The following is a 66,343-nucleotide window of genomic DNA, read 5'->3' as shown; positions in this document are numbered from 1 at the left end:
AATAAAATAGAACAGAAAAAAATGAAGCCGGGAAAGAAGCAATTACCCGTAGCAATTATTCCTTCCAAGGAAAACAAAAAGCTCCAAAAAGCAATGGCAAAAATGTGATTTTTTGACTGGTTGCCAGCCAAACCAAAGAAGAAGAAGCGGCCGATGGGCCGGGGAAAATTCGCCTCCTCCTAGTTGGGAAAGCTGGATCCGCCCCTTGAATTAACTGACTGGACATAGGTACGGGCGTGACCATAAACTAGAAAAGGTCCACTTTTGATAATTCAGAACCCAGCCGAAAAAAAATCCTACGGGGCCTGCAGCCATGGGAATGATTTTTTGACTGATCGAGGGACGGAGCTGATGCTGTGAATAAAAAAAAAAGAGAGAGAGGTTTTCAGTTGAAAATGGAATTCAAATTGGTCCCGAGAAATTTCAAAAGCAAAAAGGAAGAAGAAGAAGAAAAAAAGGTTTTCACTACAAAATGATGGATATCAAATTGGTCCAGAGAAATTTGAAAACTTATAAGAAAGGGGTTTCACTACAAAATGAACTGAGGTCATTTCTCAATTTTTGCACATCTTCCAGAATACCTGGGGATGCTGCATATAGGCCCTTACACACGCAGTACCCCCAAGGAAATTTTTGGGGATGCTTCAGCACCCCCAGCAGGCCAGCACCCCCGCTTCCCGACGCCATGGGAGGAACAAACCCCAAAACTTATTCTCAAGAAAGGGAAAATTTACGTGTCACTTTCATGTTGTTATTAGTTTGCTTGCTTGAAGTGAGAATAATTTCGCTGCTTCCTTTGTTGCCGCCGTTTGTACGCATATCTATCGTTCGCGATTTGCCACGTACACATTCGACCTGTGTGCCAACAATGCATTAAATATGAGCTAAAATCGAAAGAAGTAGCAGCGAAACATGTGTAAATCTACCTTTTGAACCCACCATCGCTTGGAAAATTTGGCGACGGTGAAGTTATCTCCCCAAATCTCTCTTCATCCTCCTTATTTCGAGGTCAAGCTAGAAAAGGCGTCATGATGAGGATGCTTTCAAGATTTCTACTTTTACTTTTGCTGGTTCTCCCATCCACACTGCTGTTCACAAGCAATAATGGTAAGGAATAATGATCGAAACTAAAGTTATGGATTCAGGATTCACGAATGATCAACATATTGCAACTGCATGTCTGCTAGTGCTAACGTTAGTAACTTAGACTTAGTTAAGTTAGATTAGAACAGAATCTCCCCAAATCTAATCTAGGCCTAGACTAGATCTAATTCAAATTTTTGATGGCGGTCCCCAAGTCTGCTCACCTACAATTTGAGTTAAGATTGACACAAATTTCTTTTTATTTCACAAAGTTTTAGGGCCTACACTGTTTAAAATTACAGTTGATATGTTCCTCAATTAATTAATAGTCATCATTGATCATGATGATTATGACTATGAGTTAAATCTAGATCTAAAATATCTCATGAAAATTTGAACGAGATATATGATTTTCTCGGAAAAAACCTTGGGCAGTTATTTTCAGATTGAACAAAAAATGGTGCCCCTTGTCTGCGCACCCATACACTCTTCTGCACGCGACGCGATGCATAGCCAGACTTAGACCAAAAGCTTCAGTCTCTGTTATGTTGGTTGTTCAGCTGAACTCCGTTGGCTTCACTCACCAAATACAGAGACCGAAGTTCTAGCGCGATCTGTACAGGGGACTCAATGGCCATATGTTTATGTACTTAAGAGCGGATAAAACGGGAAGTGAATTTGCGCGACAGCCGAGGTAAGTCACTGTTTTTGTTCCTTTTAACTTGATTTTTCTCTGTTTTTTGGCAATTAATGCCAAGAGGGAATATTAATTTGCATTTTGGTCGTGTTAATTTTCAAAAAGTTTATTCATTAAAGACAAAAATTGAAGAGCCCCGACGGGGGGATTTTGCATTGCAAGTCCCCTAATGGCACTCTGGGGCTACACCGCTATTCCAACGCGTGTTGGAAAAGTCGACGCCAGACGGGTACGTTTTGGCCTTGAATTTCCAGCAAATTAATCAAAATTACGGCCTAAATTTAGGTCTATGTTATCAATTATATACTAATTTCATAATTATAATGTAAAACGGGTACTCACGGGTTCTTTTCTTTCCAAATTTTGTGTTTTCATCGCCTCTTCTGGCCAACTCTTGCGATGGATTTTGTCGCCATAGGATCCTGTACGTGCAAATCCAGGGCGAGTTGTCACATGACGCTCGCGAGTCTCTAGGGGTAATGGCCTTTAATCAAGGCGTTCTTTTTGCTATAATTTTATAATGACGCTTAAATATCGAAATCAATGTAGACGAGTCTGTGCAGGGGCATATGGGGTATATAAGAGGGGGCATAGTACATGTCGCATGTGGAAGATAAAAGTTACGTAATGTAAGTCCCGAGCACTAGCGTACCTAGGGGGGGGGGGGCAGTCTGCCCCCCCCCCCCCCCGATGAGTCACAAACCCATGCAAATTACATATCTCTGCCCCCCGGCCCCCCTGACGAGCTTGAAAACCTATTTTGCCCCCCCCCCCCCCCGACGAGCTTGAATACCTATTTTGCCCCCCCTGGCGAGCTTGAAGACTTTTTTTTTGCTTGTCAAATTTTTTCTGGTACGATTGAAGACCTTTTTCATTTGACAACCCCCCCCAAAAAGGTTATCACAGAAAAATTGTCATTTTGTCTCGCGTAAGATTTGACAAGTAAAAAGAAAAGATGGTTATACTAAAAATAAAAGACTCATTTTGTCCGTGTAATATTTGGCAAGACTCCCCCCCCCCCAAGTTTAACATATCGGAGGCGCGATGGCTCAGTCGGTAGAGCAGGGGTTTCGGATTCCGGTGACCCGGGTTCGATTCCCAAGTGGTGCGCTAGTGCCCTTAAGGCTTATCCTCATTACCAGGTCCCTCGGAGAGGACCTTAAGCCGTTGGTCCCCTGGTTGCTTGCTCACAGGCATTCGTGCTTTTTTAGCAGTCAGGTAAAAAATCTCGATATAACATAACATTAAAAAAAAGTGAAGGTCATTTTGTCCTGCGTGAAATTTTAAAAGTAATAAAAAGATGGTCACTAAAATTGAAGTTCATTTTGTTTGTGAAATATTTGGCAAGCCCCCCTCCCAAAAAAAGGTTTTAACTAAAAATGATTGAAGGCCATTTTGTTCCTCTTAAAATTTGTCAAGTATAAAAAAAAAATCACTAAAAAATGAAGGTCATTTGTCCCACGTAAAATTTGACAAGCCCCCCCCCCCCCTAAAAAAAATGAAAGGTAGCTGATAATGATTGAAGATCATTTTTTCTTGCATAACATTTTACAAAAAAAAGTGTGTCACTATTTGGCGAGCCCCCTACCCTCCAAAAAAAAGGTTTAATTAATAATGATCGAAGGTCATTTTGTCTCTCGTAAAATTTGACAAATAAAAAAAAAGTTGTCACTAAAAAAAGAAGGTCATCTTGTCGCGCGTTATATTTGGCAAGCCCCCACCCCCCTAAAAAAGTTTGTCATTAAATATAGAAAGTCATATGTTCAAAGTAAAATAAATTTGGGAAGCAAAAAAGAAAAAACCAAAAAAGAGCAAAGAATATGAACAAAATATCCCCATTACAAATATTGCTGTGATTCTCATAAGGAGGTGGGGGGGGGGGGACTTAACTTTGTACGAACGACATTTTTTTTTTACATCCAAAATATTGACTATGAATCTCAAAAGGTGGAACGGGCCAGAAATGCTCAACCCCCCCCCCCCCGATCTGCCATTGATTCCAATCGATAATGACTTTTCCCTGCAATACTGATGCTTGAAATCAAGATACTGAAGATTGATATATTGTAATATAAATTATGAACGTCTGACAAAAAGATAACCAACCGATCACCTGACCGATCAGCTGACCAGTACGTGAATCACATCGTAGTTGATCAGTCCCCACAGCGTTTGGAACGCTCACCAAGAATTCAAGAAAAAAGACTGAAAATGTAAGTTTAACCTCAATCCATTAAATTTCAAATGTCGTAGAAGTTTCCTTATCATGTTTAAAACTAATTAATACCTAAATTGTTACCATCCACTATGTATTAAGGCGTACATTTGCCAAAGTTCTTGGGTGCAAATAGAAACGGCAATGTCTAACCGGTTTTATCACTGATGTCGCCTATGAGGTCCATACATGTAATGTTTGGACCTCATTGGTACTAGGAGTGCCTAATGGTGGCTGCACGATAGCGAGCCGTCTGTGTACGAGGAGAAATTAAAAAAAATTAAAAATGTTAAAAAACTCCTCGAAACAGACGGCTGCCAGCTGTCTAAGCCAGACTCGGCTCCGCCATAGCCTAGGGATTTTGATGAGAAAGGCTGCACTGTAAATGAGGCCGTCACCACTCACACTTATTGCGAGGTTAGTAATAGTAATATGCTAGGTACTAACCTCGCACCACATACATGTTTACGCTACGGATTTTAGAGTTGTCAGTTAACATCGCTTCATGACGCGAATATTGTTAGCCGAAACTCATTCCGCTACTCACCAGGGCTTTTTCTGGTGAAAAGCGTTCTATTTCAATTTTACAAATATTTGTTATGTAAAAAGCATATAAAAAAATACCTCGAGCGAAGTTCGTGCAGGCTCCACTCCATTTCACTACCGCTACTGTACGCTCCACCTACCTGAACTTCGAGACCGTGAACTTTTAGTTTTATCTGATATTCCGAATGAGAAAGGTGGGATTTTATGGGGGAAAAATATAAAATTCATGCAACATCACGATCTTTAAAATCAATTAAAACTAATATTCTTACTTTACACCAAGTTTCACTTTTCCATGCTTCTATCAGTCTAAAAATTGGTGATTTAGAGCCAACATGAAGTTCTTCCTCACACGTATAAATAATTCGCTGCCAATTTCAAAACATGCATGCGCGCTCGAGGGTCTGAGCTCGGACCAGACCCGGTACCTCGCGCATATCGCATGCAATACGGCAGCAAATTATTTATATGTGTGAGGAACATTCAATTTTCACTTGCCCCGGGCAAGCGGGTTTGTCGCGCCCTGCGCTTTGCATCGATTTACAAGTAAAATAGTTTTTGAGCCTAGTCTTTTATATGAAGATAAATCGCGCGTCCTCTTTAGCTCATTAGACGAAAAATTTGGGAAATATCAAGCTTGCTCCGTATTTTGTCAATGAGAAGAAAAATCAACGCTTAAATGTCGCTATTTGAGGGAAATTTTTATCATATTAGGGGGAATTGACTTCACATCGTTCGGTAAATTTCGTAGGACTTGATTTTATAAATCCTCTTCTAAAATTCGCGGGAGTTAGCTGCAATTTTGCATGCGCCGTGCCTTCATTTTTCCTGTACACGGCAACAGTAATGCACCCATGGGTGCAATAAGGCAAGAGTTTCATATGCACCCCACAGAGCCAGGGATTCCTTCCCATTCATGTACGTGTACCGCCCAAGAAACAGGAGTTTTTGCCCCCAAGATTTCTACTTCACTTCTGAAAGATCTAGCCCTAAATCATCATGTAAATGGGATACAACTCCATTTCCGACATTTCAACACTATCAATTTCATTTTTAAACAAGAATTCATTAAAATAACAAGAAAAATATGAAAAGACGGGAATAACTTGCCACCGTGTTTACGTCACCATCTTGATCTCTTTGTATTTCGCCAAGATGACACCACGCATATCGCGATATGCGTCTTGGCGAAATAAAAAAGAATTAAAAAAATTGTGTGTGCAGTAATCGCATGGCAGGTATGTTCATGTATCTTATGCATGCAAGTCCCCTGCCAGTGCGGGTCCCTGTAGTTATGAGGAGAGAGTCGTCATTTTCGTCCGATATTTGGAATTGTCCGATGTTTGGGGACTTTACTCTACTACTGATAACATGTGTAGACCTATGTCATGACCATTCGTTTTGAAGTTTATGGGATTCTCTACATTTTAAAACTGTTTGATTTACATTTACCTTGAATATGCAAATAAATGCATATTCTAGGTGCAATTTGCATAATTTTGTATCAAACTTTATGAAGTTTTCTCAGTGATGAGTCGACCAGCGTTCTCGCCAGGATTTTTCTTATGCGTGTCAGAAACCTGCCGATTCGGTGGTGGCCAAATTTGCATGTGATGTTTTGATTTTCACATGCGCTATGATTCAAAGTCAAGTTTCATTACCAATCTGCGAAGTTCAATGAAATGCTGTTTTAATCAGCAGGGCACACCAATACCGAAAATTGATATCGGCGAAAATATCGGAATGGAAAGTTGTTGTTCATCTCAAAATTTATAGGGGTCTTTTTTTGTCTGGACATGATTTAAAGTGTTTTGAGGTGGTAATGAGTTAAAGTATATTTCATATACCTTTTGTTATAGACTCCCGTTCTCCGAGAAGAAATATAAACTTGATGTATCTTGAACCAAAACATAGACAACTGTTACTTTTATTTTATTACTAGGTGCCCTGGCTGCCAAAGATCAGAGAGAAACTCGTGACAACCTTGAAGATATCTTGGATGGGGAGGAGATAGAGGAAGAGGAGGAGGAAGATGAAGAAGATGGACAGGTATAATATGATCTGGGTAATGTGCAGTGTATACAAAGGATTATACAATTGGTTATAATCAAGTTGATCATAATGAAAATAATAATAAGATCTTAGGTATATATTTACCCAGGGAAGCCACTTCAGTTCTGAAAACTGTTTTCCCAGCGGTATTATTATTATTATAATGAATAAATAAAAGAAAATTCAATATGGATATTAATTATGTTACTTCCTCCTGGGCTCCGTAACACAAAGATTAGCGGTTAATCGCAAATTTGAAAGAACAATTGTGATTGGTTCCTAGTCAGTCTACAGGGCAAAACGCGCATGCAAGGATGATCTTGATAAGCCATTCATTTAGCGATTAATCGCTAACCTATGTGTTACGAGCCCCAAGTAGGTTTGACCAGGTTCATGAAGTTTAGTAGGTGTTAAAAAAAAACAATGTACTGTTAAACTTACAGGGGGCACTATTAATAGGCACTCCGAACTAAGTCTGAAATCATCCAACAGAGATCATAGTGCAATCATTTCTTGAAATGATCCAACATTGTGCAAAAGTTTTGATAAGTTTAATCACTTTTTTATTTTAAACATATGGAGACCTTATAAATATCATTTAAAAGAAATTGTGTTGCTTGTTCAATGATGTTAAGCTGGAAGGCATTTGGTCTGAACTATCCCTCTCTTGACTTCAATGAAGGAGTGTTTGTCTCTGTCCTTTACTATTAATGTTGACTAGCATTGAGTTTTTCATGCTGTCTTCATTCATTGTACTAGGTTTAGAGTTCATCCCTGAGCTTTAGTCATTAGACATTAATGGACATGATGGTTCTGCTTGCTCTTACTGATAAACATAGAGTACTTCTGTGGAGATTAGTTATTGTAGGCATCCATCATTGTCCAGTCTGTGACAAGCCCCTTCTTTGTGGCAAGATAGGGAAAGTATGATTTCAGATAACCAGAGGCTGAGAACACCTTTGTTCATAATAAGTATCCCATGTGATTTTACTCCCATCTCCAAGTGAAATAGTGAAATTGCCATGTCTCTCAGAGCTAGTATTCTATAGTAAGAGCTGTTAATTTCGTGTACATAATTTTTAAGAATCATGGGGTCCGACACTTTTGCGGGTTGTTGAATTTGCGATCGGAAGATATACCAAACACCTTCGCATCATTTTAGAGAAGCCAAAATAGTGCAAAACATGTGCAAAAAAAGATATAGGCCTACTCCTCAAAGCCCTCATGCTGATATGTATGTTAGTCATTGTCCAGTCTGTTCCAAAATGTTAGTTTTTGTTCCAACTTGCTCTCATTTCTTTATTTCTGCATCAATTAAGTCCATATTTGGTACATGTTATCAGTAGGTAATACCACATGTGTGTCGTACCATCGATGGGGTCAAAGGTCATCTACATACATGTACGTGTACGCTGTACGGGTCAAAAGGTCAAATGATACATGTATGAGGACATGTCCATCATTATTTTGTTTTTGTTCAACTTGCCCTCATTTCTTTATTTCTGCATCAATTAAGTTCATACTTGGTACATATGATCCTTGGGTAGTAGTCTGTAGTACCACATGTGCATAGATTGTAAAGTTTGATCAGTTTCTTTTGGAACCCAGTTTACATGTATTAAATATCTTGTAAAATACAACTGTAGCGTTAAATAATAATAATAATTAACATTTATATAGCGCTTATCACAAAGAATGTCTCTAAGTGCTTAAAAACGGACATACTGAAGCTTTTCGACATGCACTCATCGGAGTAAAATTGTATGAATGACCCGAACGCTAGAGCAAAACACTTTATACATGTAATAGAACCGAAAGAGACAAGGACGTTAAACAGCGAGCTGTGATTGGCTGTCAAGGTAAACATTATTTTATGTCTTGAAAAAAATATTGACTGACAGTACTCCCTTATATAATAAGGCTACTATCTTTACTATATTAGGTTGAGACAGAAGAAGATGTAGAAGAAGAAGGGACAGCAGTAGAAGCAGGAGAAGGGGAAGAGGAGGAGGATGAAGAGGAAGAGCCCCCACTGAAGGCATCACCAGATGCTGACACAACCTTTCTTTTCACTACAAATTCAGAGAAAGGTAAGATTTTGATCCTTCTCTTTGACTCTTCATCTAGAGTATTGAAGGGATGGTCCGGGCTGAAAATATTTATATCTAAATAAATAGAGTAAAATTCACAGAGCAAAATGCTGAAAGTTTCATCAAATTGAATAAAAAATAATGAAGTTATTGAATTTTAAAGTTTATCAATATTTTTTAAAAACAGTTATATGCACATCGTCATGAATATTCATTAGGTGGGCTGATGATGTCACATCTCCACTTTCCTTTTTCTTATGTTATTACATGAAATCATAAATGTTTAATTTTTTCATACATGTGTAAATGATGTGTCTCCATCATAATGAAATAAGTTGCAGCAATAAATAACTAATGTACTCAATCAATTGTCAGTCCAATTGTTTTAGTTCTTGGTAGAAAATATTTGAATAAACCTAATTTCATATAAAAATATACAAAAGAACAAGTGGGGATATGACATCATCAGCCCACCTAATGAATATCCATAACGACGTGCCTAGAACTGTTTCACCAGAATAATGCAAATCTTTAAAATGCAATAACTTTGTTATTTGTTATCCGATTTTGATCAAATTTTCAGCATTTTGCGCTGTGAATTTTACTCTCTTTATTGAGATATAAATATTTCCCGCCTGGACCATCCCTTTAACATGGGGGAAATGGAAAAACCCATAGCTGCCAACTCTACCACCTTTGGTGGTAGTCTACTGCTTTTCAAGCATTCTCACCACTTTCCACTTTTTTTACTCTCCTTACAGTAGAATCTACTGCTTTTTCAAAACTCTAGTAATAGCCAAAATATATTTTTACCAGGTTTTACAAAAAAAATATGTGACTACAATAATGCTCCCCAAATCTTTTAAGATATATACTTTGGATCGTGATACGTATTTCTATATCACTGTGCTCGGTGTTAACACTCATTTGCATGCCGGTAATACCACAAAATGTGGGTGTCTAATACCGTGTTTACACTTAATCGGCAATTGGTTCTGAACCAAATGCCGATGCAGAATCGGCATTTGGATTGCGTTTACACGTTGTTACAGCTCGCGGTTCAGAACCGCGAGCCGATGCAAAAACCTGAAATGATACGCATACCTACAATATACGTCATAATAAAGACAACGCTGGATCAGTGCGCTTACAATTACGTCACAATGGTAAAGTAATTGAAATGCGCACAAATTGCCAGTGCAGAATTGGCTTTCTGTTTACACGTAGTAAAAAAGCCGATTCTGCATCGGCTCGCGGTTCAGAACCTACTACTTTGGTGGTGCAAATTGCCGGTTCTGAACCGCGAGCCGATTCAAGTTGCTTGCGTTTACACGCTATGAAAAAGCCGATGCTGAATCGGCTCGCGGTTCAGAACCGCGAGCCGATTCAAATGCCGATTAAGTGTAAACACGGTACTAGTATGTCAAAATTCATGTGCATTACATTGTTTCGTTATATGAAATTTCTTCACTGTAATTAAATGTACTATGAGATTTGCTGGTCTCTGTTTCCGTAGTGAGAAGGAAGTTATTTCTGATGTACTTTTGTTGTGTCTCCCTCATAAAACCAGAGGACGGAGACCTTCAAATTTTGTTGATTACATACATAGGGATGCAAATCGTTTGTTACATGATTTACCATCTATTACTTGCAATCATAAAATATCTTTCTGTATCTCTGTAGAAATCCCAGTGACTATCCCATTACAAGTCTTGGTTGGATTTACAAACAATGGCCAACTTGATTTCACAATTGACAGTCTACATGCATCTCTACGGTATCCACAGGACTTCTCATTTTACATGTACAATGTAAGTTTCATCAAAGTAAATTGCAGAATTAAAGGAGAATGAAACCCTTAAAACCAGCTGAATCCATATCAAAGAGAAAAATCAAAGAAACATATTGTTGAAAGTTTGAGGAAGATTGAATGAATAATAAGAAAGTTATGAGCATTTGAATATTGAGATCACTAATGCCATGTAGATCCTCCCATTGGCAATGCGACCAAGATCTGTGATGTCACACACGTACAACTCCCTCATTGCTTTAGTACTTATTTCACTTATATTCTCACTTTTATAGAATCTATCACAAGGTGAGGTGTTTTCTTTATGAGAGGACAAGTACAGATGTTTCACAACATTATATCATTGATGAATCGTTTGTCATATGATTAGAATGAGCAAAAAGAGATGTTTTGGGGTATATTTTCAGTGTCCAAAAGGGGAGAGTTGTTCATCTGTGATATCATAGATCTTGGTTGCGTTGCCAATTGGAGGATTTCCATAGTATTAGTGATCTAGACATTCAAATGCTCATAACTCTTCTATTGCTAGTCCTATTTTACTCAAACTTTTGTTGATCTTATTCTTTGATTTTTCTGCTTTCACAAAAGCTAACTTGCTCCAAGAGTTTCATTTTCCTTTAAGCTTTATTGTATTGCCTATACAATAAAGAAGAAGAAGCAGTCAAAAACATTTTTCTGTACAACTGCTAATGCAGAAAATGTATACAGATTTTTATCCTTATTCAAAACACATTATTTTTATTTGTATAATGTAACACTTTAGACCATGCAAAATATTTCATTTATTTTCCTATACACATTGATATTTAAGTATTTTTTCTATGATTAACACTGCATAAGTCGACCTTCTATGAGTCAAAGTAAATTTTGAGGCTAGATTATGAAAGACACATGTTATTCTTTGTTTTAAAGTCAAATTTCTCCCAATTCCAACAGATTACTGTGGTTTAAACAGAGTCTGTATTTGTAAGTTAATATTCTATTGCTTTTTCCCTCATTTACATTTGTTTTGATCTTTATTCTTACATTTTTTTAAAGAGGTTTCTTCTCTAGAAATCCATCTGGCCATATAATGTCAGGTGGAAATGAATGAATGATATTCAGGAAACGATGCTTCATATCTTTCTTTTTATTTTGCTTACTAGTTCACAGAGAAAGAATACAACACAGTAGTAGAACCCAACAAAGAAGCAACATTTGAATATTCATTCCAAGCAGGAGAGGTCTTTGCTGCACGTCAGTTTGGATTCGTTGTTGAGCTCGCATACAAAGATTCAGTAAGTTTCAATTAAACATTGTTGATTCTCAATCATCCGTTTCCTTGTTTGATACAGAAAAGGTGTTGCGTAACATCATACAGCACCCTTTCCCATACTCGACATACCCAAAGTGTGAAATATAATAAAAGCCAATTATAATATGATGTGAAAGTGATCGAGTTGCCTGTTCGATGATGTTAAGCTGGAAGGCATTTGGTCTGAACTATCCCTCTCTTGACTTCAATGAAGGAGTGTTTGTCTCTGTCCTTTACTATTAATGTTGACTAGCATTGAGTTTTTCATGCTGTCTTCATTCATTGTACTAGGTTTAGAGTCCATCCCTGAGCTTTAGTCATTAGACATTAATGGACATGATGGTTCTGCTTGCTCTTACTGATAAACATAGAGTACTTCTGTGGAGATTAGTTATTGTAGGCATCCATCATTGTCCAGTCTGTGACAAGCCCCTTCTTTGTGGCAAGATAGGGAAAGTATGATTTCAGATAACCAGAGTCTGAGAACACCTTTGTACATGATAGTTTTTATTTCATGTGAGAGGGCTTTAAAAAAAATTGTATTTTTGCTACAAAGCAAGTTACAAAATGGATTATAATTTGAACTATAAAGTTGATTGGTGTGAAGTGAACTATGAGTTATGAAATTTTTAAGTTTCGTTTAATTTCACAAAATAGTTATATGCATAACTTTCTTATTTTACATCCGATTTTAATGAAATTTTCAGCATTATGCTTGTCTGATTTAAATCAACATTTTTCTGAGGTGGACTTGACCTTTAATATACTGGTCATCTTTTTTATCAATGCAGGAAGGAAACCTTTTTTCAGATGCTGTTTTCAATGACACAGTTTCTCTTATTGAATTAGATGAAGGTCTAGACACAGAAACGTAAGTAATTTCTCCTTATGCGTTCAATATTTTTGTTTTAGACTTCCAATGTTAAAAATCAAATTCAATTGTTATTTTATTGAAATTAAACCTATGCAAGTAGGATCAGCATTTCATACTTTTTCTTAGTTTTCTTTTTTCAAATTGATTGATATCTCTGTTAAGTTGCCAGTGAGATTATTGGAACTCAACTGAGAAGACACCGTGGAGTCTTGAAAAAAAAAATTCTGGCATGACTTCCATTCTTGTGGTTTTTATTCAAGATAGGAAATCATATAATTTTCATTCTCATTTTATATCACAAAGTGAAGATTTTGTTGTTTAGTGAAGATTCAGTGCATGACAACTAGCGATAAGCATTTTCATGCTGCAAATATTTTGACAGATGACCAAAATTATATAAAGAAAATTTCTTTACCTGATATTTTTTTGTTAACTTTGGAGGTAAAGTTATTTTTTCTAGATAAGATGACATATTTTCAAGGAGTATGTTCAGATATGCCACATACATACCATATCCTTGATTGTTTTTTTTCATCTGAATGAGGCATTTTGGAGACAAGATATAAAACATATATTTTGTCTGTCTGATTGATAAACTCAACCCAATATACGTCACAATGGCCCAGCCAGGATTCAGCTGTATGACGGGGACCATAATATTCATACACCACTACTCTTCGAATTTGTCATTTTGCGTCTTTGTAGTAAATTATCGGTCCATAATATATGTATGTGTACCCATTTCATTAAACCCAAGCGCAAGTCTTGTGTATGTGCGCGCCTGCGCTGTATACACTCATGTCACAATTAGTCAAGGCTAGGATTACTTCATAAAGTTAATGAATTCAGAAGTACCAACAGACATACACACCATACAACTGTAGGCATGTAGGTAATGATACTATCGAATGGCTTTAATTTTCGGGAGATTCCAGATTATACTTTCCTCAGTAGACCCATATTGCTCTCATCAAGACATCAATTACTTCAGGAAATATGTGGTATCTTCCTCAAAGCCAGTCAATATATGATTATTCTGTATTTCAAACCTAACTTGAAAACCTACCTATTCTATATCCTGATCACACAGACCAATACTTCTACTTCCTAGTTATTTGTTTGTATATTATCTCCTATGATTTAATACCAGGGAGGCGTCTCAAAGTTCTTTGTATTTCATATGAATATCAAGTATTAATGTTAAAAAAAAAAAAAAATTGAGTTGTAATCGTTATTTGATTATTTTTCATTACAGATTTTTCCTGTATGTGTTCCTAGCAGCATTGATTGTTCTAGCTTTTGTTGTAATACAACAAATCATGGCATCCTTTGGGGTAAGTTTAAAAAAAAAAGAGATCGTTGTTCATATTACTAAAATTTCAGGACCTGTTCTACATTTCTGCCACTAAGCAATGATTAACCCTTTGAACCCTGAATTATTATTATTATTATTATTTTTTTTTTTTTGGGGGGGGGGGAGAATTGTGACCCATACCCTGAATTATTTGCTCATATCGACCTCATTAACAAAATCCCATGATTCGAGCCCTAGTGGCATCTTTGCCCAGCTTATAGCTCGCCCAGCTGAACTTGTTTAGCTTCTTTTAGACCTACCTTAGTTTACAAACAATATGTTTAGTGTCTGTTTTATCTCCAAAATCACTGCTTTGTTTGAAGTAAGATTTACCAATAGCTTCCCCCTAGTCAGCAGGTGACACGCCATGTATTACGGCATGTATCACCGCACATGCCACATGAACCTCTAGTGAGTGGTATATTTTGACCTTTTTTGTCTCGCCTGAATGAAGTTCGGCAGAGACCTAGTAATCACTTTTCCTGTTAGTCCATTGGTCTGGTAAAAAATGTTAGTTTTTGTTCAACTTCCTCCCATTTCTTTATTTCTACAACAATGAAGTTCATACTTGGTACATATGATCCTTGGGTTATACCACATGTGAACCCATGAGGATGATGGGGTCAAAGGTCATTTAGGGGTCAAAAGATCAAATTATATAAGGTTATGTTCTTCCATTCTTGAAGTTTTTGTTAACCTCCTCTCATTTCTTTATTTCTGCATCAATTATAATCACACGTATTTAAAATGATCTTTAGGTAATACCACATGTGTGTTGTTGAGGAAGGTGGGGTCAAAGGTCATCTAAGGGTCAAAAGGTCAATTTTTTTCAACTTGGTATCATTTCTTTATTTCTGCATCAGTAATTCAGTGAAGTTTATACTTTGTGCATATGATTCTTGCATAATACTACATCTGACCTTATAAGAATGATGGGGTCAAAGGTCAAATGATATGAGGTCATGTTCATCTTATTTTGAAGTTTTTGTTAACTTGCTCTCATTGTCTCACCTGCATAGCAGAGTGAGACTATAGGCGCCGCTTTTCCGACGGCGGCGATGGCGGCGTCAACACCAAATCTTAACCTGAGGTTAAGTTTTTGAAATGACAGCATAACTTAGAAAGTATATGGACCTAGTTCATGAAACTTGGCCATAAGGTTAATCAAGTATTACTGAACATCCTGCCTGAGTTTCATGTCACATGACCAAGGTCAAAGGTCATTTAGGGTCAATGAACTTAGACCATGTTGGGGGAATCAACATCAAAATCTTAACCTAAGGTTAAGTTTTTGAAATGTCATCATAACTTAGAAAATATATGGACCTAGTTCATGAAACTTATACATAAGGTTAATCAAGTATCACTGAACATCCTGCATGAGTTTCACGTCACATGACCAAGGTCAAAGGTCATTTAGGGTCAATGAACTTTGGCCGAATTGGGGGTATCTGCTGAATTACCATCATAACTTTGAAAGTTTATGGATCTGATTCATGAAACTTGGACATAATAGTAATCAAGTATTACTGAACATCCTGTGCAAGTTTCCGGTCACATGATCAAGGTCAAAGGTCATTTAGGGTCAATGAACTTTGGCCAAATTGGGGTATTTGTTGAATTACAGCCATAAATTTGAAAGTGTGTTGGTCTAGTTCATAAAACTTGGACATAATAGTAATCAAGTATCACTGAACATCCTGTGCGAGTTTCAGGTCACATGATCAAGGTCAAAGGTCATGTAAGGTCAAAGAACTTTGGCCACGTTGGGGGTATTTGTTGAATTGCCATCATATCTCTATAAGTGTATTGGTCTAGTTCATAAAACGTGGAAATAAGAGTAACCAAGTATCACTGAACATCTTGTGCGAGTTATAGTAGTTTTCAAAATCAGCACTGCTGCTATATTGAATCGCGTGATGCAGGTGAGACGGCCAGAGGCATTCCACTTGTTTCTTTTCTTCAGCATCAATTGTGATCACACTTGGTATTCCCTGGACAATACCTAGACATCACATTCTTTTAATTTTATAATACAGAGGAATGTTTTGGTAGAATAAAGGATTTGTGATAAGATACTTAAACTTGAATCTGTTATTGTTTATTTCTGCATTAATTCCCTTTCTAGGTTACGTTTTTTTAAACATCAAATTTCACATTTCTCTCCATAGAAAAAGAAGAAGCCATCAAAACAAGTTGTTGAAACTGGAACCTCTAACCACACAGATGTAGATTATGACTGGATTCCAAAAGAAAATATTGCAGTTACAAGTAAGATACCTGTGTTGTAAAATTATGTCTAACATGTTGAGAGGTCCAAGAAAGCAGGGCAATTCCATAAAATATGCATATCTCACCCTGGATAAGTGGGACCATGCTGAGAGGGTATTTCTCTTGTTTTCTTTTTCATGTGAAAAGTGTTAATGCTCCTTATGATATTTTATCTTGAGCAGTTAACGGAATAAAGTAATAATGGAGGAAAATGGGGTTATGTTGATTATTTTTTGGAATCGCCTTGCGATAAAGTGTTCATTAAACTCATTTAAAAAAATTATCATTTGGTTCTTGGACATGGGCTGAATGTAAGGCTTATAGTGTAAAAATACCAGTGCGAAATTTTCATAGTATATGTACAGGAACTATTTTAAAACTTTAGAGATGTAAACCAAAGTTTGAAAAGGAATGATGGTTGGTTCCATTGACTACCGTTATAGAGTGAATCTGTAATACAATACATCAACTCTGGATGAACCTAGTATAGTGTGTACAATGTACCCTGAATGTACAGTGTAGCTAATATTAGTGTGTGCATAGGAGTTACACACAGCAGGAGGTAGTCAACACAGCCAACATACTTTTTGAATACGGGAAATACTGGGCATAAGCTAAATGCGTCTCAGAGACAGTTATTCATACACACCTTTCATCTTAGTTTGATTTTGATTGATTTTAGCTACATGCAGGACACTTAGCTTTCTTTTGAATCTTACCTTTCCTGTCATCATTTGATGTGAGGAAAATTCTATTGGTATCTTCAGTCCAACAGTTTTCTTCTTACATTCATGATGAACATCACATTACATCTACTTACATTCCCATGATATTTTAGTTCAACATGGTAACAGAATTATCAGAAAATTTTGCCATTTTCACAGAACAAAAATTATTTTTATAAAAATTAGACGTACATTGTGAATGTACAGAGTATCATGGCATGATTCTTTGTTTACATATGTTTACGCTTCCTTTTATTCAAGGTATTTTGATATATACATACATATGAAGTATCATGTGGGATCGCCAATCTTTTGGTAATTTTTATTTATTATTTTTTTCCTTTTTTTTACAGAAAAAACACCATCACCACGCAGATCTCCAAGGAGGCGCACAAAGAGATCAACAGGATCAGGAGATGAGTAAACAATAATCAATAATGTAGATTCCAAATTAGAAAAACCTTAGACAACTATTGAATAATTGCCAGATACTCGCATGAACCCATCAAATCAAATTCATAAAGGAGGTTCATTTTAGAACATAGGCACCATTTCATGAAGCTTGTCAGCACTGAAAAGTCATTCTCTGACAGTTCCTAATAGTTCCTAACGGTTACTATACTAACAGGCAGAAACCAGTGCTTCTCTGCCAATCAGAACCAATGATTTAGCTGAAATTGTCACAGCTGATAATTTAGCCATTGATGATAACTTTCATGTAATTCACGCTCCCCCCCCCCCCATTGTTTTTTGGCTCAGAATCATAATTGTCTTACTGTTACTTTAGTAACTTTAGTAAATTCAACATGCCCTTTCATGATACATTTATGCTCCCTTGGTCTACTTACAGGTATCCTGTAAGCTTGGGCAATATGAGCTTGCATTATCCCTATTTCAGTATGCTTAGCAATGTGGGGACCTCCTTTGTGAATTCTGGCTATCAAAGTAGCATTCCACACATATTAGAATCCTACAAGATTGATCAAACTGGATCATCACAAGTAATAATAGTATTTGAAGGTTTGAACATCTTGCTAAATGACTTAATCCAACTGTTTTTGTAAAATATGAGAATACAAAGCTGTTCATACGTGTTGTATGTTTTATTGTGTCATTTTGTAATTAAGTGTGTGGACTCAGATGTGCATATGTCTACCCTTATGCATTGACTTGCTTTCAGAGAAGCAATGAAGGAACCATGATGGTCATATGCAGTAATATTTCAGTGTTGAAATCATGACTTTCTCTTACAATTTTCCCAAACTTCACATTAAAATCTTAATGTGTCATCACTGATTGTACATAATAGAGCTATGATAAGGAACCTTGGACATAAAACCTTGTTCTCTTATTGTCTTGTAAATTCTGCTTTCCATGATGGGATTTCAATACAAAAATTACTGTTTTTTCCTCTTTTTTTTCTCTAGAATATTTAGGACATGTTTTTGGAATGCTTTATTTCTTATGTAGTTTTGTCTTTTTGAATGTTAGATATGTCAGTTATCCTTTCTTTTGGTGGTGATGGGTAGAGATCATCAAAGAATTCAATACTATTGCAATATGCATTTGAAATATGCAATGCTATTCATTTATTTTTCTTGGCTCAACAAGAGAATAATTGAGTGATAAACAGAAATTGTCATTAATGTACAAGTAAATTTCAATATTGCAAATGTGAATTTGGCACAATTTTGTATTTTGTAATTACCTGAATTTAAATTCCATTATGTGTGTTATCCTTGTTGGTAATTCTGTATTTCCAAGGAGCTCAGAGCTCATTAAAAGTCCCCTGACATGCAAATGCATAATATCTTCTGTAAGTATTGTGAGTTTTTGCTTGAACACCAAATCATTACCTGTTTGGTATAAATGTGCATCATGTGATTTCAATATTTTTTAATTTAATTTTTCTTGCATTTGTTTGCAGTGTGCTAAGCCCCGCCTCCTTAAAATCTACTAGATAATTTTTTGCCTCTTGTGATGTCACAGGAGGCAGTAATAAGCATAACAATACACAATGCATTGCAACTTGCCATAAATATGTACTTACAATGGCATCATAAGTCTTAAAAAATTACCACCTCACAACTTCTTTGGAAAACATTTTTGACAATTCAGTAACTATGACAGTTTGAATGGTTGTGATATGGTATTGTATGAAGACTTGTGATGCCATTGTAAGTACATACTTGTAGTTATGGCAAGTTGCATAGCATTGTGTATTATGCTTTTCCTGCCTCCTGTGACATCACAAGAGGCAACAAATTATTTAGTGGATTTTAAGGAGGCGGGGCTTAGCATACTGCAGATAAATGCAAGAAAAATGAAACAAAAAATATTGAAATAATACAATGTACAAATAGAAACCTAACATGTAATGAGTTGATGAAGTAACGACCCATACACATAACTTGAACATATTATGCATTTGCTTGTCAGGCAAAACCTGATTTGTGATTACATGTAAGTGTACTGATTTTCTTAATTGAAATGTGAGTGATGCTATGAAATAACACTTAAACATATATGTTCCTTTTCTTGTGTAAATACTTATGTACATCTCTTATATTTTTTTCTTTGAATTCATTCCTTTATGGTCCACTCCCCATAGATATAGTAGTGAAGGAATTCTATCTTGCCTTAGAGCAAATGTCTAAAATTATATTTTTTGTGATATAAATTTAATAAAAGACTTGAGCAAAACTAATATATCTTTTTTTAACCAAAAAAAAAACGTGAGGAGTACCATGTTCACATTTACATGTATTAAATTATTGATACGGATATTTAGCAGTATTACCAGTGTTTAGGGTTCTAGTAGTATTTCCTCATAGATATTGACTTGTAGAACATTTGGACATAGATAAGTACAAGTATGATCTCTAGTGGAGCTTCTCTCTGCTGAACATTTGTTTCTTGAATTTTCCTTCTTTAGATTTGAAAACGGGGCATTGTGCAAAGTTATAACACATTTTTGTAAGCCCCCAAATTATAAAGGCAGAGGGAAGGTTTTTTTTTTAATTGAAATTCAACTGCCATTGGAATTATACATTCAAGATAGTTCAAAGACAACTGCATGTATTTCATATAATGAGTATGAAGGAGAATAGATATCTCTCTCTGGTCAAACCAAAACAATCTATGTAACTAAATGAGCTCATATCCACCTTCCTTGTGCATTGAAGAGGGTGTAGGTCTGTAGGGCATGCGATGTATTACCATACAGTGTAGAATGAGTTTCCTATGATTAAACCATACATTACTGGTGTGTTTGATATTACAATCAAATTTCTTATGATACTATAGTAAATAAACAAAACAAAATGAACTAACCATTTATTTGCTTGATCGCTCGAATAATTCTGGTTCTTTACATTCTAATTATAATTGGATGTATGCTAAAATTTCAGAAGGGAGGGACTGGTAGTCATATTGGAGATGTGGATGTATTGTGGAGTTGATCTTGGGTACACAGTTCGAGGTTTTCGGATCAGTATTGATACAGTCGGGTTGTGAACAGCTCTACCAGGGGTGTGAGAGTTCAGATTTTTATCTGATTTCAGATATTTTTGTTTTTATTTTGGCCTTCCTCTGTACAAAAAGTATGGGAGCTCTTTCTATTTCAGACTTTTTTTAACACTTCAGCTTTTTTTAGATCTTTTTATTTGTGACCACTCACACCCCTGAGCTGTACCTTGCAAGGTCTGTTTTCAGCAATGGTCAATAATGTAGGCCAGCTTGTAAGGCATGAATTTTGACTGCATTTAAGAATCCATCTAGTTTATTTAGAATTCCATACTTACATTCATATTAGGTGATCATTGCTTGTTGATGATGGTAATGTAGGTGATGATGGTGGTGGTGGTGGTTATGATGACAATGATTGTGGTAGTGGAGATGGTGGTTATGATAAGGATTGTAGTGGAGATGGTGGTGGTGGAGGTGGTGGTCATGACGGTGATTGTGGTGTTGGTGGTGGTTATGACGACAATGATTGTGGTGATAATGGTGGTGGTGGTTATGATTGTGGTGGAGATGGTGGTGGTAATGATGACAATGATTGTGGTGGTGATGGTTATGACGACAATGATTGTGGTGGTTATGACGACAATGATTGTGGCAGTGGTGGTGGTTAAAATGACAATGATTGTGGTGGTGATGGTTATGATGATTGTGGTGGAGATGGTGGTGGTAATGATGACAATGATTGTGGTGGTTATGACGACAATGATTGTGGCAGTGGTGGTGGTTAGAATGACAATGATTGTGGTGGTGATGGTTATGATGATTGTGATGGTGATGGTGGTGGTGGTTATGATGACAATGATTATAGTAGTGGTGGTGTTGGCTCTGATGATGATGCTGCCGGTAATCAATGATCGAGATAAGTCCAATCCATTTGAAGAGAGCAATACACATGTGAACAAAAAGGATATTAAAAAACAATTGAAGGAAAGGTTTTTTTGCGCAATGTTCGTCAAATAAAAAAAAACCCGTTATAATGTTTAATGGTACTCCAGACAGGGGCGGAACCAGCTTTCACTAATAGGGGGGGGGGGGTGCCTGAATTGTTTTCACCCTTATTTTCCCCTATCGGCCGCTCAAATTTGATTTTTATTTGTTTATTTGAAGGGGTAGTCCTAACAGACACTTTTTAGCTTTATTCTTATAAAACACATAAATATGTAATAATCTTATAATCCCTATTTGTATAGTGAGAGGGCGAAGCGCGAGCTAGATTTTTTTTGGGGGAAATTTTATGTATTATGTTCTGAAAATTGAACATTCTGGGCAATGTTTGTGATCCTGAAGAAAATGCGTATGTACCTAAATAATTTTAAATATTCGTTCTGGCCTGATGAAAACGGACCTGTTAAGGATTGTTTGCAGTATAGCCATGAAGACATACATATATTTCAACAATTAAATAATGCGAGCGCGAAGCGCAAGCTGAATATTTTTTGACTTAATTTCCGACCTAAATATTGACATTCTAAGCACTTTTTGTAATCATGAAGGGATAGGTATATAACTAAAAATCGATGCGAAGCGCAAGCGGAAAAAAGATATTTCAGACCTATATAAAAACGGGACACTCTATGACATGTTTTGTAAATCATGAAAAGAATCGGTCATAGGTGTCTTCCTACATTAATAATGCAAGCACGAAGCGCGGGCAGAAAATTTTGGATATTTTGATCTGTAACTGGATAATGTAAGCACGTTTAAAAAAAGAAGAAGAAGAAGAAGCTGCATATCATGCGTTCGCGTGTTTTAGATTTAGACCTTTTTTTTAATCATGAAAATCAATGATGCGAGTGCGAAGCGCGAGCTGATACACTTTTTTATAATTTTGATCAAGGACCGGGACATTAAGGACATTTTGTAATCGTATGAAAATGATGATTATCTTCCCATTCCTCTTTCTAAGCGCGAGATGAAACTTATCGATAATCCATTCTGAAAAGGGGGACAATTTAGGTATTAGGAATTCATGAAAATTTCATTATCTTATTTATTAATCTAATAAGCCTAATGAGAACGTGAAATTTATTGATAGTAAGGCCTAAAACTGGACATGAGCACTTTTAAAATTATGAATAGGATGCATGCACCCGGAGGATATGCATGGGTTACTGCATTTTTTAACAAAATTAATGCGAGCGTAATATTGCGAGCCGAATTTTTTGTTTAAACTTTCATGAAAAGCATGAAAAGGGGATTGTCAAAATTGATATAGAGGTTCTCGTAGACTGTATACATACTTGCGAGCGAGCAGCACTAGCTGAGTACGTTTTTAAAATCAGACCAGAAGAGGGATATTTTGATAACTTTATGGAATACACGAAGACAGTAGGTACTTGACAAATCAAATAATGCAAGCGCGCAGCGCGAGCTGAAAATGTTGATATTCAGACCATTAAACATCTACAGAGCGTTTTTTAAAAATAAATTTGTAAATCAATAATGAGAGCCCGATGTCAGACCTGACAAATTAATGTTTTGTATATTGACTTCAAAACTTGATATTTTAACATCCATATCAGCCTATTGAGCTAGATATTATCTCATCGATCAGGCAATGCGAGCGCAAGGCGCGAGCGAAAATTTTATATAGTGACATGAAATATTATAGGCCCTATACATATTTTTCATTTTCCAAGTCTTCCCTTCACCTTATTTTATTTACTCGTCATCAACCTCCTTTAATTTTACCTCTTCCTTTCCCCTCCTTTCTTCCCCCCTTTTAGCTCCGCCAATGGGGGGGGGGGCGGCCCCAGTGGCGTAACAGGCGGGGGGGGGGGCAGGGGGGGCAAGCTGCCCCCCCCCCTCGCGGAGCTCACCGGGAAAATAAAATAAAAACGGGAAAAATAAAAAAAGGGGATGAAGAAAGGGAAAGGAAAGAAAACAGGGGAAAGAGAAAGGAAAAGGGAAAAGAAAACTAAGAAAAAACATAAAAAAGGGAAAACGGAAAGATAACGGGAAAAGGAAGGAAAAAAGAACAAGTGAGAAAGAACTATTCGCCCCGATATACAAATACATTAGCATGATTAGTAAGACAGGGAAATAAATTAAAGATGACAAAAAGGCAAACAAAAGCGGGAAATAAAAGGCAGAATGGAATTAGCCAAAATCTAAATTGGAAAATAAAGAATAGGGACAAGAGAACGTATTCTACCGGGCTGCCGAGGATTGAGAGCCGAGCGGGAAGAAAAATGGATGGTATATAAGCATAATGTCGTATGAAAGTCTATCATAAACTTGCTTAATCTCCAAAGGCTCTGTCCAAGAGTCAAGACCCCTTGCAGTGGGGGCTCTTCATCTGTAACCTTTAATGGGTTCTATAACGGGCCCCTATATGGACCCTTCCTGCATTAGGCTTTACGTTGAAGCACTGGCGTACCGGGGGTGGTTCCACAGCCAAGGGGAAATAAAAGAAAATAAAGGAGGCAGCGAAATGAGATGAATGAAAAAAAATATATGACATGATATTTGCTATAATGATGTAAATATCTATCACATAATTAGAATTTCATTTTAACAGGCCATTTTTTTTCTAGCTCGCTTCGCTCGCTGGCGACTTTTTACAAAATTTCCCACATTTGCTATGGTGTGCCCCTCACAATATTTGGATGATTACGATACACAACTGCATTTAATTTATGTGTTGTGTTAAAGCTATATAAATATACACGCAAATTGATTAAAATAAGTGGCCATCTGTAAGGTTTAAAATGGCTTTGATATCAAGAGGTTCCGGGGCTCTGCCCTGGACCCCACCCATAAAGCACTGTTATATGGATGAGTTTGGACCATGGCCCCCAAAAATTCTACAACCAAACAAAAAAAAATAAGGAAAGAAAGGAAAGTGTATCATATTTTTCTGAATATCACGTTAAAATCTATCTTCATGTTATAGATTCTCATGAAAAGATGATTTTTTATCTCGCTCGCTTCGCTCGCTCGGGACCTATATTTAGCTACTTCTTGCCAGAAGCGCCATACTCGGCCCCCTCGAGCATATAGAGCTTCGCTCTGATGCTTACAAAAAGCATAACAAAAATCCTGTTCACCGTGGCGTACAAAAAAGAGAGAAAAAAGGAAAAAGAGGAGGGTGAATATGATATCATCTTTTTAACATTATGTCAAAATCTATCACAAAATTGGATTTTTGCAATAAAAATGTCAAAAAATTTTGCTCGCTCGCTTATATATATATATATATATTTGCCCGATACGCCATATCGCCCCCTCAAAATTTTTGCCTTATGACGCCATTGCCTGTTCCATGATATGACCGGGAAATTTTTGGCTCTTGCCCCCCCCCCCCCCCCCTGGCCACCGACCCCTGTTACGCCGCTGGGCGGCCCCCACTTAGATCCGCCTCTGCATAGAGGTTTGAATAACGATATACTATGAGTATCGCTTGCATTGATAAACTTTGCTTTATGACACTTAAAACATGTACAAAGACCTAGAGGTACATATAGTTGCACATGTAGTGAATTGTGAGTCCTTGTAAAAAAATACAAACTCGGATTCAAATAACTGAATATTATACAAATTTCATATTGAATTGGAATTCAGACCTAACGAGCTGATTTCTCAATCTGCATACAGACTTCTCTCCATTTAAAATACCAATGCATCACAACCTTAGCCAATGTTTACTGTACACTACTATTGGCGGCGGAAGCCAAAAAATTTAGGGGGGGGGGGTCACCTGAAATTTTGGGATGGACACAGGTAAAAAATTTGACAAAAAAAAAAAGGTTATCAACCAAAACTTTAGGGGGACCACAACAATTTTAGGGGGGTCCACCTGAATTTAGGGGGGATGCAGGAAACAAAATTGACAAGCAAAAAAAAAGGTTATCAACCAAACTTTTAGGGGGACCACCAAAATTTTTGGACAAGCAAAAAAAAAGTTATCAGCAAAAAATTTAAGGGGGAGATCGTCACCCCACCTCAAATTTAGGGGGGACAGGACCCCCCCGTCCCCCCACTTCCGTCGCCTATGCTACTATTTTATCTAGTAAAACAAATATGTTGATACTATAAACCAGGGATTCTCAAATGGTGGCGCGCGCGCCACTTGTGGCGCACCGAGCCTTCCGGAGTGGCGCGTGGGAGCCGGTATAGAAAAAGAAAAAGCATTAGAAAATAAAAGGTTGATCTACTATTAATCTGGAATTGAGGTTTGATCATTTAATTACAAAGGGAAAATAAAAACTCAGCTCTTTTTGAAATCTGAATGCTATTTGATTTCCTCTGATTTTGTGTAATCTAGCATTCGATAACCCCTATTATGGAGGATCTATTTAATGTATTCATTTACGATTGGTACAAAGACTATGTACATAAATGTGATTTGGGAACAGTGCTATGAATAATAACAATAATAATCATAATTACGTTTTATTTACTCAGGGTAGCCATTTCGGTTAGGGAACTGCAGCGGGCCCTGCATTTCCATGTATGTACATTTACCCTTCTCCAATCTAAATGCTGAGCGCCAAGCAAGAAGGCAGAAGGTTCCATTCCTATATATATATATATATATATAATTTTGTATGACTCTGTCGGGGATCGAACCCACGGCCTCCCGTTCATGAGGCTGACGCTCTACCACTAATCAACATATATACCCGGTTTGCTTTTTAAACACGACCCTCATCAAGAACAAAATTTAATACAGAAACATAATAATTAACACTAATTTGAGCAAGTCACTTATCATTTTTTTAAATAAATTGTGTAGTTGGTATTTTTATATCTTCTGTTGATTGAGAACCCCTCTAGGCCATTTAAAAGGCTTTTTACTTAAAGGACACGTCCACCCCAACAAAAAATGTGATGTGAATAAAAATCCAACAAGCATAACACTGAAAATTTCATCAAAATCGGATGTAAAACAAGAAAGTTATGACATTTTAAAGTTTTGCTTAATTTCAGAAAACAATATGCACATCCTGGTGGGTATGAAAATGAAGAGACTGATGACGTCATCCACTCACTATTTCTTTTGTATTTTATTATATGAAATAGTGAATATTCTAATTTTCTCCTCATTGTCAAGCGAGACAACGATTAATTCCTCCCTGAACATGTGGCATGAGCATTGTTTCATACTATATGATTCAGTCAGCTCGGTCCTTATTGTCAAATCTATAAAAAATGAAATATTGTATAATTCAAACAATAAAAAACAAAAGAAATAGTGAGTGAGGGACATCGTCAATATTGTCTCATTTGAATTGTGCATATTACTTTTTTGTCATTTACATCCGATTTTTATGAAATTTTCAGCGTTTTGCTAGATTGATTTTTCTCTGTTTATTCAAATCAACAATTTTCTGGAATACTTGACCTTTAAGATCTCCCCCCCACCCCCATACCACAATATTTTGCTCTTCGCGTGTTGGATAGTGGAGCAGTACAGATTCTCAACAAGAAATTTGGCGCTTCAACAAAATTAATTGAGAATGGCTGCTATAAACCACTCAAATCCACATGATTCGGCCGACCTATATATGATTCAGGGTCAACGGCTACAAGACAATTAGCTATAATGAGTGCGAAGCCGATAATGATTTTGATTATTGAAGTTTTTATGACGATATTTTTATTTGTAAATTCCATATTCTTTATATTATGCCTAAATTTCATTAAGGGCATATTGAATATCATTTCCACTTTCAATATGCCATGTTTTTAGAAGAAAGTTGTAGGCCTACTTGAAGAAGACAACCGATATGGATGCAACATATCTCAAACTGAAAGTCTCATTTATAATAAAAACACAGAATAATTTTATTCTTTATCCTTGAAAATAATGCAAAATGGTGGGTTCAATCATTTCACCCCATCCCATACGTTTATGAACCTGGGGATGTTTGTTTTTTTACAATCTTCATTGTTGGCGTTGGTAGACGTAGTGCACACATGGGAAGGGTACATCCACGTACTATTTTGACCCATGACTTCAGTGATCATCAAAGATCAATATTTACTTTTTCATTGTTCTCTTTACACCGTGCTTGCCTTACTAACCCTGATAGCTTATCTTTTTTTATCGTAAGAAGTATATTGCTTATGACCTCCATACGAAAATGCTTGAATGGACATCTGAGGAATTATGATATATCCAAATAAACATTAATTGAGTAGACCTACATAAAGAAATGAATTTGTGGAATAGGCCATGCTAATGTTCTTGTTTGGTTTGGTTTTGTGTCTTTTCTCTCTCTCCTAGCTGCCTTTTCTTTCCTTTCCTTTTCTTTTCTTTTCTTTTCTTTTCTTTTCTTTTCTTTTCTTTTCTTTTCTTTTCTTTTCTTTTCTTTTCTTTTCTTTTCTTTTCTTTTCTTTTCTTTTCTTTTCTTTTCTATTCTTTTCTTTTCTTTTCGATCTTCTCTTCTCTTTTCTCCGCTTTTCTCTGTTCTCTTTTTTTCTCCACTCTCCTCTCTTCTCTCTCAACACTAAATGTTGATGAAATCTGTAATAGGTATCAGCTGGTTGTTCTGCATCAATAACTGCATGTTATATTATAATCATTATTTATTTATTTTTGCATGTTTGGAATATTTAGCCTAACTGCTAATGTAACTGTGCAAATTTGGTGAAAATGACATGGATTTAATATGAACTGGAACGTTACGCACTTCTCCATTGAAAACAATCACTGGATATCAGGATATATCTTGCTCCACGGCCACGTCAGTGCCATCATTTTGATCGCTACATTGATACCCTCGTTTATTTTTATTCACCCCTTTTGTACTTGTGGATCGGTCTGTAGGGCGTGGTAAGTAGACGGATAAGAGATTTGATTGGACAATACCAGGTTGACAACATGACATAACGAATTTCGATTGGCCGCTCGTGACCCAGTGCTAAGAGACCGTTCTATTATGTACGACATTGGATTGCACGGAGGGAATTATTAGATGCGATGTCACCATGATGGGAATGAGGATTTAGTGTAAATTGAAAAGTGCGAGAGAAGGTCGTCCCTGTACAACTATGGCTGAAATTGCAGAGCAAATTCCTCATCAACCAAGTTCGTCTGTTAATGTTATCGGAGAAAGTTCCGAATGTGACGAACCGATGAAGAAAAAACCAAGGCTAGAGAAACCACCAGAACTCGAGGAAGAAAATCTGGAAGATAGACTGAACGAAATTTTGTGTTGCACCGTCTGTTTGGATCTGCCAACATTCACAATATATCAGGTGAGTTCACAAATCCCCGCACCCAGCATGCAGTGATGAAACCAAAACAATCGAAACCACTGGCACAGAATAACAATAATATCAAGATTTGCGGATGTAATTTTGCTAATTCCGTAATTGTGTCGTGTAATAGATATTTGTTAAACATTAGCGATTGTATAATACTGTTTTTGTTTTTTAAAAAGATATTTTAAATATATTTCAAAGGTCTTTAAAGATACCCTCAGCTCAGTTCGAGTAGATTTGTCCTGTGTGTTGATGTCGCTTACAAACAAGGTAAGGTACGGTACGGAACATGATAAAGGGCACACGTTATGACGCAACCATTTTGTTTACATCTGCGTGTATTGTTTTGGCACTGCAGCGCTGGCTGCTAGCCGCTGGCGACGTGGCCGTGTACTGCCCTGGAAGTGGGCGTGACCCGTGTGTAGTCTGTAAGATAGGCCTATTATTTTCTGAGCATCAAATCTATTGTAATGTGATTGGCATCACAATTGCATTGCTATTTTTTAGATTAATAAATATCAATCATATTTCCAGCTCCAGTGCCATCATCAGACAGTAGAGTAACTTAGGCGTTATTGTAAATTTCCTGCAATCGAGTGTGAAGTACTAGTATGGCCTATCATGGGGTAGGCATTCGTACAACAAGCTATCCACCTAAATGTGCCAGTTGTGAAGCAAACTATAACTGAAGTGAAGGTGGTTCTGCCCTATGCTGTTACCATGGTAATGCAGTTTCCAAAACATGAATCTCAACCAAAATATGTGTGCCAAACTTCATCTGCAATGAGTTTTCCTGGCTTTTGGGCCATATTATGTGGTAACCATGGCATCACAATTTTTGACAAATGCGAAAAGTGTGCTAGCTTTCATCTCTAGCTCTACCTCGAGCGAAGTTCGTGCAGGCTCCACTCCACTTCACTACCGCTACACTACGCTCCACCTACCCGAACTTCGAGACCATGAATTCGATCGGATATTCCGAGTGACAAAAGGTGGGATTTTATGGTTGGAAAATATAAAATTCATGCAACATTACGATCTTTAAAAACAAGTACAACTAATATTCTTACTTTACACAAAGTTTCACTTCTTTTTCATGCTTCTATCAGTCTCAAAATTGGTGATTTAAAGCCAACATGAAGTTCCTCACACGTATAAACAATTCGCTGCCGATTTCAAAACATCACATGCGCGAGGGTCCGAGCTCGGACCGGACGACCCGGTGCCTCCAGCATGCGATGTTTTGAATTCGGCAGCGCGTTAATATTTATACGTGTGAGGAACTTCATGTTGGCTCTAAATCACCAATTTTGAGACTGATAGAAGCATGGAAAAAAAGTGAAGCTTTGTGTAAAGTAAGAATATTAGTTGTACTTGTTTTTAAAGATCGTGATGTTGCATGAATTTTATATTTTCCAACCATAAAATCCCACCTTTTGTCACTCAGAATATCCGATCGAATTCATGGTCTCGAAGTTCGGGTAAGTGGAGCGTAGTGTAGCCAAGGCTCCACATTAACTTTTTTTGGTGGTGGCCCGTTCGGGCCACCAAAACCTTCAAATAATTTTTTTTGGTGGCCCGATATTAAAGTTTGGTGGCCCGAAAAATATAAAGAAAAACATTAAAAATGAATAAATGGGTATAAATGGTTTAACCACTGTCAAAAAAATGAAAGAAAATAATAAAACGGCAAAAAGGAGTGTGAAAAAAATTCCTTCCCTAAATTTGCCAAAATGTTGGAAAAATTCACATTTCATATTAATGAAATGCCTTCCCAAAGTATTTACTTTCTCAAGAGTTGCTTAAGAAGTCATTTATAAACAAGAAAGAAAGTAACTGTCTGTTTATCTTTGGCTAGAAAAGACCGGAAAAGACACAGCTTCGAAAGAAACCAAGTAACATACATACAAATGCACATGTGGGACTGTGATGTACTCACCTATGTGTTTTTATTTGTATTATTTTCATTTGGAAATCGGTCTTTTTGAGTCAAAAGAGAGGTCATGATTCCTCTTTTTAATGCTTGCAAATAATCAGGATACACCAGATTTTAGCTAAAAGGTCTGTAGAAGGGCATTTCATTGGTGTAAAATGTGACTTTGACTTGGATTTTCACAGTTCTGTGGAAGATTTCTTAGCAGCAACATTTCGTATTGCAGCTCCCTGAGTCTGAATAGGCTGCTAACGCACAGCTGCTTCAAGCATGCAAAGCTCACGCCAGCCGGCCGGCGCGGCCGGCTGGATAAAAGCTACTTAATGCTATAGCGGTAGGCCAACTGTGTGTGTGTGTTTGTGTGTAGATCAACAAAAAGGGCGCATGACGAACTGGCTTGCAATTTGAACTGTAGAAAGTTGATAAATGCATGCAAAATGGGGAGAAAAATTGCGCTATTCTGAAAATTATTGGTTGCCCGATTCGGGCCACCAAAACTTAATATTTTTTCAATAATGGTTGCCCGAGGTGAATTTCTGGTGGCCCCGGGCCACCGGGCCACCGCTAATGTCGAGCCTTGGTGTAGCGGTAGTGAAGTGGAGTGGAGCCTGCACGAACTTCGCTCGAGGTACTCTAGCTCTAGACCTATGTATGTACCAAATTTCACGAGCACAGGTCATAAAAAGAAGTAGTTCAATATATGTTTACAGATTAATTGTAATATGCTGTTACCATGGCAATGCAGTTTCAAAAAATAAATTTCATATGATATTTGAAGTTTTAAATGCTAAGTTGCATCATAACCATTTAATATCATTGGTCCTTTGTACAGGTTGCTAGTGAAAATATGTTTCCTAGCAAGCGTTGCTATACTAATTAGAGATCATTTTGGCACCACCCGCTGAAAATTTTTAGAATGTTATTTTGATTATAAGTTTCACGCTTTTGTCACAATTTGAACATTTTTTTTTCACCAATCGCCTCTTCTATTTGTGGTCAAATTTTCACAAGTCAGACCAGACATGAGTAAATATTTATGCCCAGTTCAGAGGGCAAGAAACATGTTTTTACTGCACATAGGTTTATCAGTTATACATGTATTATGTATTTGTCATGGCAGTTTTCAGCATTTGGTTATTTCACAACATTCTGACTGTCAGAACTTTTCTACAATGAAGATCTAGGTAGAGAAAGCCTTTATTTCAGCAGGTCTATAATTTACCTAAATGAACCTTGATTTAAAAAAAAAATGTTTCTAAATCTCTCTAAATTCATGTGCACTATAGTTTGGCACAAATTGCAAATAAAGGGAATCAGAGGTCAGCTATCTACTTGTCAAATAACAATGCTTTTCTTACTACATCCAATTTCTTGAAAGCCTGTTTAAAGTAAATTCACCTGATTAGACAATGGACGTAATGCACATATTTTGGGATACCACCTTCAATTGTACAGACTGGAATTCTTGAAGTGGTATGAATTGGGGGATTTAGAATTTCTTTTATCATACACATTCTTTGCATTCCACGGAAGTAAACAAAATTGTTCAGGGTTTTCTGTCCTCCCTATGAATGACAGATTCATGTATGACCCTGAAAATTGTGTGCATATATGTAGGTCTACACCCTACTGATGGCACGATAATCCTTTAGTTATTGCTATATTTTTACTGAGGTGCAACCGCGTAGCCAGGATTTAATTTTGGAGGGGGCGGTAAGTGCACGCGAAGCGTGCCAACCAATGAACGTAGAGGGCAGCAACACTTTGCAGTATTGTGTGTTGCTGCCCTCTACGTTCGTTGGTGCCAACACCTAGGGGCATTGCCTAGGGGGGAGGGTGCAGGGAGGGGGAGCTAGGTTCCCCCCTCCTGCGCGGAGCGCGAAGTTTTTAATATATCATCAAATTCAAATCAAAAGAATGTGTCTCTTGCGTCTCTAGTACCCTTATCAACTCGATTTTATTTGAATTGCTGCGATTAAAAAAAAACTTTTTTCAAAAGAAATTATGAGCTTGAAGATTTGAAATAATTCCTCTTACGCGCGGAAGCTAAAACGTTTTATAAAAATCTAGAACAGAAGTGGTATAAAATGCCTACCTTGGTCACATTAGATTTGATTTAAATTTTGTTAACTGAAGTTAACTCAAGTCGCAAAACGGAATAGAAGACGTGTATATATATGCAGGAAGGAAATAGGCCCTATTCCTTCCTTCCTTCCCGCGAATGGCGTTGAAACTGAATTTTAGGAATTTCTCTGAAACTTTAATCTCTTAGAATTTTGACATTTCTAGACCATAAGGGATGATGCAAGCTAGAAGAGGGACTTGATTTTCCTTTCCCATGCTCGCGAAGCACGGAAACCTTTGTGATTTATATTGGAAGAAATGAAATTGTGTAATTTCGCTCATATTAAGTGCTTCCTCTTGTTTGATTAAGAAACTACACAGAACTTAAAATTTTTAAATCAATGGCACAAAACAAGACAGGAGATGGATGTGCAACGATATGGAATAAAGTTTTATATCGTACATACTTTTGCATGTAGCACGGCCCAAATATAATGCCTCCCCTTTTGAGCAGATATACTTTGCCAAAAAACTACTTTCTTAAAAGCTCCGGAAAGAAATATCATTTGGGGAGTCGGGAAGTGACGGTAAAGTTTACCCGCTCTGAACAGAAGAGCCGACAGTTTGTGTCAATGCAATAAAAAAAAAAATCCATTGTATACTCCTTAATACACCCATGTATAATTTCTGGCAAGAATATACGACTCCCACAGCCGGGAAGGGGGAAAACGGAGTAGAAAAAAAGGTGTGGGAAACAAAAGGGAAAGGCGATTTTGATATTTTCCCCGCGCAGAAGCAAAATTTTGTATGAAGAGAGATCAACTTTTCATTTCGGTTTTTTATTCTTTTGACAAAAAAAGAAGGAAAAAACAACGAAACTATACCTTTCTTCCCTTTTCTCCTTTCGTTTTTTCTTTTTCTCCTTTTCCTCCTTTTTTTTTGGGGGGGGGGGGGGGCGACCGCCCCCTGGCTACTCGCCTGCTGAGGTGTACCTGGTACTACATGAACAGTGGTCTGATAGAAAGCACACCATTACTCATCATCACCTCAACGTAGAGTATCATTTGTCTTTGTCAAAAGGAAAAAAGCCCAGAAGAAATGACTGCATAACAATAAATGGTTGCGCCCATACAGAATAGAGCGTATTGTTTAACTGCAAAAAGGCCACAATGTTTGTGTCCTTTTGCTATGCAATTAATGTGTTTGCCTAATTCCACAATATTTAAATTAGTAACGTCATATGCATTCCTTTTTTTTCTACAGTCATAACCACTTAAGTCTTGAAACTAAAAAGAAAAGACAAATACCACTAAATTCATTGACCTTACGACATGAAATGGATTGCATTTGTAAAATAGCAACAAAATTTGCTACTTTCTATAAACCCCCCTAGACGGGACGTATTATGGTATCACGCTTGGTGTCCGTCTGTCCATTAACTTTTTCCTTGTAAACGCAATAACTTCAGTTTTACTTAACCTACATGTAGGGTCATGTAATTTGGTGTATATGATACTAGCATGGATCCCAGGAAGCCTTATGATTTTGAGGCCAAAATGTCAAAGGTCACAGTGACATGTTTTCATCTTACCCTTCTGAAGTCCTTGTAAATGCGATAACTTCAGTTTAACTTAACTTAGGCTCATATAATTTAATGAGTATGATACTAGCATGTATCCCAGGAAGTCTATTGATTTTAAGGTCAAAAGGTCAAGGTCACAGTAACATGTTTTCGTCTTGCCCTTCCGCAGTCCTTTTAAACAAGATAACTTCAGTTTAGCTTAACCTAGGCTCATATAATTTGGTGTGTATAATACTAGCATGGATCCCAGGAAGCCTATTGATTTTAAGGTCAAAAGGTCAAGGTCACACGGACATGTTTTCATCTTACCCTTCTGAAGTCCTTGTAAACGCGATAACTTCAGTTTAACTTAACCTAGGCTCATATAATTTGGTGTGTATGATACTAGCATGGATCCCAGGAATCCTATCGATTTTGACGTCAAAAGGTCTAGGTCATACTGACATGTTTTCATCTTACCCTTCTGAAGTCCTTTTTAATGCGATAACTTTAGTTGAACTTAACCTAGGCTCATATAATTTGGTGTGTATGATACTGGCATAGATCTCAGCAATTCTATCGATTTTGAGGTCAGAAGGTCAAAGGTGAAGTCACCACCTTCCACTTTTCTTGCTTGACCAATAACTCAATTTTTCGTGTTACAGGCAGGTGTATTATGTGCTCGCCTTAGTGACACTCTTGTTTTATAATGGAATGATTGTATTAGGGCTGGTAGAATTACTGTTTGAAGAGACAGTTATAATATTAAGGAAGTGATAGCTAATATGATGTCATCCTTTCATTGAGTTGATGAAAAATCTACATTTATTTTCTTTTGCATACAGTGTAACAATGGACATTTGATGTGTGCTGGTTGCTTCACCCATCTGCTAGCAGACTCGAGACTAAAAGACGAGCAGCCAACATGTCCCAACTGCCGTTGCGAGATCAGCAAAAACCTCTGCAGCCGTAACCTGGCTGTGGAGAAGGCCGTCAGTGAGCTTCCAGCCAGCTGCCGATACTGCACGTGTAAGCTTCCACGATACTTGCTGGACCAGCACGAAAGACAAGGCTGTACAGAAAGGTAACCAGCTCCGTCTGCGGGGCATAGGCATAGGGAGTAAGTATCAACCCCCAGTAGGGATGTAGGTCGCGGTAGTCGGGGGTTTAGTTAAGGCCGTAGAGTAAGGACATTTGCTAGGATAGGATAGGCTAGGGCATGAATTACCAAGAATGTCCTCAAGTTTTATTCAATGTGATGTTGTTTCAATTGCTCACGCAGCTCTTTCTTCGGGATCCCCAACCATTGTCCTAGCTCCGACCAAGTGGTGGCAGTACATGTCAGCTACATGTTTTTCGTGCCCCTGATGTGCAAACGTTTGCAAGGTTTGGTAACGGGTAAGTATGGTGTACTCCTCGTACACTCCTCATGTTGGAAACATGGCTTCCAGTGCACCTTGCCTTTGAATGCTGCTTTTTTCCTCTCTCCTCATTTTCAGATTTAATCTTACAAAAAAAAAATCAGTATTTATGAGCAAGTCATCGTTGCAGTTCCAACTTTCTGGTTTGGCAAGTGTTAGGGCAGTGTTCAAAAGAAAAAAAAAGAAAAGGAATATCAGAAAATGATTTTGAGTCTTTTTTGAAAGCCCTTAATGAATTGGAGTAATTATTATATTCATTGATGGGTAATTTAGGGAATATACATTATTATATTTTGATATCTAGCTTTAAGTAGCTCTGTCCTATAGCATTACTTGATCACAAATAAAATGTATAAACAGCCGTGAGTATTTTTCTGTCATAAATCAGCGTTTTCTGAATATATGACGATAGTTGTTTAATCTCTCTTTCTTCATATATTTTTTTAGTAGATACACAGTACTCACAATTGATTGTCACTGATATTTTTTCAATTTACTATTTAGAATCTTGAGAGAAGAAATTCAATAAATTGGTCAGATTGACATACCTTAAATGTTGCTGGTTTGGAGACAGAATTGTGACATTAATTTTGTGATCAGGCATGGATATCTGCAGAGACTTTTTGGGGGAAAAAGACAGAAAATTTTGATTAATGTATTAAAGAAATTTCCTTAGTTATCACACAAAAAAATCATGTATTCGTTATCCAAGAAACAGGGGGATTTAAATGCCAACCACAATATTTTTTATCCTAAAATGAACTTTTGACCCCAAAAAATGAAAATTATGGCCTTGGATAAAAAAAACTGTACAGCTTTATGACAGGGAAGTATAGGGAACCTTATCAGAAGTTAAGGCTATGTCTCTCAGCCAGGATCCTATTATCAAGGCACTATAAATCTTTCACAGTGGCTTTTGCCACATTCCATTAAAAAAAAATTATTCAATGTGAGGATTAGAATGATATTTGTAGGATTCCTGCATGAAAGACAAGGTTCTGTAAGGCGCCTCTATATGTGGTAAACCAAGGCGGTCTTTCTCTTGTATATGTTTATATCATTGAGGGCTTGCTCAGATACTGTAATGAAGTAAAAAAAAATCGGTAACAATTCTCATGAAACAATCCATACATAGACGTTCAACTACCAAGTGAAAGCATTACGCATGTTGGCTATAGGATTAGCTTTGTTTGGAGATTGATTCTATTATAGTCTTGAGAATGTGAAGACGAAACAGCGTCAGACAGATGGACTCCCTAATACAGCACATTAATTTGATTTTCACGGCCTTGGAGAAAACATGCCCAGTTTGAAGGGGAAAAAGAGACAATTCTTTCTTAGTTTTATATCTATTCAAATAACATGGCTCAAAGTAGGAGATAACATGAACTTTGATACCAAAATAGCCATTCTTTTTACCTGCCAATTCATGTATAATTCTGCTAAATGTCATGTGCCTACTGTAGTAATATTGGGAAAAATATGTGCTATCAAGGCTAGATATTAAACCTTAATGTCAATAGATTCATTGCTTTGATGAATGCGACAATGGAAAATGTGATTCCATAATTTAGCTGTCTCTTCAGTCATCAAGCATTATTTGGCTTTGCTTTCTCATAGGGCTAAACCATATGATAGATTCATTTTTTTGAAAATAGTACTAAAATACCAGTCTCAGATTTTTCATATTTTATGAGCTTTTTAATCAAGAAAGATTAAAGGAAAGATATCCCTTATTTTATAATTGAATATTTGTTTTTTTTTCTATGTGCACTGGCTTTTTTAAAATCAAATATTGAAAGTACTTTGATGGAAGCATAAAAGTGCTCTGTCAAGGGCCACTGTGCCTGATGCAATGGGTGTATTTAACATGTGATATTGTCATAATTGAAAGAGTTCACTCCTGTGAAACTATAACATTCAATGGAGGCTTTATGATGTGTCAAATATATGTTTTCTGCATCCAGCATATATCGGGCCCTTAACTGTGTTCTTTGGGCTTTAGAATTATAATTTTTTAATTTTATGAGGAATAGGTGCAGCTAGCTGTTCAACTGATCTTTGTTCACAAATTTCTAACTTACATGTCAATGAAAATTGTCAGTGCACCTGATAAATCGTAAAGCGCAATTATTGTCCAAACGAAGAATTAACATGAAAATTGATTATTATCCTATTACATTCTTAAAAAAGATATACACATATATCAGAGTTTTTGGTTATGAAAACTTCAATAAAATTGAACTTTCTAAATATTTTTGTATATTCCTTTAAGAAATTTTGAAATTTTGATGACAGCAAACCGTTTGATTTCTGAAGAGAACAAAATTTTGACAATTATTTTACACAAAATGTGAACTTGATAAATGGTTTTCTGAAAAATTCAGTCACATGCAGCTTTTTTAACACACACACCACAATAGTAAGACTGGTAGTATGTTTGAACAAATTTTCCCTTCTTTCTTTAATTTTCATTCTTTTATTAGTAACAAGCATTGTGTGTGAAATAAAGTGGTTTGAAAATATGGTACACCAGATTTTTCAGAAATCTTAACTCTGTAAAAATGTTACCAAGACTTGCAGCAAACAAAGTTCACCATGATGTGTGGGAGCCATGTTTTCAAGGAGGAAAGAAGTCTCTTCCTTTGTTGCAGACTAAAAATTAAAGTGAGCGTCATCGCATGCTTCCTGTCTCAATTTTTTTTTTTAATGCGCTCGCTGGATTTGGACCATGTTCTTCTTAGCATCAATGGAGCGTTGTGGCTCAGCAATTTTTTATTTTATTATTATTATTATTATTGATTTTTCTTGTACCTTCTTTATTCTGTGGGTTACAGAAAAGCAAAGGATCCAGTATTAGCAGGAGACTAAATGTAGCTCAATATATACCCATTTGCAGTTGATGAGAAATCTGTTTTAAGCAGAGGTGATCTTTATCATAATTATTATGTACATGTATGTACCTGTGCAAACAAAATGGCCTGGAGGGAAAAACTTAAATCAATTATCATGCTCTCTCTACATTCCACTCCACCCTACTGATAGCAAACTATGTGTAAGGTAATGTCATGTGTATGTTATGTTAATACTCAAAAATTTTATCTTGAAAATTGACATTTTGTGGTACCTTTTGTCAAAATGGTATATTACATTTTTTAACCCACAAATAATTTTGACCCCCATAATCTTATACTTTTCCCTTCAGAAATGATTATTGACAAGAAAAAAAAATACAAAAATGTCCTCATTAACAAGATAACAGTGACCCTAGCATGTACATCTGATCTCACATGTAATAATGTGCATGGACTGGAATACTAATTAGGTACATGTACACAAGTCACAAATATGGGCTGGTGGAAAAAAATTAGTATTGGCTGGCATGACATGTGACTTTTTGTTGACCTCGATCATGTGAGCAGATTTTTGTTTTGTGAATTTAGGTCATTGCCTGTGAAATCCGAGGCTATCAGGATTACTGATCTTTTTATTAACTTAAAAATGGGTAGGGCTTTGCCAGATACAAGCTTACGGTTAAAAAAATTGAATTCAGAAAAGGGTGCGTAACTCTATTTTATAAACACCAATAAGCTACATAAAACATGGCCCATGTTTTATGGGCCATAAATTTTCCTTGTTTTTCCTGACTTTCCTTGTACAAATTTTTACAACACCTGGGGCCCGTTGCAGAAAGAGTTGCAACCACAAGCAATTCAAAAAATCTTGCGCAATTTGATTTTCAGCCAATGAAGCACCTGTATTCAGGACTTAAATATTCAGGATTATGATATTTTAACTTTTAAAGCATTTAAACAGGCTCCTGGACCCCACCAAGGGCCCCAAAGTCGGCCAATGGAGGCTTGGTGTGTATGGGGCGAGAGCTCTGCTTGCTACACTTCACAATTTACCCAGCTCTAAAAATTGCTCTGGTGTTAATCCTGCTCGCGTCTAGAAATTGTTAAGGTGCAATTTGAAACAAAATAAAACAGCAATTTTAAATACATGTAGTGACAGATGCCTACATATTTTTTTTTCAACAAAGACAAATAAAATGAAAATAAGATGAAAGAAAAAGGGGTTATCATGTGGGTGGATAAAGTGGAATTTTGAGATGTGCATTTGACAAACTATATTCTCACCTACATACATGTACATCGATCCTTTGGTTTGTTGAGAGCATGAAAGGGTTGAAACTGAGAATCCTACCCCCCCCCCCCTTACCAAATATACAAGCAGTTTTTTCACCTCTCCTTTTTTTTACCAATGATAATTATGTTTTGGAAATATGTATGAATAGAGGGGGAGCTCTCACTGTGGGTTCTGTGCATTCTTAATGAACCTAAATAGTCAATTTATGTTAATTGTACATAAGCCCAATTGACATTCCATCCTGCCCAATTGATTACCTCCAAAATATCAACAGGGACGAGCATGGTAGCTCAACCATAATAAGAAAGGTCAAATTCATTATACTAAGTGCTGCAGATACAGCTTCTAGTGCAGATGGGTATATATTGATGCTTGAACTTGGGCAAAGCAACGACATATACTGGATTGGGAAAAAAGAAATTGTTGCAGATGCACGCTTGTCTTCCCTTGGCCTTCAAACATCTCATTTGGCAAGGAGAGAAGGGATGTAGTATGCAACATCAGCAGCAGTGCATCTTCTTTAGGCTGTATGAAACTGATACTTTCCCTTCGCACATGTCATATTTGAGATGCCTCTCTCTCTCTCTCTCTCTCTCTCTGTCCTGGTAATCTGCATCTATTAAAGGGCAAGTCCATCCCTACAAAATGTTGATATGAATTAAAAAAGAAAAATCAAACCAGCATAATGTGAGAAACTAATCAAAGTCGGATATTCCATGGCAATTAATAAAGTTCTGCTTAATTTAGGAATAGTTATATGCACAGTGCACGTACTGGTTGGTATGCAAATGAGGAAACTGCTAGCCTCGCCCACTCACTTTTTTTTGTATTTTATTGTATGAAGTGTGAAACATCTTTATGTTTTCCTCATTTTATAATGAAAAGGGGTTTGAATCATCCTATTGTGATACAGTGAAGATGCTTCTGAATTGTAAAATATGAAGAAAAAAAAGAAGATATATGTATTCCATATAAAAAAATACAAAAAAGTATTGAGTATGTGACATCATCGGCTCTCATTTGCGTATCACATAACTATTTTGTGAAAAATAAAGGTACTTTGAAAAATCATAACACTCATATTTTACTGCCGATATTGATGATTTTTCAGCATTATGCTTGTTTGATTTTTCTCTATTTAATCGAGTCTACTCTTTGTTGGGGTATACTTGCCCTTTAAGCAGTGCCATGCACGATGACCAGTGGAAGATCTAGAAGTGCTATCTTGCAGAGATGCCCCCGCCTCCTTTATTAAAAACTTTTATCAAAAGGACTGGAACAGATGTCCACAAGAACATGCAGACACATCCTGATTTTAATTGGAATTGTCTGGAGTTGACAGAACAAAATTGTCATTCTACATTATTTTCATTCTTCTCTAAATAATTGTCTTTATTAAGATTATTTATTTAATTGGTTGGATACTGGTAGTTCTACATCTACATGTTCAGTACTACCTGAAATACATTTAGCCAGCTTCCATTGAGACAATTATATTATTCTTTTTGTTTATTTTACATTTTATTTTAGATTAACAGAGAATTTGCTGGTAATCCTCTTGAACAAAGGAATGGTCATTTACAAATATTGCTTTTATGTGATTGAGAAAATTATATGCAAAATGATTTTCCTATTCAAGACATTTTTCTTTTACACTTAACTCTGTCATGAAATATTTCATCTACATTGTTCAGAGGTCATTAAAATCAAATCTAAATTTGCTCCTTTTTTTTTTCTTTATGATGATTCTGCAATATGTAAAATATTACCCACTTAGTCCAATCAAACATTATACCATGACCATTATCAGAGAACAATTTGAAACTTTAATACCAATCCATCCATTATTAAATCTTTATATTTGTTATTAAAAATGGAGATTGTTTCATATAAGTGGGAATTTTGTAACTTGGGAAGAATTGAAAAAAATTGTTATTTTTAAAAATCATATTGTTGGTTAAGTGTGAAGGAAGAATTGTTTGGGTTTTTCTTTTTGTATATAATTGTCAGTCATGAATGATATTTCAGTTGCCTTTATTTTATACGATGACTACCAGCATTTTTCTGTGAAATTGCTGAAAAAGCTCAAAGGAAACAGTTTCTTATCATCATAAAGCTTTTTTCATTTTGCTTTGTGTGTGTGTTTCAAATATGTAAACATTTATTTTTTAAATAATGTTAATAATGCTGTGATCATATTTTTATGCAAAAGTATACCATATTCGATGTTAACCACAATCATAGTGCAAATCATAAATAAGATTTTATTGTATTTTATGCCATTTATGTGTTTTCAGAGATTTTTATTAGGATTGCTATTCCAAACTTTGTATAACACAATAATTAAAATGACAAAAATGAACCAGAAAAAAAATTAAAAGAAAAAAAAAATCAAGAATGAATATAGCTCAAAATATGGGGAAAGAAGATGTAAAACTTGTGGGTACTCTGTTGATTGGTGATTTTGTGTCAAAATATGATTACATGCATTCTTTTATCTTTAATTAGAGTGCTATTCATCAATGCAAACTAGTTCTTAGATTGCAGACTGTACTATATACATTCATAAATTTCTTTGGTTAAACAAAGAATGAATATGTATGGTGAATCATACAGGTATGATAGAAAGAAATAGAGATACTGAAATTTGCATATACATATTGAAAATGAAACATACTGACTCACACATACTGAAACAACATTACACCAACTATACATATAAGAGGAGTAAATTAAATGAATTCATTCACTTTGCACTTTAATTTGATGAAACAATTGCAAAAAATGTAGGTAGGTATACAGTGTATAAATTAGTAGGAAATCATATTGGATAATAAGGTTTTAAAAATACAAATTAAGTAATTTACAGAGGGGGAGGGGGACAGTACAGTTTGCCTTGAAATACAGCCTAAATCATCCCCTATATTCCTGAAAAACAAATTCTTTTGGGTATTCATTTTCTTTTTGTATGGTTCCAAATTCACTTTGCTACAAAATATAACCATTCATGATTGAAAAACAGCTTTGCTTCTTTTTATAGTAAAATAATGAACATAAGCATATAATGCAAAGTGAAAAATTGAATAATATACAATGTGAAATGAAGAAGTAGGTAGCCATTGAAATGATGAAAGTAGCCCCTCCCTCTTCAAAATGAAAATAGCTTTGAAAATTAGCCCTTATACATGTAAATTCATAAATCTCAATAAACTATTTAATAGCTCTCATACAGAATATGATATGATTTGCAAAATAATCAAAGGTTTTGATATAACATATCAATATCTAATTATGAGTTATTCTGAGACTTAGAATATGATATTCAATGATATAAAATGGTATACACTAGAAATCCATCTACATTTCAAATGAAATCATAAGTTCAGTAAGAGATGTTAATATCTTTTATCAGTGAGCTAGCCCACAAGTATAGTGAAAAGATATTTCATCACCATGCATATCATTATTGCACATTATAGTAAAAGCACTGAGCACTGTGCTATGGGGAAGTGATGGAAATTAAACTGTACCCATGGAGTTCCTATGGAGGTAACATCAGTGAGTAATGATAGCCAGACGGGAAATATGAGCGCTCTGACACAATTAAAGGGAAATATTAAACCAGCCTTGGCATCTTAGAATAGTGCTCAATTTATTAGTTGGGGCATATTATAAGAGAAAATTTACTCACAAGTCTTTTCTGATATTAGGATATAAGGTTATTGATAAAATACTTATCCACAACCCCCAATTAATATACACTGTAAGGCTAATTAATTCCACTTTTAAAGGGAGGAGTATAAAGCCAACTTGCATCATCCATCAACAGAATTTGAGTTCAAAGTAATTTTCAAACTCAAGACATGTGGAAGAAACAACCAAGATCGCACATAAAACATATTCTCTGAAGAATTGTAAATCCACATGAAAAGATATCTTTTTTTCATATATGTAATTAACTATTTTCCTGGATGAATCAAAATTTATGATCTGTTTAATTTCAAATACTGGTTGATGCTCGCCATGAATATTGCAAACGTCGCAATATACTTGCTTTCTAGTCTGATAATCAGATGTGCATTGATCTCCATACATACTAAATAATGTACAAAATGTACTACCATCGCTCATGAGATATACAGTACCGGTACGAGCACCCATATGCATTAAGCTAATAGAGATTTCTTTGTCTTGTTTTCCTTTTTTTTTTTGGGGGGGGGGGAGGGAGGGGGGACTTGATATGAATTTTACACACAGATTTCATAACTGCTATTAGTTATTAAATCAATAATTTCACAGTTTTTATATAATTCTTTACACTGCCAATCTGTACTGTGGTGAAAACTAGAAGTTCATTTTCTGGCCAGCAATACACCGTCTGGAAAATGGAATAACATACAGGGGAATTATGCGAGGTAAATTGCATCTCAATTATTACTCAGTTCGTTTATCATGGTTTGATATTTTATAATGTAATCACTGTTGCATAATGACTGATTACACCAATATACATACAAAAATATTCATAATTAGAAAAAAAAAAGTGTTATTAAGCTGTAAATCGTTCATGCAGAATCTTTGCAGTTATTTATTTGGATTTTTTAATAGAGATATCCACATGTAATCTAGGATCTTATATGTAGAGTATCTGCTTATATAAGGATGGGCTGAGTGGATTTCCAATAATTATATTTGAATTCCTCCCCTTCTATTCTCCAAAGAATTTTTCTCTGGTATTTTCAGATTACTTTGCAATTTTACACAAGCATTATTACATAGATCCCCTACACATGTACACATTTAAAGGCACACATATTTATTCATGATTTCATTTTAATTAAACAGTATTAAAATTCATAGGGCTCCATTAATGTACACGTACACAAATGTAGTATTATCCTGATTTGGGAATAACTTTAACTATCACTCTCTCCTTTCTTTCTCTCCCCTTTCTCTCTGTTCCTCCATTGCTCCCTCTCCCCAAGTTCCCCTTTCTTACTCTTCTTCCTCCATCTCTCCCTTCTCTGCACTCTCTTTCATCAGCAGATTAAATCGGTTTTTGTCTGGGTTTGTGTCGGAAAAAAATGGGGGGAAAATCATATCCTCAAACTTTGACACAATTCAACCAACAAAAAACACTTAGTAATGTCTTTTACTTTCAGATGAAATAAAACAAATCCATACATTTTCTGAGTTTCTGTAATTGAAATCATATATAGAAGAAAATATAGAAAAATGATTGAATATCATCTCATAACTTTTTCCTTCTGAGATTGCCTTCCAATATCAATATGATTGATATTTATTTGAAAACAGCTTGGTTTGATTCCTGATATACTTGAGATATATGGATTTGTCTTATTCTTCTACATCAACATAAATGTTTCAAATGTATCAGATAATACACAAATGAATCACTTTGTACCAATTTAAAGGAAACAAATATAATGAAAAAAGGGAAACTACATTGTTGCTAGGGCAAGAAATCTTGTATTTCAAACTTATGAGAAAATGTTTTTTTAAATGACATGATAACTTGTTTTCAGTTCCAAATTCAAGATTTCTATCTGAAGAAATTAAGCCACTGAGCCTATTATTGAGATATAAGGTTTCATTGTCGAAGCAGAATATTAATAAGAAAAAAAACCCAGTTCATATCAGGAAGAAATTATAACAATAAGAGAAATAATGATGACAGTAAATAATGAAAGTATGCAGTAATTTAAACATCAACATGCATTAATATCATTATTTCACAATAAATACTTTTAAGAATATACAATTTCATATTCTACATCTGAGCCCTGTAACATCAAATTTAGTAATTGATCATAGCACTGATTTATTTGATTGATTGCATTGATTCTCATGTGTTATCAATCATAAAAATTAGCCCTATGATCAATGTACTAAACTTGATGTTACATGCCTCAGGTATATATACTAGTGTTCCTGAAGGAAAGGTAAGTGATGTTGATTGTTATTTCATTTTCATCATTTAAGAAAACTTAGTACTGTTTCATATTGATTGTTCAAGGCAAAAGTAATCAAATACAAGCATCTAATTTCAATTTTCTCTCATTTTCTCCCCCTTTTCCTCCCATTCTTTTCCTCTTTTACTTGTTTTCTTTGCTATGTTGTAATGAATCGTTGACTAAAATGCATATGAACAGGGTAACAAAGTGTAAGTACTATCAGATTGGTTGTTCCTGGCAAGGACCACACCATGGTTTGGAGGGGCATGAAGACGGGTGTGCCTATCCCAAAAAGACTGGTAGTGAGGTACTGGAGGCCATTCAACAGAAGGAATCCGGGAGGGATGAGGATACTAAGGTCCTGAGGAATGTTGTCAAGCTCTTGTCCTATGAGAAGATCACTTTCAATGGTTAGAATCAGAAAATGCTTTGGGGCTTATTCACATATATGCTTTGGCAAACCAGGTTCCTTAAGAATAATTCTACTGTATTGGCATTTCACCACACAGTGAATAGTCATTGAACTTCCCTCTCCTTTACAGTACATGCTAAAGTCACGTTGGCGAAACCCACTCCACACCAACCAAAGTTTTATGGCCGATGACATACCCTCGGTTGATTTGGAGTCAGTTTTCGTTGATGTGACTTTGACATGAAGTTGTTTATAAAGACATATGTGAACAAGCCTTGAAAGTTATTTTTTTTGTTATTTGATCCAACTCTATACCTCAGATCACCATGCACAATCCAATATCCCTTTGGATAATATAAATGCAGACATTATAGGCTACAGTGCACTTGCAGAAGAAATGTCAAAGTGCTTCCTTCTCAAGTTCAATATACATGTAGTAACAAAAAATTGGTTGCATATTTCAGTTAATGCCTCTTTCTTTTCTTATCCCAGCCTATCTTTACAATTTCCCTTTTCCCCATTTACAAGGTAAACCTCTATAAAGAGAGCAATATACATTATGGTATAGCAAAGCAGGCATTGTAGAAATTATACTTGCTGATTTTGAATGTAAAAAATCCACCAAAATAAAATATGACCTTTTTTTTTAATTCAAAGAAAATTGTGAAAGATGATTTCAAAAGGAATTTCTAATTAAGGGCATTATCCAATTTTATTTATCTTTCAAATTTTATGTTATGATTTGTGATTGGTAGATTTGCAGTTGAGGCCATACCGTACAGACGATTTCATCACCAAGCTGTACTACGAAACTAGTCGTTTCTCTGCCCTCAACCAGCAATGGGTAGTCAAAGCCAGGGTTAACGATGACGAGAGGAATCCATCTCATACACTAGAGCGTCGTATCGCCTTCCAACTCTCTCTTAAGAGCCGTATCACCTCCAACCTTGTCATGCAATTTATGATCCTCAATGGGCCTTTCAGTGATGCTAAGGTGAGCATTCTCACAGAGATTCAAGTGTCTTCCTGTGCTTTAAAGTTACTATTATGGTAACTTTGCCATCCAACTTCCATGAAATCCCTAATTTCATCATTGTAACATTGGATGGGTAAGTTACCATAACAGAAACTTTCATGCAACTGGAAGGCATACATGGCCTTGTTGCATAGGACTTGTTAATGACAACATGCTTGAAATCAACAAATTTCCGCTAGGGTAGGGTTTGAGTAGCATACATGTAGAATGTAACTTACCATTCACAAGAGAAGTAAGAAGGTCCTTGCAAGCCAGTTTGATTGTTCTCCTGCTACAGGCAGTGAAATTGTCTCATTTAAACCTCTCATCATTAATGTAGGATTGTGAAACAGGATTACAGAACTCTACTAACACTATTACTGAGCAAAATATCGATATGAGCCATGAATTTAACTTTCATAATTGAATTTGTCATACAAAAATTAAAAAAATTCCTCTCCTTTTAGCCTCAGTAAATAACCAACAATAAACTTTGATTTTGATAAAAAACAACAAAGATATATAAGAGTTTATCATCTGTTTTCTCTGTTTATAAATGATTCAACACTCATATTGTAACATCTAGAAATGGTTATTCATATATCCCCTAAATATATCCTATTTTGAGATAAAAGTAGAGCTTGTTAAATGTACCTTTTAGTATTTTGTTTGCACAATTGTGAATTATGCAGATGTTTGTTTATAGATGTCTTGTTTCTGTTCCTCTCTCATGACAGATTGAGCCGCATGTATATCGCTTTGAATTCACCCCAGAGAAGACAGATAGTCCCTACAATAACATCCCCCTGATTGACTCGGCAGAATGCAACAAAATCCTGGCATCCAAGACTATCAACGTCAGAGTTATCATGTTCCAAATACCAAAATAAAGAGCGGACAGGACCAACAACTAAAATCACAAAAATTCATCATCTTTGAGAAATGCTTGCAAGAGAGCATGATTGGCACAAAGCAAACATTCACAATAGAAGCAATCGTCTTAAAGATCCCCCTTCTTGAAAGCGAAATTAGATTATTTTCCTCATGAAATAAGATGTGTGCATGAAATATCAAGTAGCGCCTGCTAATAAAAAATGTTGCAAGATAAAAAACAAATACATATGCAAGAGAAAATCACAAGCTAAAGTAAAAAATAAAAAATTGTTCCTACCACAAAAATATATGATCATTTTGCCATAGATTCTACAATTAACCTGACATGAAATCACGTGGTAAATAACTATTCCTCCATGCATTCACGGCAAACCTTTATCTGTTGGTTCCGGCTCCAGTGTGTAATAAAACGCGAATGGACTTGTACATAGACTGTATATTATACTGCACTGTACTGGCATGATGTATATACATTATACAGGAGAGGAGGTGTAATTTTGTAAGAAAAAAGGTGTATTTTTATGAGGAAATCTATTGATGCACTCAGTGTGAACTCAGGCCTAAAATTTTTGTAGGAAGTATAGCAGTGTCGTCCATTTGATGGAATAAAGAGATGTAGAAAATAGCAAGGATACATTTTCATTTTTCCATTTACAGTAGTTTGAAAAAGTAGATCACAAGCTTTAGAATGGTTTATAACCTGTCAAAATTGATCACCTAATGATCATACTTCCTTCAATCAGAATGGGGAGAGAAGAGGAATGCAAGTTTGAGACTCATTCTTGCATGGGATGTGTTGAAACTCACAACAGTCCATGACAGTATAGCCTTTAAAGAAATGCTGGTTTCTTGTTTTGGGTTTGATTTTATGGCTCCATATTTGCATATTAGGTAGATGAATGGTTACCTCTTTCTGATGAGCTGATTTTCCTATATTTTTATTTTCTAAATCCAAAATTTATATTTTTAACTTCTTAAAGGGATTCTTATGAATTTTAACTGGATGGTCATATATATTTCACCTACATTATACAATGATTGAAGAAATTATCCTCATGGTTCTTTTGTCTCTTTTCACTATTTGTTGGAAGTCAAAAATGAGGAAGAGAAAATTGCAGTTGTAAAGTAACATTTTGCCCCAAAAATATAATAGAAAAAGAAAGAAAATAAAACAGCTGTAAAATAGTGAGCTTAGATAGCCCCTAAAATATAGTTGGTATTGATAAACTTGCTTATGCCTCATTATGATAGTAGACAATTCCTGCATGATTTTCTTTTCTACTTATAACATCAGTACAAGAAATGAAGAATTTAAAATCAAACTGAACAATAGTGACAATATTGAGGTGCATTGTAAATAAGACAGATGATGATCTGCTAAACTTAAATTAGATCAAATAAACAATATTTCTTCTTGATCCTGTTGGATGTATAATGCTTTTTACAGATATTATATGTTTGTAATAGAATATTGTGTGTATGTACATACAGACATATCCTTCCCAATTATTGTACATTTTTCTTGTTAATATTACTAACTAAATATTTATTGCATCATAAATGATTTAAAGTCTATATGTAGCAAATTAGAAAGATATAGCAATACAGAGTATTATGTTTTGTGTTCAGTGTACTAGTGATCATAATGTCTGGTGGGTGTATGTTTCCAAGATACTAAAACATAAGTTTAACATTAATTAATAAATTATTCAACTGGCTTTTAGATTTGAAATATTAAATCAGACCATGTAGAACTAGGACTCAAATTTATCAAGAATGAACATATTTTATACTTTCTGCTGGTAGCATTTTAATCAATTAATATTCAAATTATATAGCCTGCAAAATATGAAGTAATGTTTTTATTATGATTGAAAAGATTGGATTATTGGGTGATTTGCAATTTAATACTTCAGATTGAAAGGTATTCTTTGAATGTATGGGCATTATATAGAAATGGAACAGTGAATGTGTATTGAAGATATTTGACAGTAGTAGACGCTAAAAGGGTAAGATCATTCTAAATTCAGTGAGGATTTATCTTATCCGTTGCCCCTTGCTGCCTCTATTTGATTACATAATCACAAATATTTTAATCTCCCTAATCCACTTCAGGGAAATAGGATTAGAGTTGTACCATGAGAGTAATTACAGTCTGACTAATTAGAATTATAATTATATTATATAATATGATAATTGTTTAACCCAATTTAGATTGAAAATGATTATTCTCACAGACCCATACATAGGTACTTACCATTTGCCCAAGTTGATTTGGTTCAGGCCTGCATTGAAACTCTTTATTGCGTTTTAGAAAAAAAAAATCATTTTATTTATTTATGCACATCTGATCATTACTATATTATATTGAATTTTTATTCTTCTTACAGGATAATTTTTTTGATGAAAATAGTATAAGAAAATGTACATATATATTATTTATTAATATATCATTTATGCCAAATAGAACTTCATTATCATAATGTATAAATATTCATGTTTTATCAGGGTAATTCTGCAGAATAGAAAACTTGTAATATGGATGAAATTGTGTTCAATGCATTGCATACAGGGGTATCAGAGAAATGTAGGCTTTGTAAAGCAAGCATTAATTTGACAGCATTTTAAAAACTTAACACATGATTCCAGGAAACAGATTAACCCCAGGAAGTGTGACTCACCATCAAGTTCACATAATTTTGACTTTAAAAAAAATGTTTATTAATACCACCCAAGCTATGGTTTTGTGTTCAGGATTTGTGTTTTACAAGATGGATGTAAAGTTTGAATGATGTGGTCTAGTGCAAGACTGATATGATTGATGAATATGCTGCTTTTAGTCATTAGACATGAAACAACTTCTTGCCATGTATGATATTCCAGCATAGAAATATTTTGTGTGGTAGACGTTTTAAATGCTGTTTTACTCTTTCTGTACTCTGTGATCCTTGTTGCTATAGAAAAGTATAGAACATAACTTGATTTTTTACAAACCCTCAATTTAATGGAACATTCATGAGGTTTAGATAATTTCATAGTATTCTCTTTTTTAAAATCTATATTTACATCTATTATTAATACAAAAGATATATACAAAAATTGGCATTATGTTACATATTAAAAGTATATTTTCTAATGTAGATTTTTAAGTGCTATAGGTTCGCTGGATAAAAGTAAAAACTCTGAAGAACAGAAATATATGATAAATGATCTATAAATTATGATGGAACTATCATACTTTCATTCACCTTTCACACTTGGAGATATTTTGCTCTCAGAACTATTTATCAAACCATGCAGTTTTAATACTTATGCTTGATAAATCAGAATATTGAAAAATAGTTACGAACAGGATATGTGCTTAGTTCACAATTTATATGACAAGGGAAGCAAATTATATTTGGAGCTTGGCAATGCAAAACTTACATGTAAATGATGTACATCCCTAGGATTGACAGGATTGTTACTTGCCTGAAAGCCATTCATCAAGTACATATTTCTTTTATGAATCTTGAAAGGCGTGGTATGCATATTATGCTCATTAATGAGCATATAATGAAATTATGTCCCAAAGCTTTGTGCTTGTGTATCATTACTTGTCAATAAAGTATATTGCATTATCTCATAATGTGAATAATGTCATATTCTGTATTCATTTTTATGTATTTTGGAAGTGTTTTAGAGCTATATTAGGCATGTGTATGCTTTAATAGATGGGGGAGGGAGATATAGGAGAGAAGTTTGAAAAGAAAGAGAGTGCGTGGGTGGGTGTGTGTGCGTGTGTGAGAGATGGGAGAAAGAAAAATATATATTTAGGAGTTGTGAGATCTCTACAGTAAAATAGACACATATGAAGTATGCTAATTACATGATTATGCTAATTATGCTAATTTAAAAAAGTGCCCAGGTGACAACCAAGCTAAATTTTCTTCAAACCCATCTAGAACAAAAATTAACCAAAAAGCCTTGTACATGTACTTAACTTTTCCAGGTCATGTACATGGCCTATGGGGCTGTCTACTGGACCAATTCAGTCTATATTGTGACGACAATCTATTTTAGTCTGATATCAAACTGGGGAAATTTTTTACCATCACGACTTCTAGGCGGCAGAGCGCTGCCCTATAAATGTCTTTTTGTGGCGGACTGTTCCCTCTAATACTAAGGTTGAAATTGAAATGACAAGGTTTTTATAACTCTTAAAATGGTTCATCATTCCACTAAAAACTCACTAAGTAGGTAGTCTTTTCCAAAAAAAGTGTTCTTTTCATCCTCACTTCCAAAGGGAGTCTCTATACTCTCCACATGGTACAGACTGTGGGCAACTTTTTTTTAAAGTATTCTTTTATTGCTTCTTCCAGTGAATACAAACAAACTGGTTTCATGAATTTTACGACTTTATAAATGATACATCATAATAACTTATTGAATAATACATCAAAGTACCAGTAAAATAAGTAATTCATAAATATACATAAATTTTTGTTATTAATCCATTCATTTTCCAATTCACTGAAAGAAATTAAGAAATAACTACAGAAAATAAAGAAAAAAAGAATAATTAACACACCCGCAAATCCCACCGAAAAAAAATCCTTGTCCTTTAGTGGAATTGAAGCACGTTTAGTATCTCGGCCCTCCGCACACGGTCATTACTTCTTCATACTCACTCCTATTACATGAAAATTCTCAAGATAAAAAGATAAAGCCCCATCCTCCACCCCCCAAAAAAAAATCTGACTCCCCTTTAACACAGGGTGCACAATGTCATTATTTCTCTTTTCATATATGCCTTGATCCTGGAATACCTGGGAGAATGATATGTTTCTTTACTTGTTAGTTTTTGCCGCAGCAAAAATTGGTTCACTTTCCGAAGCAGAACAGAAATTGCATTGACGAGGACCCAATTATTACAGGGGGACTCGAGCCTGAAATGATTATGTCTCAATAAATAGAGTAATTTTCAATGAGCGAAACGTTGAAAATTTCATTGAAATCTGATAATAATGAAGTTTAATTTTAAAGATAGGCAATATTTTGTGAAAACAGTTAAGTCATACACTTTATCACGCCTATGCAATAAACTATGTGATCTAATCACATCCATACTTTCCCTTTTTTTCTCTTATCATTACATGAAATCTTATATCATTTCTATGTTCATACATATGTTTACGATATGTCCTATTAAAAAAAAAGTTTTTATGTGTTGAATAAATTTGGATTTTAGTGATGACATTTTCAGTTTTTGTCTGATTTTACTTTATCATATCATGTTCACCCTGATAGAGTATCCCCTCAAGTAGACCTTTCACTTGTAAATTACCCATATGCTACCCAAATTCCTTCTCTTTTTATACCTCATGTTATCTTACATTATTAGTTTAGCCCATGTCTAATCCTCTGAAAATCCACCTTTTCCGCATTATTTCCTGTGTGATCTGCTTGGAAACAAACTTGGGACGCCGTTAGACATCTGGATAAAAGTACTTGATAATCCTTTGAAGAGTTTTGTAGGACTTATGTGAGGGGATGTGAGGTTGGTCGATCTCTCATTTAAGACTCATAAGGTCGAGTTACTCCATGAACCTATTGTAGGTCCATGATCAGACGTGGGATCCTCATGGGACTCTATCATGCATGGATTAAAATTCTGAAGATATTTATCTTATCACGACCAAGACAAAGGCTGTTTAGGTCAGAGCATGGACCTATACGTCCATGGTCAGAGGAAGGGTTGGAGTATTGCCCATCTGGACAGAGCAACGAGCTCCGACCTTCCTCAGACCAAGACACTCCTGGAAACCAGTTTGTGTATCTAAGACATACAGGACATAATGTTCAGAAAATTATATCGTATTTCACCCTTCTCTCTTTCCTTTTCTTTGTTTCTTGGTCATGATTTTTTTTTTTTTTTTTTTTTTTTTTTGGGGGGGGGGAGCAGGGAGGGTGAGCACCCAAAGCCCCTCCCCTGCCCCCCCCATCTGTAAGCCACTAGTCAGATCTAACCATAAACCATGGAGCTAGTAGCTCCATGCATAAACACAAATATATCTTGTCAGTTTCATGAAGCTGTTTATTATACTTGTCTCGTCTTCATGCTTGACTGGTGACCCATTTTGGTGTTCAATTACATGTAGATACCTGGTACCTCAAATTTATCATGTTTAATATAACGGGGTGAATTTCTTATAATCCTAATCTAGTCTGGGAATCTAATTTTTGAACATTTTTTTTAAACTCAGATAATTGCTAATAACAAGTATTTTATTATACCAAGGTCGAATCAACTTTTAACTTATAAGAATGAAGATAATTGAAAGTCTGCCGCTCACATGTAATTGTGCAGACAAGCGGCTTTTTGAATCACCACCATACATGCACTCTTGATCAAAGTGAAAGTTTACCATTATAGTCGGTTCTATAGACCCCCATTTCAGGGTTTTGTGAGGCACACCGCCATCAATATAATTCGAGTGCCCCTCCCCCCTCCGGAAAAGTACAAGAACTGAACACATAAAATTTCAAGAAAAGAATTGTTTATAATTAGGCTTATATGTCTGTTTATTTTTTCTACAAAATATCATGTTACACAATCTTCATAAGCATGTATATCAAGTATTACTCTCATACCCCTTTCATAAACCCAATAAAACACAATTATGCGGCTAATAGCAGCATAATTTGGTCGTAAAATCAGAGGAGGACAAGAGTTATCCGCATTATTCTGATGCTGCTATTATCCGCATAATAGCGGCATCGGGACAAGATTTTGAGTTTATGAACGTATTTCCAAATAATGCGGATAATTGCCATGGTGCGGTCACAAGGTCACCCTTTTCCAACACAACCGCATTGGAGGGGGCGTGTCCAGTTGTCATGACGATTATCCGCCTTTTTCAGGACGGGCGCTCGTAAAAATAATTTATGGAGTTTGTGAACGCAATTTTTATTGAATTATCCGCATTACTCTTAGGCGGCTAATTGGAGGATATGTTTTATTGGGTTTATGAAAGGGGTATTACACACATGCATTGCAATATACATGGAGAAATTTCCACAGTTAAGCGTTATTGACTTAAAATGAAATTTTGTCTGCCCAACCTGTCTAAAAAATGTTAATGATGGTTGGCTTCTCAAGCCATTCCATGAAACATTAGCAAGTAGGCATCACAATCTACTCAGAGGGATACATGGAGCTGAGAGAGGGCTGGCAGAAATTGTTTTGTAATCTGTGAAAAATATTAGTTATGCCAATCAACAGTTCATAAGAGTAATCATGTAAAACAGGTAAAGTAATGATTGTACACATGCAATGTTACACAAATGTAGGTCCCTTTCATAAAGAACTGACGATTATGGAAACTTTTGCTATCAAAACTACCATGATAACAGGGCTCCACAGCCAATAAATACCAAGATTCCAATGATAGCTTGTCATGCTGCCATAACAACAAAATTACCTCAATCACATTTTTTTTTAATAGTCCTGAGACGTTTGAAGTGTGACATAATTTCAAACTAATTTAAAGATACATGTACTTTTTTATATAATTCCCGATTAGCTAATGAAGAAACAAAACCACCAAAATATCACTGGATTAACAGATTATAAAATACATAACAAATATCAAACAATCACTAAACGTTAGATTTATAGGAAAATATACAAATAGAACCATTATATACATGCACTAAACTATTGAAATTTTGAAAAAAAAATTAAATGGGAAATATTCATTTCAACTACAAAAACAATTGATTAACCCCACTAACCCAAGCAGGAAAGCAATGAATACTAAAACAAAAGACACATCAAAGACCCCTAAGGACTACCTAACAAATGTCCTGAGGTGAACACAAAATTATCCTGAGCTCCTGTCAATCATTTTACTTCTCTTAATTTCATAGTTTTAAATTTGTTATTTTCTTTCTTTTTTATTTTCCATCATGACCCTGAAGTGCCTGAACTAAGTAAGAAAATCAATTTAAATTGATTCAAATGATAGTAAGATACCTTATCCTTGACCTCGATATACAGGCGAAAATGCTGACTGACAAGAAATGGCTTCAAATGAAATAAAATTATGATACTATGAAACTGAAAATATGCTTCAGCCCATTTTCAGTGAAAATGCACAGTAGCAATGAATTTCAGTAACAATACTCCAATGAACACCTCTGGCAGTTTTGCTTGCATTACAAAATATAGCAGCAGTGATAAACAAGTGGAGCGTCTCTGGCAGCCTCGCCTGCATTATGCGATTCAATACAGTAGCAGTGATGACTATGGAAACAACTATCAAATAATTATTAAAAAAAAAAACACCATTCATATAATAACATAATACTAATTTTACTGACCCTAAATGACATTTGACCTTGATCATGTGACCTAAGACCTGTGCAAGATTATCAGTGATACTTGATTACCCCTACATGTCCACATTTCATGAAGTTATGATGTCAATTAACAATTTGACCTTTGATCTCGGTCATGTGACACGAAACTCAGGCAGGATGTTTGGTAATAGTTGATTACCCTTATGTCCAGGTTTCATGAACTAGATCAATTAATTTTCAAAGTTAGGATCGCTAATCAACAAATACCCCCAACATGGCCAAAGTTCATTCATTGACCCTAAATGACCTGGTAGAATGTTCAGTAATACTAGGTAATCCTTATGTAAAATTTTAATGAACTAGGTCCATATATTTTCTAAGTTATGATGACATTTCAAAAACTTAACGTTCGGATAAGATTTCAATGTTGACGCCGTCGCTGTCGGAAAAGCGGCGCCTCTCACTCAGCTTTGAAGGCGAGACATAAGAAATATTTCCAGTCAACACTATAATTGGTGAAAGCTGGATCTGCCCCTGATGAAGGAGGTTACAATTCAAGTTCACATTATGCATAACATTATGTTTTCTACAAATGAAGAGAGCATGTACATTTACATATAAGAGAATGTCAATTGATTCAGCATTGAGAGTAAAGGGCAAAATCAATGTTCTAACTTTGAAGAAAGTAATGAAGCCCAACATTTCAAAATTTTAATCTTGGTTAAGATTTCAATGTTGAGTTTTTTGTACCCTAAATGACTGTTGACCTTGGTCATGTGACCTGACACTTGAGCAATATGTCCAGTGATACTTGATTACCCTATGTCCAAATACTTTCTAACTTGTGATGACATTTAAAAAATAAAACCTTGGTTAAAGATTTGATGTTAATGCCGCCACAGTTGCCACTGCCATCAGAAAAGCAGCACCTAAAGTCTCACTCTGCTATGCAGGCGAGACAAAAATGATTTGTCATTTATATTCGTCTTTCTGGAGGATATTTAAAAAAAGACTGGGTATTTTTCCATGATGAAACCAGAAAAATAAAACAGAAGTCAAAGAAAAATTCTGGAGGTGTCATCAGTTTCTGAATTAATGAAATGAAAATAACATTCAACATTCTGATGGGGCATTGCAAGAAAAATGTGATCAATAGTCTATTTTCAGTCCTTAAATCAATATGTCTTGCAATTAATTGTAAATTCATGATTGATTGCTAATCTGCTCCTTAAAAACAAGGAGTGTAATCTGATTTGCTACAGCTACAATTGATCTATCAATTGTAAAATTGCAACATAATATTTGTGATTGATTGCAAATATTTTCTTGCAACATCCCTTTAGATTAACACCATTGCAGATCACACAGAATGTAATCATATAATCACATTGACGTGGATTAAAGTAAATAATTATTATGCAATCAATCTGAACATTCATTTCATAACATACATGTATATCACTTGTGTACCAATAAATCTCACTCAATTAAAGACAATGTATTATTTACACTCTCTATATTCTAAATTCTGACATTCATCTGTCTCTTGTCAACATTACCTTGGGTTTCAATGCACCACATACAAGTATACAAAACACCACTCGCAGCTGACTTTCTTTGATTCACTCGAATACAAAGAATACATGTAGGTTCAGAAAACAAAATCAACAGTTGTGGGATTTTAGATACTGTATAGGTAGCTGAATGAAATCCAGTTGGTCATTCCTAGAATATTGCTCTGTTCTCAATTGTTCATTCTGCTGAAATAAGGTGATACCTACAAACTCAATCATGTTTAAAACTAAAATTCACAACTTCTGATCGGCCATTTTTTAAGTTTAAAACTATAACTTGATCAGCAGCAACTGCGAAACAAGAATAATTTAGATTGTTATTGCTATTACATGTATTTCACCATGCAAGGTAATTACCGAAGAAATCTTGATTCTGAAAATATATTCATTATAATGGAGATTCTCCATTTTTGGAGACCCCTACTGGATTTGCATTTAACTGATTCTTTTAATACGATTTTTTTAACTGTTTGCTGGTACAGTATGTTGCAAGGAACAGAGGCACCCAGAATCAAAATGTTTCATGTATATAGTACTATTTATCTGTGTATGTTCATTGCTGATCGGCTGATTAGTTCTGTTACTTGTGGTTGCCCATTCAGGGTTTTTTTAAATACAAATTCTGTGAACTTGATCAAACTTCAGAATACAGTCAGGTACAAAGTAACACTCAATTGTCTAACCAGAAACTGCTTCAATAGTAACAATTCAGAGGGTACAATGATTACTTTCTTTACTTTCTCTATACATTACATGATAATAATATTCTGCATTTATATAGCGCTTAATACATCGGAACGACGTCTCTAAGCCCTTTACAGACATATTATTACCCCGGTCATCGGATCCTTGCATGCCCGCATACAATGTATGCACCTTCTCCTCTCCCTGGGGAGCATTCCAACAAGAGTTCCAAGACTCAATTGCTAGGCATACTACATATAGGTTTTAACATCCTACCAGGTACCCATTTAACACCTGGGTGGAGAGTGGCAAAGTGTGGATTAACGCCTTGCCAAAGGACGCTAGGCCATGGTGGGATTCGAACACACGACCCTCTGATTACAAGGCGAGAGTCAGAACCGCTACACCATGACGCTTCCACGACATGATAGAAAAAAAATCACATTCAAACTTATTACAGTAATGTTTTAATTCTTCATACAAACGTTTTTAATGAAATGAGGCTTAATATGACAGAACTTTTCGTCCAGATTCCGATGGTGTCTTAATGGCAGAATTGTGAAAAGTGAAAAGAATACAATTTTAATCTGTCATAGAATTCAATAGCACCGAAATGTGCTGCTGTCACTCGATTTGTCGGAACACCGGAATGGGAAAATAGTACAGGAATCCAATCGATGGAACACATTCCGGTGTTCCAGCATGACTGACTCAGGCATACATAATGTCTTTATATAAAATGGAAATAAGTAATACAAAAGTGGAATACAACTGGAATCAGTACAAGCTGGGAATGATTGACAATTCTCATGATGTTTTCTCTTTCTCTACAGGAAGTTCAAAGTGGAAAGCTCTCATCAACACCACACCGCCAAACGCCAGTAGATAGTGAAACCAATCCACTCGTTTAATACCAAAGAGTTCTCCATTAGTTCCTACAGCAGCAGCCATCATGTAACAAAATGCTCCCATCATTCCAAACGGATTCTTCTGTATAAGGCTATAGATTCCAATTGAGAGGACAGCTGATGAGCTAATGAATGTTGTGAGGGCAGTATCTACCACAGCGTCGAATGTGATTACAAATTTGAGGATAGCATACATGGTGGGTACACCAACATGCAGTGCTGCTAGGATACGAGAGCCATATTTACGGTAGAATCCTCCGGCCATCAGAGCAAGTCCTAAAGTTCCTGCTAGCCAGCTCATGGATGCATGGCAGGAGACTATATGCTCACTGGGGGAGGACATAGAGTAGCGTGCAGATCCAAAACCTGCTGCTACAGACATGATCAAGAAACCAAATGCTCCAAATGTGGTGATGGGAAGAATGGACACAGCTGTCCCAAACGAAGAAAAACATAGAATGAAATCTGATACAGCAATACTCAACTCCATGTTTCCTCACTCAAAGTTCTTTGCCTTGTTAGATTCAATTATCCTCCTGAAAAATGTAAGAATACAAGAAAATAGAAATTACTGACAAGTTTTGGGTAAATTGGGAGGGAGAATATATGAAAGCCATTCTAACTGAAAATGCTAAATTCTGGAGTAAAAGAAAAATGTCAAAACCATCTTTCAGCATGTAAGGTATGTTCACGCCCATACATAAAATCATTATCAATTAAATTTTATTGAGGTTTTCACAAGATGGTGGCACTAATAAATTTCACAACCTAAATTCAGCTCACTGGTAGTTTTATATCCGTGTCTAAATTCACTGTGCACTCAATTTCTATGATTATTTCATATGAGGACCAATGAGCCATTGCTCGTTTGTAATAATAACTATTTATAATCAAGTTTCAAATTTTATTATTTGTTAAATAATAATTTTAATCTATAAATTGATCTTCAAAACGGGATTTTGTAACATCGCTTATCGAAGCGTTTCAAGGGTCAAGTCTATTGTATTTGCGGTGTTTACGAATGGATCGAGGGATCTACACGAGGTCGACCTGGTAAAAAACCTGTCATTTTTCATATTTATACAGTTTTTTGCACCTTCATATGCATAAGGCGTATGAAGGTGTATAGATAATTAAAATCCTACAAATTTACGTGATTTATATCTTAAAAGATGGATTTCCTAGGGAAATCCATCCGGGTGTATAATAGGTCTCACTTAGGCATGTATGGGGAGGGTTTCAAGGCTTCGTGATGAAAAAGTATGTCAAAATTAAAAAAAATATCATCACAAAGTCCTCAAGGCTAGGCAAGATCGATGAGCGCAAATTTAAAAACGCGAATTTATGAGCATCTATGTTAATGCAAGTTTTGAACCGCAGTTCAATTGCGTGTATCATTTTGGCAAAGAGACTGCATAATTTAACCTATAGAGGGCGAAATTTAAGCAAGCAAGCTTGAGCTCCAAAATAATATACGCATTGCAAGAATTTGTTCCAATGTGATATTTTTTTTAACAGTCACAGATCAGTATTCAAATTATGATTTTGCTTGAAATATAGGTTGCTTTTGCTGTTTGATTGGTGAGTGTTTATATCTAGATCTGTTTACTTTTTAAGACTGGGGCTATTGAAATGAATGAGGTATTAAATGAAGTCTTGATGAGCTCTAAATGATGCTATGAAGCAAACACCTCATTTCTCAAATATTTTTTTTTTCTCTATGGCAGAGAAATGCTGAAAATTGACCTAGTAGGGGGCCTTGAACCTTGAACCTTGAAGAATAATCCCTTTCAGCAGCTTCAAAGCTATCCCGGGCCTAATTTCATTCTTCTTTTTTGTAGCCAATAATCAGATTTTTTTCAAAAATGTTACATTTCTGTCAGTCTGAAGGTCATTTCTCTTCAAATTCACAAAGAAAATGTGATATTTTCTTGAAATAAGAAAAATAATATTTTTCTCCAGACACCGGCTAATTGATAGTGATACACGTCTGACAAAACTCAAATACACACACACAAAAGTCAATACGTGGGACATAATAGTGTCATAGACACCACCAGTCTCACGATCACGTTAGACGTTTTTCTTCACACACCAGATAAATAACACTAAAGCTGATCGGACATTTAAGCTAAACTGAAGTCAATGCAGTATGAGGATTTAACATTGAAAGATGAAAACGTATCATGACATTGATGGAAACATGAAATACAGACCTTAACTCTCAACAAATCAACGCTGTCGATCGGGTCGAACTTGAGTCGAAGTTTATTTCCGCGTGAAGGCCGACATGAGAGGGAGACATATACCGTATACCGGTACAGAAAGTATGGTTGGTGCTGGCAATTAGCAGGCGGCAAGCAGTGAGAAATAAAAAAAATCTGCAGAATCTGATTTTTTGTGTGTGCTTATTCCACTATTGCTGAATACGAAGCTGCTTGTTGCCAAATTTATAAATGCCGTCTTAAAAAAACAACACATATTCCCAAGTAAGGTAGATAAACATGATATAGATGACCCAATAGATTAATTTCAAGCTTCTATTTCAAATAAAGTAGGGAGCCCCCTCCGTCGGCTTTGCACCCCTCCGGATACATCGACGAGCCGGTCACGTGAGCTACTTTTCCCGCCTTTTGACCGTGTGAGACTTTGATGACAACCTGAGACTGATTAGCTCCAGATTGCCTCATCATTTTCACCTTAGAAGGTAAGGGCCAATATTCATTTATCATTATTCTGATAAATCCTTAATTACCTTCCGCTCGCGCGCTACTACAGTGGCGTAGTCACCCGGATTTTGTGCAAATTTGGGGATATCCCAACCTTGCATTGTAGGCAGAGTTCAACGTTCGAACGGTCACACATAGGCCGGGGACAGGTCAGCGTGGAGACGACTAGGTCGTTCGCTGGCTGAGGGCACCCGGGTGTGTGATTGTGTTGGCGTTGGATTGCCTGCAGATTCTGGGACTAATTTATTTGCCTTGATATTTACAGGTAATTATTATTGACTATTTTTAAATGCAAATAATTATTGATTCATTATCTTGGTGATTTTGATTTACATTTGCATTTTTGGAAGGGTGATCGACCTTAGCGAGTTAATTCACCACCCAACTCAAGTTGGGAAGGTGAAGTGAGTCAAGGCCCTATATAAACAAGGTTGCGACAACAGGTGTCAAAGGTCAAATTTGAAGGATCTCGAATAGTTCCAACCGGGCCTTTTTGTCGACTGCTACCATTGGAAATGCGTGTAAAATTTTGAATCATTTTTTATAATTATATCGGAAATCGACGTTAGAAATTTATTTTCACACTGCATATCCATATCAATATATTAGCGGCCACCTAAATTTATCAAATTTGTACAATCTTATAACAAAAATCTTGAAATATCGTTGATTTGAAAAATGGCAACCGAGTTCGTCGCAAGCCGCAAATGCTCACTGCTGCTGGTAGCGAGCGGGACGCTGCACTAATTTTCCCCGGAACTGTCGGGCTGGATGTAAGGTTCTGCTGGCCCCCACGGGTCGTTTGGAGAGCGAGAGGTGAGTATGTACCGGAATGTCATGTGGTGCCATAAATACTAGTTTCATGTCCTAAATTCTTATTGTAGATTTTTTGCCGTAGTAAATTTAGCTGAATTTGATTTTTTTTACCAGAGCACTCAAAAACATGAATGATTTGAGCATATGTTTGTGCCTGTCTTTAGTTTGAGTTTGACTGAGTGGGCCCTTAATCATTAATTAATTATTTATTTATTTTTGATTTCTGATATTTAAATAGGCCACAGGGCGGCACATATCATCAACTTGGTGGTTTTCCATGTGGCCCTATTAACAAAAAAGTACAGCAAAAAATGTTACTAGATCTATTAATAATACCAAATAGATCTAACGTTAGACAGTTAGATCTAGATCTACATGCAGCTGCAGTGAGTTAAAATAAACATGACAAAATGTAGGCAAAAAATGTATGCGAACATGTTATAGGAAAGATGATTGGTATCCTTAATTGGGAATTATGTTCATTTAATATTAAAATCAACTATGACAATTTGAATCAAACCTGTGAATTTAGATTTTGAAGATGAAACATATATTGCCTATTAATTGATGGAAAGAGAGATAAGTGCTGTGCAGAATGCAGATATTCAATTCTACTAACCTTATTTTTATTAAGAACAAAATTAATTTCAAGAATTCAATTTATTTTGGGGGCTTGGGGCCAATGCATAAAGTGAATTCACAACCAGGACTGTACCAAATAGTGAAGTGCTTTATCCAGTTTAGATCAAAAGAACATTAAAAAAAAGAAAGTAAATAAATATTTATTCATTTCAATCACCACACAGCACAAGGTTTACTAAATGAGGATAACGTTAGGTTACTTATATCATAAAATTTTACATTGGATAAGTGGTCTTGTCAGTTGTCACCAGAATAAGGCTAGTGCTAGTTTCCCCTTATATTCCTATCGCTACAGAATTTTTCATAGCGTTCTTAATATTTCTACCCTTTATGCCCTGTAAAAACATACCATGGTGTTCTTTGGATTTAATACCATTTCAATGCCTTACATACATGTACCTCGTTGCTCTCGAGATCAACATGCTTTATTTTATTTTCATATATGATACAGGCCAGGGTTATCCTTATAGTTGCCACCGTGATGTAAAACTATTCCGAAGGAAAGTGAAATACCCAAGTAGGCCTAGTACAGTACTAGACCAAAAGCTTTAGTATCTGTATTTGGTTATTTTGCTGAACTGTGTTGGCTTCTCTCACTTAGTAAAATGTCAGAAATTGTTAAATAAATCCCTAGAAATGGTTATTCCTGTCTAGCCTAGTACCAATTTGGCTATAAACTCTTTGTTGTGTACTGGGTGAGTTCAATTCTCACGAGGCATATTCGAACATCATTGACCACCAAGTCTATGATAACCCTAAATGCTTTCATGGTGTCAGTACATGGACAAATGAGTTTAGTAATCCAGTTGGTTTGCATGTAGCTTCCTTTTTTTTTTAAATATTACTTTCATTTCTGCACTGCCAATACTTTGCACATTTTCTAGACCAAAAATCTTCAATCTCTGTACCATCTCAGATGTTGTTCTGGAAGTTTCCATGGCAAAAAAGAACAGTGTAGCAAAAAACATCTGAGATAGTGTAGTAGGTTTCATGGTCATCATGTATCTTTCTTGGGCAAATGTTGGTCCTGAAAAGGACCACCCAATCTTGACGTTGCGACAAGTGTGTTCTTGTCGTCCTACTCATGCCTTGTGTACTGAAAGCCCTCTCGCTCAGACAGCAAGTATTGTATGTGCTAGTCCTTACGTGGAGCCACACTTAGAACAAGTTTCATTCGGTCTGTGCCTGCAGACTAAACTAATGTGGCCATGGCACCTCCTCACCCATCCAATGCCATATAAAGTTCATATTGGCATTAAAATGTATTTGCTTAATAAAACAACCTCTTTACAACTATCTAAAATTAACGCATGATCCAACTATATTATCATAACATGTACACTAAATATGAAATAAAAGAAACAATAGGTAGAGAGTGAGAGATTGACCCTCATTTTATGCTGTTGCCACCAATGAAAGTTCTTAATTTAAATTTGGAACTTCATGAGAGTCGAACTCATCCAACATTGCACAAAATGCGGTCAGAAGACAGGCGGAATGATACATGATGAAAGATTTAAAGGAGAACATTTCAAGGAAATAAAGATTGACTGCACAATGTAGCCCTACATGTATGTAATATAATCACATCTTATTACAATCATGATGAAAATCAAACAATCATACTTACACAGCTTACTGGCTTATCCAGTAGTTCCTCTCATCCAAAACAGATCAATCGGCAGCAATTACATGTAGGGCCTATTTTATTTTCCACAATCAAATTGAAAAAAAAATCTACATTTAGATCTAACTTAGATAAGTTTGGTGCATCAATGATTATCTTGTCAACTAAGCACGTATTATCATTGGCTTTTGTAATTACTTAGTTATCACACCATACATATCAACAGAGTAGAGGTCTACATGTGCATGTATGCTAAATTAGGCCTTTAAAGTTTCTTTGAAAAACTACAAAGAATTGATTTTAATTCCAAACCATTTCAAATTACTTGGCCTAGTCGAAGAAATGTTTGGTCTAGATACCCAACCTGTCCGGACATGCAACTAGTGGTATGATAGGGGCACTTGTCCAATACTACAAGGTTGTGATAACATCCATGTGGTCTTAAACCACTTTTAAAAAATGCAGTGCTAAGCTAACACCACTTTTATCACAAGGTTGTGATAACCTTGTCCACAGTTAGTAACCTGTGTGGTGAACAAGATTGTCTTGAATCTTGAAGAAGTACTTTTTGAGTGTCAACAAGATTGTCAATTTTCTCTTGATCTAGACTGGATGAATACTTGATCAACAGTCAATTTTGACCATACAGTGAATTAATCATCATAAAAAAATGCCTTGGCACAAAACTAAATTGAATTCTTGAAATTTATAATTTTTTTTCTAATTAAAAAGAGATTAAAAAGAGAGTCTGTGGAGATGAAGATCTGCATCAGTCACAGAGGGCCTCACAAAAATATGCTCAAAATTAAAAGTTTTTGAGCGCTCTTGTGAATTAAAAAAAAAAGATTT

The 66,343-nt window shown here is 35.7% G+C and overlaps 5 protein-coding genes across 9 annotated transcripts; 4 read left to right on the top strand and 1 right to left on the bottom strand.

Moving 5' to 3' along the window:
• Positions 1 to 830: 830 nt before the first annotated feature.
• LOC129253744 (translocon-associated protein subunit alpha-like) lies at positions 831 to 20,346 on the top strand. Of its 3 annotated transcripts, none has more exons than XR_010292712.1 (10): positions 833 to 1,107; positions 6,484 to 6,590; positions 8,536 to 8,683; positions 10,367 to 10,494; positions 11,639 to 11,770; positions 12,579 to 12,658; positions 13,917 to 13,995; positions 16,187 to 16,286; positions 17,365 to 18,934; positions 19,299 to 20,346. XR_010292712.1 is itself a non-coding variant. In XM_064095500.1 (9 exons), the coding sequence occupies exons 1-9, from the start codon at positions 1,029 to 1,031 to the stop codon at positions 17,433 to 17,435; spliced, it is 924 nt and encodes a 307-aa protein (XP_063951570.1). In that variant the 5' UTR covers positions 831 to 1,028; the 3' UTR covers positions 17,436 to 20,346. The 3 variants fall into 3 exon arrangements, 1 of the variants encoding a protein (XP_063951570.1); XR_010292713.1 differs by having other exon boundaries at positions 17,365 to 18,939; XM_064095500.1 differs by having other exon boundaries at positions 831 to 1,107; positions 17,365 to 20,346.
• On the top strand, positions 18,738 to 21,147 carry LOC135153257 (RNA-binding protein cabeza-like). The gene is made up of 2 exons (XM_064095732.1): positions 18,738 to 18,756; positions 20,858 to 21,147. The coding sequence occupies exons 1-2, from the start codon at positions 18,738 to 18,740 to the stop codon at positions 21,145 to 21,147; spliced, it is 309 nt and encodes a 102-aa protein (XP_063951802.1).
• Positions 21,148 to 28,464: 7,317 nt separating this feature from the next.
• Positions 28,465 to 44,294, top strand: LOC129253745 (zinc finger TRAF-type-containing protein 1-like). Of its 2 annotated transcripts, XM_064095497.1 has the most exons (4): positions 28,465 to 28,741; positions 35,151 to 35,389; positions 35,588 to 35,703; positions 44,224 to 44,294. In XM_064095497.1, exons 1-4 carry the CDS (start codon positions 28,535 to 28,537, stop codon positions 44,292 to 44,294), a joined length of 633 nt encoding a protein of 210 aa, XP_063951567.1. In that variant the 5' UTR covers positions 28,465 to 28,534. The 2 variants fall into 2 exon arrangements, with proteins under 2 accessions (XP_063951567.1, XP_054748144.2); XM_054892169.2 differs by lacking the exon at positions 44,224 to 44,294 and having other exon boundaries at positions 35,588 to 35,825.
• Positions 44,295 to 46,018: 1,724 nt separating this feature from the next.
• LOC129253746 (zinc finger TRAF-type-containing protein 1-B-like) lies at positions 46,019 to 51,813 on the top strand. Its single transcript, XM_054892170.2, has 3 exons — positions 46,019 to 46,260; positions 47,018 to 47,256; positions 48,015 to 51,813. The coding sequence occupies exons 1-3, from the start codon at positions 46,035 to 46,037 to the stop codon at positions 48,165 to 48,167; spliced, it is 618 nt and encodes a 205-aa protein (XP_054748145.1). The 5' UTR covers positions 46,019 to 46,034; the 3' UTR covers positions 48,168 to 51,813.
• A 2,904-nt stretch (positions 51,814 to 54,717) lies between these two features.
• LOC129253747 (uncharacterized) lies at positions 54,718 to 62,214 on the bottom strand. 2 transcript variants are annotated; one of them, XM_064095498.1, is made up of 2 exons: positions 61,897 to 62,214; positions 54,718 to 60,216 (listed from the first exon to the last, which is right to left on the bottom strand). In XM_064095498.1, the coding sequence occupies exon 2, from the start codon at positions 60,168 to 60,170 to the stop codon at positions 59,580 to 59,582; it is 591 nt and encodes a 196-aa protein (XP_063951568.1). In that variant the 5' UTR covers positions 60,171 to 60,216; positions 61,897 to 62,214; the 3' UTR covers positions 54,718 to 59,579. The 2 variants fall into 2 exon arrangements, with proteins under 2 accessions (XP_063951568.1, XP_063951569.1); XM_064095499.1 differs by lacking the exon at positions 61,897 to 62,214 and adding an exon at positions 61,776 to 61,860.
• Positions 62,215 to 66,343: the final 4,129 nt, after the last annotated feature.

This window comes from Lytechinus pictus, chromosome 2 (genome assembly GCF_037042905.1).
Source record: "Lytechinus pictus isolate F3 Inbred chromosome 2, Lp3.0, whole genome shotgun sequence".
NCBI classification, from domain to species: domain Eukaryota; kingdom Metazoa; phylum Echinodermata; class Echinoidea; order Temnopleuroida; family Toxopneustidae; genus Lytechinus; species Lytechinus pictus.
This window is presented reverse-complemented; position numbering and strand designations above follow the sequence as displayed.

Excerpts from the sequence above, each read along its gene's own strand:
- LOC129253744 (XM_064095500.1), top strand. The coding sequence starts at position 1,029 with ATGATGAGGATGCTTTCAAGATTTCTACTTTTACTTTTGCTGGTTCTC. Across the intron at positions 1,108-6,483 it reads GCTGTTCACAAGCAATAATG|GTGCCCTGGCTGCCAAAGAT; the intron begins GTAAGGAATAAT and ends TTTTATTACTAG. Across the intron at positions 10,495-11,638 it reads TCTCATTTTACATGTACAAT|TTCACAGAGAAAGAATACAA; the intron begins GTAAGTTTCATC and ends TTTGCTTACTAG.
- LOC129253745 (XM_054892169.2), top strand. The coding sequence starts at position 28,535 with ATGGCTGAAATTGCAGAGCAAATTCCTCATCAACCAAGTTCGTCTGTT. Across the intron at positions 28,742-35,150 it reads CAACATTCACAATATATCAG|TGTAACAATGGACATTTGAT; the intron begins GTGAGTTCACAA and ends TTTTGCATACAG. Across the intron at positions 35,390-35,587 it reads AGACAAGGCTGTACAGAAAG|CTCTTTCTTCGGGATCCCCA; the intron begins GTAACCAGCTCC and ends TTGCTCACGCAG.
- LOC129253746 (XM_054892170.2), top strand. The coding sequence starts at position 46,035 with ATGCATATGAACAGGGTAACAAAGTGTAAGTACTATCAGATTGGTTGT. Across the intron at positions 46,261-47,017 it reads TGAGAAGATCACTTTCAATG|ATTTGCAGTTGAGGCCATAC; the intron begins GTTAGAATCAGA and ends TGTGATTGGTAG. Across the intron at positions 47,257-48,014 it reads GGCCTTTCAGTGATGCTAAG|ATTGAGCCGCATGTATATCG; the intron begins GTGAGCATTCTC and ends CTCTCATGACAG.
- LOC129253747 (XM_064095498.1), bottom strand. The coding sequence starts at position 60,170 with ATGGAGTTGAGTATTGCTGTATCAGATTTCATTCTATGTTTTTCTTCG.